Source organism: Rhamphochromis sp. 'chilingali', assembly GCF_963969265.1.
Source record: "Rhamphochromis sp. 'chilingali' genome assembly, chromosome: 4".
In the NCBI taxonomy this organism is placed as follows: Eukaryota; Metazoa; Chordata; class Actinopteri; order Cichliformes; family Cichlidae; genus Rhamphochromis; species Rhamphochromis sp. 'chilingali'.
In genome coordinates this window covers 1,923,419-1,992,763 of record NC_137948.1, presented here as the reverse complement: position 1 = coordinate 1,992,763, position 69,345 = coordinate 1,923,419, and the positions used below count along the sequence as shown (strand labels likewise).

At 46.0% G+C, this 69,345-nt stretch overlaps 4 protein-coding genes across 11 annotated transcripts in view; 1 reads left to right on the top strand and 3 right to left on the bottom strand.

Annotated features, from left to right (window-relative positions):
• The window catches only part of sh3pxd2aa (SH3 and PX domains 2Aa), a 101,297-nt gene extending 90,003 nt beyond the window's left edge, over positions 1-11,294 (bottom strand). For 2 of the 4 annotated variants that reach the window (XM_080880445.1, XM_080880447.1), the window contains exon 1: positions 10,205-11,294. In XM_080880445.1, coding sequence (XP_080736571.1) covers positions 10,205-10,300 — 96 coding nt within the window. In that variant the 5' untranslated portion in view covers positions 10,301-11,294. The remainder of the gene's footprint in view (positions 1-10,204) is intronic. The other 2 variants (XM_080880446.1, XM_080880448.1) reach the window with 2 other exon arrangements.
• Positions 11,295-12,302: 1,008 nt separating this feature from the next.
• On the bottom strand, positions 12,303-19,965 carry stn1 (STN1 subunit of CST complex). 4 transcript variants are annotated; one of them, XM_080880452.1, is made up of 10 exons: positions 19,729-19,965; positions 16,874-16,969; positions 16,674-16,751; positions 16,334-16,504; positions 16,002-16,113; positions 15,185-15,335; positions 13,936-14,013; positions 13,082-13,204; positions 12,935-13,007; positions 12,303-12,649 (listed from the first exon to the last, which is right to left on the bottom strand). In XM_080880452.1, the coding sequence occupies exons 1-10, from the start codon at positions 19,859-19,861 to the stop codon at positions 12,492-12,494; spliced, it is 1,173 nt and encodes a 390-aa protein (XP_080736578.1). In that variant the 5' UTR covers positions 19,862-19,965; the 3' UTR covers positions 12,303-12,491. The 4 variants fall into 4 exon arrangements, with proteins under 4 accessions (XP_080736578.1, XP_080736577.1, XP_080736579.1 ...); XM_080880451.1 differs by having other exon boundaries at positions 12,327-12,649; positions 16,334-16,507; positions 19,729-19,964; XM_080880454.1 differs by having other exon boundaries at positions 12,513-12,649; positions 12,855-13,007; positions 16,334-16,507.
• A 2,169-nt stretch (positions 19,966-22,134) lies between these two features.
• On the top strand, positions 22,135-42,849 carry LOC308396154 (STE20-like serine/threonine-protein kinase). The gene is made up of 19 exons (XM_080881274.1): positions 22,135-22,428; positions 22,533-23,041; positions 24,497-24,661; positions 28,665-28,713; positions 28,971-29,120; positions 30,654-30,726; positions 30,837-31,031; positions 31,267-31,348; positions 32,062-32,193; positions 32,616-33,365; positions 33,444-33,574; positions 33,716-33,839; positions 34,883-35,062; positions 37,399-37,528; positions 38,358-38,482; positions 39,710-39,901; positions 39,981-40,106; positions 40,185-40,298; positions 40,999-42,849. Exons 2-19 carry the CDS (start codon positions 22,892-22,894, stop codon positions 41,143-41,145), a joined length of 3,015 nt encoding a protein of 1,004 aa, XP_080737400.1. The 5' UTR covers positions 22,135-22,428; positions 22,533-22,891; the 3' UTR covers positions 41,146-42,849.
• A 140-nt stretch (positions 42,850-42,989) lies between these two features.
• col17a1a (collagen, type XVII, alpha 1a) lies at positions 42,990-64,576 on the bottom strand. Of its 2 annotated transcripts, none has more exons than XM_080881247.1 (55): positions 64,433-64,576; positions 61,410-61,492; positions 61,236-61,306; positions 61,001-61,042; positions 59,145-59,582; positions 57,978-58,025; positions 57,847-57,900; positions 57,691-57,738; positions 57,462-57,605; positions 57,023-57,112; positions 56,052-56,126; positions 55,887-55,961; positions 55,715-55,753; positions 55,446-55,604; positions 55,227-55,298; positions 55,108-55,152; positions 53,571-53,702; positions 53,195-53,485; positions 53,061-53,111; positions 52,960-52,986; positions 52,858-52,884; positions 52,718-52,780; positions 52,527-52,631; positions 52,390-52,452; positions 52,230-52,265; positions 52,086-52,139; positions 51,416-51,487; positions 50,773-50,835; positions 50,621-50,692; positions 50,465-50,491; positions 50,344-50,379; positions 50,018-50,053; positions 49,807-49,923; positions 49,669-49,722; positions 49,494-49,577; positions 49,355-49,405; positions 49,173-49,235; positions 49,026-49,085; positions 48,898-48,924; positions 48,773-48,823; positions 48,599-48,661; positions 48,416-48,454; positions 46,735-46,866; positions 46,558-46,653; positions 46,333-46,458; positions 46,171-46,254; positions 45,860-46,006; positions 45,612-45,770; positions 45,322-45,456; positions 45,103-45,240; positions 44,477-44,623; positions 44,261-44,395; positions 44,106-44,186; positions 43,953-44,006; positions 42,990-43,126 (listed from the first exon to the last, which is right to left on the bottom strand). In XM_080881247.1, the coding sequence occupies exons 3-55, from the start codon at positions 61,291-61,293 to the stop codon at positions 43,077-43,079; spliced, it is 4,635 nt and encodes a 1,544-aa protein (XP_080737373.1). In that variant the 5' UTR covers positions 61,294-61,306; positions 61,410-61,492; positions 64,433-64,576; the 3' UTR covers positions 42,990-43,076. The 2 variants fall into 2 exon arrangements, with proteins under 2 accessions (XP_080737373.1, XP_080737374.1); XM_080881248.1 differs by having other exon boundaries at positions 49,494-49,574.
• Between the last annotated feature and the right edge of the window lie 4,769 nt (positions 64,577-69,345).

Below are 69,345 nucleotides of genomic sequence, written 5' to 3'. Positions count from 1 at the left end.
AATCTGATTCCAGGCGTACTGAAAGGTTTAAGTTTAATTAAGATGAAATGCGATTCCTCCACGACCTTTTCTAACTCAAATTACTTTGAAACTTCCAGGGAAAAAAAAAAGAGTTCCACGTTCCTCTAGGCTACAAAAGACATTTTTCCCATGAACTTTGCATAATTTGGGGATGTTTTCCACAACTGTCTAATATGTAGGACACAGCTGGACACGGTCTGCTGTGGACGCATTCCCACTGTTGAGTGGGTTAAGTAAGGGAGCTGCCCTGTCCTCCATCAGTGCAGGTCGATGTCACGCCGACGGGCTTGTCAGGCTGTAGTGTGGAGGTTAAAGATGGGCTGACATCAGTCAGGTAAGTCCTAGAAAAACAGCTCATGATAGAGTTTGGACTTTTCTCTGTTTCCAGAGTTGAAAACTGCAGCGCTGGCATGCTGATGTCATGCTGATGTCATGCTGATGTCATGCTGATGTCATGCTGACGTCAGACAGAACCATGTGACGAGGATCAGCCTGGATGATCGAGTGTGGGAGCAAACTGTGTGCGTAAAGCGAGTCTTTGTCATGTCTCTGCAGCAGTACTTCGACATGAAGCAGCCAACACAGACTTGGATCTAACAGCACGCAGCAGTGCAATTTTACCAAGTGGCTGTGTGTATATGAGTGCTCTATAAACTTCTCTGACCTTAATGGCATGCCAGACTATCATCCTCCCATCATGCATCTGGACCACTTAATTCGACTCGGATGAAAATCCGTGCTGAGCTTAAGTGTAAGACGTGAGCCAGGCGGGAGGACGTGGACTCAGTGAAAGGATCCAAACCCCAGAAGCAGATGGGCATGTGATGGCAACCGCAGTGAAAAACACAACCGACGAGGTCCCGGGTCTGCTCGAGCCCAAAATATCACGCTTTAACCGAACGCCCTCCCACTCCCTGGAATAAACTGCACACGCTCGGCCCCGCCGCTGCCGCCTCTCAGGATAAATCTAGCAGCAAACATCGTCTGATTGGCTGCTAATTACATTTGTATCATTTCTGTTTGCATTTTACATGGTAGCTGCATTTTCCAGACACTCATGCAACTAAAATAAGGCGAGCTGAGATGACTCAGAGCTCGAGTCCGCCCAGTCGTGAGAGCATAAATGCCCCGAATCAACTGTTTGATTGACTCACTCAAATGTCAGTTAGGAAATAATCTGTCTGCCTGTTAAATAAATGCAAATCTGCAAATTAACTCGCATACATTTTTCATCACCACAGACAGGGAGCTAAAAAAGCTGCGATTGCTGCACAGCAGCAGGACCAGGCATTGCTGCAAGGCCAAAACCGAGGCTGAGATTTGTGTGAGGAGGCCACATTAAAACATCTGTGTGATCTCGGGGTTTCTGACAGTGAGCTGAGAATAACCAGGCCTGCATCTGGAAACAGGAAGGAGTTTGACGCTAAAACCACGAGATTAGGAAACAATGAGATGAGACTGACGTGAGAAACAGCCCACAGCTGCTACAGAATAGGAGAAATACATAAGATATATATGTAAGAATAGAAGCTTCTCATCAGGCGCCACAGCACTGACGTGTTCGTCCTTCAAACCAGTCAGAAAAAAAGATTCACAAAGAGCGTAAACAACAACGCGGGGAAAAAAACTCCCAAAAAACAAGGCCTGGGAGGGAAGCACGTCCCAGATAGGAAGAAAAGCACTCACACATCTGCTAATCCCACAGAGGGAGAGCTGCTTGAAAACAAAAGTTTTATTCATGCTCTGAAGCAACGACAGAAACACGAGTTCTTACGACTGAACAAATTGGACCTCTGATTATTTCATCGTGTTCGTCTGAACCGGTTATGAATATTCACGCCGAGCTTACAGCTCGCTTTATTTCCCCCCGCCTCGCCTCTGTAGAGCGCTCCTCTAATTACCAGGACGTTAAAATAATTCATCGACAATCGCAGATCACGGAGAACGTATAAAAACACAAAAACAAAACTTACAGCGTCGGAGAAGAGCCAGGACCCAGCCTCGCCGTTTCCAGGACAAGAAGGCAAAGGAGCCGAGCTCTTGGTGGGGCCCTGAATGTGGGCCCAGCCACTAAATGCGCTGAACCCCGCCTAAACTATATTTAAAGGAACTTATAAAACAGACGGGCGGCATGCTTTCAGACCATCAAAGAAAAAAATCGAGCTGGAAAAAGTCAAGTCTTTCCACATGGAGCTGGTCTAAATATACTCGAGTCTAATAGGGTCACTTAGTCGAGAGGTTAGCAACTGACGGTAAAGCTTTAAAGCTGTTTGCTGACAAAAATGTCAAAGCAGCGACGCGAACTGTAGGACAGGCTCATTCTCGAGCCTCTGGAAACCCCTCCACAGATGCAGCCAAAGCTGTGGCCTTTAGCAGCCACGCAGCAGGACGCCGCAGCGATGCTTCGAAACTGTCAGCGAGCCGCTTTGAAGGGGCCCGGTCACGCCTCGCGTGCCCGAGCTGCGGCCGCAGGGAGTGTCTGCTCAGCAGGTAAAGTCCTGTGCAGCTTTGAAGCCTCCTTCATACAATTGCACAATACACAAGAACAATTCTCAAGTTATTCCATATTAGATTCCAGCGAAGTGAAAAAGCAGACAAGGTCGTGCGCTCAAATAAATCACTCTGCCAACGCCGCTTCAAAGGCGGGCTCTGCCCGGCGGATTCCCGGTTATTGAATTTTAGCTGGTCTGAGTCTGAACATCGGCGCTCGTGTGAGAAACCCAGAGCAACGTTAGACGGCTGACAGCACCACAACACAAGTTGCAGACTTCACAACCTGTGCAGCCTGACGGGCAGAGACACGTGAGGTCAAACTAAAAGCAGGGACAGCACGGAGCGAGCCGCTGTTTCCACGGAAGATCACCGAGCCTTCATTTGAGGCCTGAAGAGATTCAGCACATCAACAGGAAACCGTAAGACGAAGAACAGACAGAGCAGCACGAGTCCAATCATGTTCCTCCTCTCCCTGCTTTGGGCTTCCTGAGACGCCAGTGGCACAGGGCTGTAGAGCGTCTGCAGGCGCTGGAGGTAACCTGTGAGGAGCACGTCTCTGCAGAGCCCACGTAAGAGGCCGCCATCACTGCTCAGCTTTATGCTTGTGCAGACGCAGTACTGTCACGTCCTGGTGTTTTATATCATATATATGTGTTTTATATTACAACTATTCTTCCTCATACTGACGATTGTTATTTGCTTCCTGATAAATTCAAAAACAGCAGAGAAATAGGAGCAGGAAACACACAGCATGTCTTTATCCTGTCTTCCTTCTCTCACCCCAACCAATCACAGCAGATGGCCCCGCCCCTCCCTCAGCCTGGTTCTGCTGGAGGTTTCTTCCAGTTAAAAGGGAGTTTTTCCTTCCCACTGTCGCCAGAGTGCTGCTCATAGGGGGTCATATGATTGTTGGGTGATATTGTAGGGTCTACTGTACAATATAAAGCTCCTTGAGGCGACTGCTGTTGTGATTTGAAGCTGTATAAATAAAACTGAATTGAGGAGGAGCCAAACGTTACTGAACAGGCCAATCACAGTAGTGATTCCCAGGGATGTGCACGTCAGACTACCAGCACACCTGCGCTTTAATCTGACAGGTGATGTCTGTTGGCTTTGTCTGCAGCTTCCTGCTGATAGCTGCTAACCGCTGCCTCTGGAAACCAAACTGATGGGAGTTTATCTTCCAACTGCCGGCTACAGCAACAGTCTAAGTCACTGGATTAACTGTTTAAACTGACGTATTCGTGTGACTGAGTCTAACTGCTGCTGTACTGTAGCTGATTGCGCTCAAATATTCCTCGTAAATCATCCTTGTGCTTTGGGAGAGAAGCAGCATCTAATTCTAATAATGTTTTAACCAGTTTCCCTGACTATCTGTTAATCTCATGAAAAGAGCTGCAAGCCAACTCCATCTCCCTCCATCACTCCACCTGCTCGCTCACATAAGATCCAACCGTTTCCCAAACAACAAAACCAAAGCCAGCACCGTGCAGGCCACACATGATGTCCACACGCACGCCATCTCTCATCAGCTCCAGTTATGACGTCATCGCCAGGAGGTGTTCACACACGTGCCTTCACCAAAAACACAGTCGTCGTTCTTTCCTCGATCATCAAACGCACGAAAACGACCTGAGGTCCTGGTGATATCAGCACGGCATGACGGCGCCCGCCTCAAACGCGCTGACACCAGCCGCCGCCCGCTGCTCATCAACCTCTCCCAAAACAAAAAGCAGGCGGCCTCGTAAACCGTCGTCTTCCCAGTTAGAGGCGAGTCTGGAAAAAGGCGCTCTTTTTACTGAGATATCAGCCTGTGTTTGATAGGCCAATAAACATGCGAGTGTGGACGGCCCTCTGAAGAGATGTTTTACGGCGCCAAATAACAGTGTCTTCCAGCCTGGGCCTCGGCGCAGCGCAGGAGTCTCTGGAAAATGAAACGTTATGGGACTGGGACTTGTAGGGAAACAGAAGCTTAAAGTAAACATGGCCGTGCCCGGCCTGCTTTCTCTTTTATCACCTCCTGCTGCAAGTACACAAACCCTTTAAAAAAAGTGTGTGTTTGATTCGTGTTTGCGACTCAGCGGTCCAGTTTCCCCTCTGACAAAAGCCAGGCTGTAATCCCCCCCTCCCCTCCCACAGGATAAGCATTTCCAGCTGGTTTCACAAACATTACAAATGGGATTCAGTGTTTTCCACAGATTGTGTCTTCCTCTCGTCTTCTCCGCTTCCCTCTCGCCCCACCTCCCACTTTTCTCTCCTCACAGTGACTCGCCTCGTCCCTTGAGACCGGGTAGCTAGGGAAACTAGGCCACAGACTAGCCCGCTGAGACCGTGGAGCTCCAAACACAGTACGGCTCTGAGAAGAAGCTCCTCTTACGCCTTCACTGCACACACGAGTGGCCTGGATCGCGCTCAGCAAGCCTTCCTATAGAGCAGGACCGATTTGGGAAGCTCGTGTTACACGACTAATCCACTCTAAGGGAGAAAGAGCCCGCGCTGCACTGAAACCGTGTCTATATTATCAACAGTAGACCATTAATTCAGTGTCTCCGAGCACCTGCCTGTGGGTGTATTTTCAATTAGCCTGCTAAGAATAATTATTTGCTTTCCGTGTGTGTTTTTGAGGAATAATTTGACGTTCTGAGGAGTGCATTTATTCGCTTTCCTGCCGAGAGCGAGCTTAGAAGACTGATCTCCTGTCTGTGTATTAAGTATGGAGCTGGAGGCGCACAGAGATCAGCTTAGCTCCAGTTATTTTCATGCTAATAAGCACAAACACTGCAGACAGGAGCAACCGGCCAGCCGAGCTCCGTCCAAAAGCAGCGGGACACAGGAGACGGTGACTTTTACCATCCTAATATCTTAAACTAAGCTAAGATAGTGGTTTCCATCCCTGCTTCTTAATCTGTCACTTCTATGTTTAATGTATTAGTGGATAAGGCAGGACAGGGCAAAGATCTGGTGCAGTGACAGCTGACTACATCTGCACCACCTGGTTTTCCTGCCTTTATCCTAGAGCTGGGCGATAGAACGATAACGATATGTATCGCGATATAACTTTTACTCGATAGAGAAATTAAGCTATCGCGATAGACCTCGCCGCTCTTGTCCTCTTAAAAAAAAAAAAAAAAAAAAGGTCAGCCAATCCAAATTAAGTAGCGCAGAGCCGAACCAATCACAGCCGCAGCGTCACGTCGCGTGGCTTGTTACGTGCAGCACAAGTGCCAAGCCGCACGTGTGTTTGTTTGGGAAGCAGCCAGCGGGTAATGGAGGAAATGAGTGTGCCGACTAGAAAAATCAACCGAGCGTGACCGAAGAGAAAACAGATGATGGTTCCAACGCCGGAGAGATTGTCGAACGGAAGAGCCATAGAAGTTCCGTAGTGTGAAGGTATTTCGGCTATTTCAAGTCTGACAAAAAACAGAGTAGCGCGCACTGTAAATTGTGCCGAAAGCAAGTCTGGAAATACAATAAACTGGTGCATGCGTCACACTGTGCGCCACGTTATTGTTTCGGTGAAATGAATTTCTACAATACTGTTAATTCTACTCTCTGCAGTGTTTAAATGCTTACATATACACACAGTTACTGTCCCTCCACACATACGACTCGGTTCTGCTTCTATGCCCCAGCTTTGTTTACTTTTTCCCACCGAGGCTTCTAGACTTCTGATTGGCCAACATTTCGGTACGGTTAGGAATCTAGCGCCACCTGCTGCTTTGGCATGTTCATAGCAGCGTTTTCCTTCATTTCTGCCTTTATGTGTGGACGGGATTATTTTTTAAAACAGAAACGGAAAATCTCCGTTTTCAAAAATACCCGTGTACGTGTGGACGTAGCCTCAGTCTCTGACTGGAAGCGCTAATTCGTCATTTGGCTTTTGTCAGACTAAAGTAACTGTTAAAACTGTTTGAAAAGCTCAGCTATACAACAAGGAGAGATTGAGAATTTCCTTTTAGTTCTCAGTTTATTTGATATTGACAAAAGTTAGTCAGTTTTGTCTGTTCTTCTGTAAAACAAACTAAGATTTATTTTTAGAATTAATATTTTGTTTCTAAGTGGAATTGACAGTTTAGTCTGTTTCGTTTGTTCTATTTTGAAACTTAAACGCTTTAGCGGCTGCCTTTTGTGTAGTTTGCAATATTTGCCTTTATTTATCTGAAAAAGTCTCATGTTCCTTAAGTACATCTACCCTGTTGAACTTATTATGGGAAATAAATATTTAAATAAAAACAGGCTGCTGATTATTTCACATTTTACTTGTGAGCAACGGCACATTTAAATCTTACAAATATAGTTATTTGGCTTATATCGTGATAGATATCGTTATCGCCTGAAATGAAAAAAACATATCGTGATATGAAAAAATCTCATATCGCCCAGCTCTACTTTATCCCAACAGAACAGAAGTAAAGGAATATTTTGTGTGTTTTTGAAACTCATCCATATGAGGAGATGTGGCTGCTTTGACTGAAGTGTCACTGCAGGTAAAAGCAACCAAAACGCTCCAATCAGGTCCAACGGATGGCTCCACACAGGGTGGTCGTCTTCTTTTGGGTCACCACAGCAGAGCCGTCGCTCGTCCCTCCATCCCTACTGTCCTCCTCAGTCAGTCCAGCCCACGAATCTCCTCTGAGGTCTTCCTCTTTTCCTCCTGCCTGGCAGCTCCTTCTTCATCGTCCTCTGTCCAGTATATCCACTCATAGTCACTCTGACGGACTGATCTCTAACCCTGTCCATGCTGCTCACTCCCAGTAAACATCTGAATATCTTCCATCGTCTCCAAACCATCACTGCAGCTCTCTGCACCGTGCTAACCCTAGCTAGCCCTAGCTTAGCTAGCATTAGTACTAACTTAGCATTCCAGCCCCATCTCCAAACATGCTCACTCCTGGTTTTCAGAAAGCTAAGACGGTGGCAGCCAACTGGTGACATTGAGGCAGTTGCATCTTTTATTTACAGTCTGTGTGCACTGCAGAACTGTGCTGCGACGCTGGACGTGTCACGTGCTCCTAAACAGGCCTTAAATGATTGAAAACAAGGTTTTTTATCTTCCTTCGTTTTCTGCAGCAGGTTCGTTGTGTCCCGGCACACTGAGGAGAATAAGTGCGCTAATTGTGTCCACATATCACTCAGCCTAAGGGCCTGCAGGAATGTAATTGCATATGAGCAAGATCGTGTTCCTTTCATGGTGGTCATTTATTTTGACTTGTTTATGAGCTCGAAATAGGATCTGAAGCGGGGATGTGAGGTGCAGAGCTCCGGCACAAACTCTCGCTGTCACGCTTATAACAAGTGTGGTATTGATGAGCGAGGCCACAGGAGGTGAGCTTCAGGAAAGTAATAATAACCACTGGAGCCTGTCACGAGGGTTCGCTTGGTCCAGAAAGTGGAGAATAAAGTGACCGAGATTCCTACAGGAAAGAGGTTTGATGCAACGAGGCCTTTAAGAGATTAAATACAACATTAACAGCAACTGGCTTTTTTTCAGCCATGACTGCAAAAAGGATTATTACAGGTTATCAAGGATGAACCGATCTGGCTTTCAAAGGAATAAAATTAAGCCACTGTGCACAAACCTGCTCTGCACATGCTCAGTGCGGAGCAGGGTCATCTCACCTTGGCACGAGCTTTCAAACAAAGAGGTTTAATGTATAGAATTTATCCTCTCATGATTTGACATCAACTTAAACTTCAGCTTCCTGGTTAAAAAAGAGCTTCTTCTCCAGACGGAGCTGATAGTGACGGCCGTACGAGATTTTATCACGGCTGCGATGTCCGACACGTCGAATGGCCTGTCAGCGAGGACGCGCTCTGCTCTTTACACTTGAGATTACAGACAATAACAGCTCACCGAACATCACCTTAAACTCATTCGGTCACTCGGTGAGAGCACACTCCTACAAACTCAGGGGGAGCTTTGGGGACAGCAGCCGGAGTCCTGGGACGGGCGAAATAACCTCCTGCACTTTTCTGATGAGTGCAAGTCAGAAGGTAAAGCGAGAAGATCCTTTTAAATAAGAAGGAACCGCTCTGTGAGTCCACGACAGGCCATCCGACCCCTGGATCCAACGCACAACGATGTAGAACAGCTTTAAGGTTTGCAGCACAAACGCAGCAGAGCGAGCAGCAACTTTATCGCCGTCCTCTTGCATTAAACAGAATCTGGTTTTGTTCTAGTAGCAGCTGCTCGAACACAGCCGTGAGACACATGGAGCGAGCAGATTATCATGTTTACCCTGTGCTGAAAGTCTCCTGCTGCTCCTGCCTGGACATCATCTCACAATACATCCACCCATCCATCTACCATCATCCTCCACTGATTCATTGAGCTGTTACAGGCTGAGAGGCAGAGACCCTCTGTACAGGTCACTCTACAGTAACTTCTAATAAATACTGACAGCTGTTTGTGTGACAAAACCCAGAGTTACAAAGTGCTTCACAAACACAAATATATGCGTTAAAAAGAGATTCAGAAACAGGCAAAGGACACATTGTAGAAACAGTCAGATTCAGTAAAAGGACTAGATGTTACACCCTGCATTGCTTTAAGTGGAGAAAATCTCCATCAAGAACCAACAGCAGCCTAACCCCACACGATGAGGACACATTACTGTAGTGTTATTAGTATTGTCTTCACTGTTGCAGCGTTTAGGCGCTGCTCGCCTTTCCTTGTGTGTTTGAAGGCATCTGTGAGTTCTGAAGGAAAATGCTGCTTCAAACGGAGCACCAGGGTTTGGGGCTTCCACCACAGGGAAGTCATCAGGCTGACACATGAACATCTGCAGGAAACTTCTTTTAACTGGAGCATCGTTTCCTCAAGAATGAAACAGAATCTTGACAGAAGTAAGAGGAAACGCTCAGCTGTCTGTAAAGGACGGTAACACGGACTCGTTACCGTGAATGTGTCATGCTGGTGAGCACAGCTCCCCCCTGAAGGTAAACTGTGGGTACAGTGTCTCCACAGTGATGCCCGTGTGTCCACACTGCACCAAAGCATGTCAGGAGCTCAGAACAACAATGAAGCTGATGAGCAGAGGCAGCAGGCTGGCTGTGTGACAGCTCACCTGTGCTCGTGCTCTCTGTGCTGAAGCGCTGCCCGAGCTCCGGCGCCTCCTTCGCTGATAGCCGCAACTCGAGACGAGCTTAGCGGCTGTTCTCCCCCAGCAGCCAGGCCGCACGGAGAGACGGCTAAACGCTGCGTTTAGGAGTCACACTGTGACTGTGAACAGGCCGGACACACACACAGGGACACAGACACACACACACAGACAGAGACACACAGGGACACAGACACACACACACACACACATAGACAGACACACACACAGGGACAGGGACACACAGACAGAGACACACAGGGACACAGACACACACACACACATAGACAGACACACACACACAGACAGAGACACACAGGGACACAGACACACACACACACACAGAGACACACACACACACACACACAGAGACAGACACACAGGGACACACACACACACACACACACACACACACACACACACACACAGAGACAGACACACAGGGACACACACACACACACACACACACACACACACACACACAGAGACAGACACACAGGGACACACACACACACACACACACACACACACACACACACACACACACACACTCGTGAGCGGGACCAGGTGCGGGGGTGCAGGTGACTCACGTAGTGCTTGGACGGACTGCGCCTCTTCTCCACGTCCACCACCTTGACGTCCAGCACGGTGCGCAGCTGCATCTTCACCCTGCAAAGGCTCTGCATGGAGGCGCGTGCGTGCGGCCGCGGGGCTCCGGTCAGCTGACTCTTATCACGGCAGAGAAATCACCGCGCGCATCGCCGGTGTCGGCTAACGGTTCGGCGCTCCGTACTCGTGACGCAACCAGCATCCGATCCGACCCCAAACTTATCGACGGTCCATCTGAGCGCGTGCCCGTGAGCGGGTTCGCCTGCAGCCTCCACAGGCTGAGCCGGCGGCGGGCGGTCACCTCACAAACGGAAACGACGTGCGGCGGCTGCCTTTGTGTCTGCGGTCTGCATACCTGGAGCTGCCGGCGGAGGGGGGCGGGGCTTCACGCGCGTCCTCACGGCTGAAGACTAGAACGAGCCGGTACCGGCTGCGCCTCCATCCCGCTGCCCTGACACGGAAACCGGAATCTGTACGGCCACCCCCGAGCGTCCCCCTCTCAGAGAACCGGGAATGCTGTGGACATCTGGCAGCACGTGCGGCTGGGAACGTCACAGGCTAAACACCACAACCACCACTGTCCCACGCAGCGGCAGCTTTCTGGCCAGAGACACGCGCAAGTGGAAGTATGGATACAGATGTTTCACTGGCGACCAGTCAGCGGCCGCCCCTCTGCTCCACATGAAGGAGCCAATTAGTGACTAAACACTGCCCCCCTGCGCACGCAGCAGCACCTTTAAAGATGCTTTTTGTGATCCCGCTCTGCAAACTGCAGCTGCAACTCCCAGCAGCAGGGGGCGGTGTGGTGCCGCTCCACGTGTCTTATGAGTGCGCTGTTTAACCTTTGATGTTACAAAAGTTACATCCTACATCTCCTCAAAGCTCTTCCCCAGTCCGCGCGTGTAAATAAGACTGACCTGGTAAAATAAGTTACTCTGACTCACTGTGTGCGCCACCCTGTGGTACAAAGTGGTATTACACCACAGCGCTGCAAGGTCCTAGTTTGCTTTCCGGAGAAGTTTTCCGTCGACAAACTCAAAGCGATTTTTTTTTCACAATCTGATGATAGTTTCAGTGTATTTAGAAATAAATAAATTACTTTTAAAGATAATAATTTCCCTTGAAAACACTCAAGTACCTCAAAATGTTTGAAATCACTTTAAAAAAAACACCCTCTCATCTCTGAGGCTTTGCCGTAAGCAGGAGCACATCTGGGCAGCTGCCTGGAAGCTGCAGGTTTCCTGCTGCAGGGTCATCTGCTCCGTGGTAATCTAATTACATTTATAAGGCTAGATTACCAAGCAGGCAAAATGCACAAATCTGCCCCAGGTGTTTGAATCCTCGGAGGCTTCAGGACCTGTGTGTCTGTGGGAAAGAAACACGCATCTCTGCTGAAAGCAGCGCTTCACCAGTTTCACATGATGAACTGGAGCCGTGACAATGAGGCCGTTGTGTGTTTTTGCTGTTTTGGCGCCACAGGGATGTTTCCAGGGTTTCAGAAAAACTGAAACTCTGAGCTGCTGTGGAAGTTAGTGAAGAATGTAGGAGACAACCTTCAGTCAGGCGTGTTTCTAGGGAGGTGGCACAGGGAGGGGGTGGGGTGCAGGAAACACTGATTCTCTGGCTCACGCGCAGGAGGTCCGCCTGTCCGTCCATCCTTCTCATCTCCGTCCTGGTTGCGCACACAGCGGTCGCAGTAGAGACGCCCACACCTCCACCTGACACGATGCTGCAAAGGCCTAAACATCTCTTTGTGTTGCATCTGAAGGCCTGAAGCAGCAGGTGACTAATCATGGTCATCACGTGTTTCCAGCCTCCTTCTAGCGACAATAAAGCCACGAGTTTTGCTTTAAACACCATCTTCTCCGTGTTTATCTTCCATGGATGGAACGTTTATGACTAATGAAGCTTGTGGGGGGAGCCGGGCTGATAAGGAGGTAATGGACTGATGTTATGAGGAGGCCACGGGGGAAATGGTCTGTGGGGTTTCTTCTTATCTGATGATGTTCTTGAGCAGACGTGCTGAGTGGAGCCCGGGAGACTTGGCCGGGGAACCTCCCCCAGGCTACTTCAGCCAGCTCGAGGCCCATCTTTGTTTCTTATTTATTTAAAAACATATTTATAACAGTGATGGTTTGTTTACATGTGGTTGTCATGGTTTTTAGAAACTTTAATAACTTAATATTTAACATTTGTGCGCTCATACAGCAGCTGGATAAAAGCTAAACATGATTTATGCACCGAGCGCTGATGCTCGGCAGTGGCTCCTCAGATGGCGGTGTAGTGGCTGTCGCTGGTGCTGATGATGTCACTGTTGCACTCGAGCGTCTTGAGGACGAGCTCCAGAGCGGCGCGGCTCACGTTGAGGCTGTACCGCTGCCTGACTGCTGACAGGATGTGCAGGACGTGGCAGCCCTTCTCCACATCTGCAGGCGCAGGAGGAGGAAATGAATGCACACACAGACACACACACACAGACGTGAGATCTAAAAGTACGATAAGGGTTTGTGCCACAGTGAAAACGGAGCTGTGATCAGAGAGCAACAGGTGTAATTGTTGTGCTCATTTGATTTCTGACAAGCAGGTAAAAGCTTTCTTTCTTAATTACATCCTCTGAAAAATAATTCGTGCCTCTGAGGAGGGTCAGAAAAGCTGTGAGGGCATCGCTAATCAAAACTTGTGTCTGTACTGCACTGAGCGTGTCCACGCACACTTCTCCCTCCTCGAGTCCTCCCTGATGACGTCTTTGACGGCCACGAGCAGGTCCTTGTCCTGCACGGTCACCTGACGAGGAGCAACAGCGTCACGCACGGCACAGCAAAAAGCTCCCAGAGATGAATGTGTCTGCAGTTTCTTACGAGATAGACTTCGTCCTGGGACTTGACCTTGCGGTACACGGCACCCTCGTCCTGTAGGATCTGCAGGGCCTCCTTCAGGAGCTGACGGAGCTGCTGGCACGCAGACGGACCCGCGACAGGCTCCTAATCAGCATCAGAGGAGCACGAGACAGAAAAACCCAATGAAACGAAGAAAGAAGGAATTTTGCTTCAGATCTGAACACATTTGTCACTCAGCTTACAGGCCGGCTGCACCTCCACGTGAGTTAGACCTTTCAATGCTACGAGGAACTCGTGTTAAAATCACTGCTGGAGGTTTAGTGTAGGCCAGGGGTCGTAACCCTGGGCACGCGTGCCACCGCTGGCACGTGGAGGGTTAACTGGTGACCATAGCTGGACTGGCCACTGGGCATTTGTCTATGCTCAATGGTGATTTTTCATTTTTATGGGCAGATGGGTTTTTGAAGATGAAACCAGGAGATGTCCTTACTGAACCATCAGAGCTGTGATGGAGAAACAGGTTTACCTTTTAGGTGACATGGATGAGTTGAAGGGAAGTTATGAACAGTTTCTGAGAGACAAATAACACCAGGATCCTTTTTTATGTAGCTGACAGCTGGTAACTGTGCAGGGGCGGGTCTAGCAAAGTGTTGCCAGGGGGCAGGTAGGACATTAACAGGGAGAGGTGGGGCACAAAGACATACTTTCTTATTCTCATTTAAAATCTCTCGCTTTTGATAAATAATTATCTGAATCTTACAACCAAAGTTTTTATCTGATGTGAAATGTATAGAAATCACACATATACCAACAAGACTGCACATCACTGTCACAGCAGCGTCTGTTTTCATTCAAAGGCTTCATGGCTTTAATACCTGGGGGGCCGGTCTCTCGTCAAAATGCCCGATTTTTTGTCCCAGTCCAGCCCTGGACACGACACGCAGTGAATCAATCTGAGAAGATGCATTAAAAAAAATAAATGGCCGGGCCAGTGCTGCACATCGCAAATCAGCTCACATAGACACATTAGCTGTGCTGCTTCTTAATGACGGTATCTTAGCTAACAACCCAACTACCAGACTAAAAATAACTTAGCCTACCGGTGAGAGGGACGTTGCTAGCTGACAGTTTTTTCAAGCGATGTTGAAATTTCCACGTCCCGACACTTCAAAAGCTTCAGCAGCTGTCGGCTCAGCATCAGCACCGCGGAAACACACGGATACATCCATAGACTCAGGACAGAATTCACAATGTGCTTTCAGGACTTTGAGGTGTTTGGACCAATGTTTTCTTTTCTAATCAAACCAGAAGCTTTAATGAGCAGCTGGATTGTCTCGCATTAACTGGCTGGACACAGAGGACATCGACATGCAGCTGATTGAACTGAAAAGCTCGACTCTGTGGGGGTCAAAGTTTGCAGAACTACGAACGCAGCTGGAATCCACAGCTGTGCGTGTTCATGGAGCTGCATGTTCACCTGCTGGACGTCACTACCTGACAAGTTTAACTGTCTTCAGAACATTGCAGAGGCCTTATTGACAGTGTTTGGCTCTACATGTCTGTGTGAGCAGATTTTCTCTCACACGAGTCCTCAGGTAGCCGTCTGAATGCTGGACACTCTGAGACCAGAGATCACATTAACATGTGTGTCTCTGTATTAATATAATTCTATAAAGTTGTTCTATATAGTGTGTAACTGTTAATATAGAGCATTACTAAATGTATTGCTAATGCAACCATATGGCACACTGACTTTGAGGGAATTTTAGATGCACTCATCCTCAGAAAGGTTGCCGACGCCTGCTCGAGGCTTTAACACTAACCAGTGCTAACATGTCAGGCTCCAGCTTCCTTCTGTGCCAGATCAGAAACACTCTCTGGGGAAAATATCAAACATGCACGCGCCGTTTGATGGCGTGCTTTCACATCTTCACACCTTTGCTAGCTAGCATGCTAACACTGGTATTAGCATGCAGCACACCATGTTCTGAGACCTTAAAATGTGATGTCAGAAGAATCAGTTTTACTTTGCTGCAAAGTATCAAATCCTGGTGTTTATTTCAGTTTTTCAAAAGGAGGCTTCGAGGTGTGACGACTGGTCCCACGTCCCCTCCCAGTTCATACCTGGTCAGCGGATGCTGCCTGAGGCGGGCTGGAGATCAGAGGCTGCAGGAGGTCCTGGACATCGTAGGGTCTGAACCTGCTCACAGACTTCTGCTTTAAAAAGTCTTTCAAGATCTTTGTTGCCCTGCTGAGGGAGCTGACAGCCGAGTCTCTGAAAGACAGATGTTCGTCGTGACCCTTCGAGCTGCTCTAATAAAAAAAATAACAGCTGATCAAACGTGTAAGCAGCCTGCGACCTCTTTCACCTTCTGTCCTGCCAACAAATCTGAGAACGCCACTGAAAACTTAGTCAGGTTCACTGTAAGCCTGAAATAACCACAGCCCGAGGATTTCAAGGCACAACAAGATGTGGGAATAAGAAACATCTGCATCTATTTTAGCTTCTCCTCTTTTTCCGAGGACGTTCAGAAGTTCTCTGCAGCGAATCGTCAGAAAGCAGACCAACTGAACTCCTGTGACACTGATCTCTGAACAGATTTGGGCTTTAGACTGTGACACTTGGAGTTTAGACTGCAGCTTCAAACAGAGCCTGAGAATGTGATGATGAAATCTCCTGTAATTATGGAGAAAAAAATAACTGTGAAACGTTGACCCACCCGTGTGTACTCTGGCCCACAGCTGTGAAATCACTCAGAGAGTGAGGATAAAACTTTTAATGGCTTCATTAAATATACTGAAGTTCTTGTTTTTAAAAGAGCTGATCCTGGGTCAGACGTGGTTTATTGATGTGGACTCAGCTACTGGGGGTGTGTGTGTGTGTGTGTGTGTGTGTGGGGTTGAATGTTGACTCTCTGGTGTGTTGGGTGGATGCTCGTACCCCGCCGCGTCGGGCTCCAGCTGAGGCGCTTTGTTGTAACACTGTCTGTAGAGCTGAGGAGCCTCCATCATCCAGGAAATCTGCACCGCCATCACCGAGTCGCTCACTTTATCTGAGGACGCACAAGCACACGGGTGAGGACGGAGGCGGAGCCTGCCCACATCCACATATTCACTGTGAGTGTGTTTCTGTGTGTGTGTCGCTCTGTTTGTGGTTCTTTGTGTTATTTGTGGAGGACTGTGGGCTAACTGTGGAATAAACAGCTGCAGACAGTCGGTGCTGCAGTGATGGTGGTTATGAGAGCGTGTGCGGATGAAGCCGTCTCCGCTCACAGTAGGTGGAGGCCTTGATTTCCCTCTGCTGCCTCGACGTCTTCACCGGTCCCCTGACTCGGAGCAGCTCTCCGATCTCCAGGCGGCAGCGCGTCCGCTGGGCTCGTCTCAGCTTCTGCAGCTCCGCCACCGGGTCGAAGCCTCCCTGAGCCGCGGCGCCGAGTTGTGCCCCTGCTGGAGATCACACGAGGACACTCGCTCTGTATTGATTCTGCATCTGAAGCATCACCAGGCTGACAAAGGAGGACAAGGACATGTCTGCAGGCGGCAGAGCGCTTCATTTTACTGAACAAACTGAAAGCAACGCCAGGCTAACACTGAGATACAAACATGAACTCACACTTGCTCGGCTCCCGCTCCTCTTTCAGGACGTCACTTTTCCAGCACAGGCAGTTTATAACGCCCGTACCATCATCCACTGTGAGCACGCAGCAGCGGAGACAAAAACAGAGCACATGTGACCAGAATACAATCGTGAGGTCTCACGACTACAGCAGTGATGAGCACAACTCCACAATGGGAGTGAGTGAGGACGAGCACCTCCATAGCAGAAGAAGTCTTCCCTCTCCCTCTTGTAGACCACCGTTCCCAGCACGTCGACTTTGGAGATCGGGTGCAGGTTGTAGAAGTAAATCCCTTTGAGTGGAAAACAACAGATAATTAAAGGTGAAGGTGTGTCTCCAGTGAGAGAGCAGCGTGTCCTCCTCTCCATGTGCTGAAGTGTCTCTGAGCAAGACACTGAAGCAAAGCTGCTCCTGATCGTCCAGTCTAGCTAGACTTCACCTGAGCTAACTGGAGTCCCTGAACTGGTCCTCTGGACCAGGATTGTACTGTTGGTAGGGCTGGGACAACGCGTCGACGTAATCGATTACGTCGACGCAAAAAATACGTCGACGTAAAAAAATCTGCGTCGATGCGTCGTCACTTTCAAAAAAAGACATGGCGGCAGCGAGTAGCGAAATCATGAGTGAGGCAGTTGCAGTCAACTTAAATCACTCCACCCGAACACGCAGCTCTACAGTATGGGGATATTTTAACAGAAAAGGAAGTGATTCAGTCGTTTGCCGGCTTTGTGAGGTGGAAATGGCCTATCATAAAAGCACGACGGCTATGCACCAGCACCTCAAACAACTGCATCCAGGAGCAGCTTCTGCAAAGGACAAACCACCGTAAGTTTTCAACTTTTTTACTAACGCTAGTTTTTACCCGTTAATTCATCCAGACCCCCCCCCCCCACGTAGACGTACACTCACTCATAGACACAGAGATAAAGACCCAACCTCCGTAAATACAAAACTAATTTAAGCTGCTGAGCAGTAACATACAGCAGCTGCTGTTTAGTTGTTGTTGTTGTTGTTTTGTTTGTGGCCCATGCTGGCAAAATGAGTCTGAATGCACGCAGGCTGATTATCAGAATCGGCGAAAGACAAAAATGTGAGACAGCGAAATGGCCGCAGGAGAAATGTTAACAAGGATAATGCACCACCTGCTAAACGTAGCCGTCGTGGACACTGTTACAACATTGTTAAAGTGCTTGCAAAAGCAAAATGACAATGAACTCTTGATTTGTCAAATTTAATGCGTTTCATCCTATTTGAACGCTGTTTTTATACATAATGCTTCTCCAGCTTGATCTTATAGGTCAAAGTTATGCCATCTAATGACTAGAAAGCAGTGCACCAGTAAAGGTGCCATCAGCCCTGGGTGTTTAAACGTTATCTTTTCCAGCCATCATGATTACTGCATATCATATGTTCAACATTGGGGATTATCATTAACCTCTTACTGTTATGCTATGAAAGCACATGGCATAACAGTATGTGTGTATCTATCTATCTCAACCAGATCCTTATCAGATTATTTTGATATTATGCTTTCCATATAATTATTTAGTAATTATTCGAATTCATCTGTGTGCTGTGTGTGATTTATGATTTCAGGAATAAACAGAAAAGTCTGGAGGACTACTGTCAGAGAAGAAGTACACCATGCACCCCGCAGGAGGTGGCTGTACTTACTGAGAGCGTCTTAGCTATGATTTTAAAAGACAAGAGACCACTTGCTGTGGGTGAGGGATTCAAAGAAATGCTGACCACTTTCCAACCAGGTTACACTCTGCTGTCTAAGCGTCATTTTACAAGCATGATGGAGAGAAAGTATGAAACTTCAGTGGAGAAACTAAGGAATGAACTAAAAAAAGCCTCCAAAACATCCAAAATCTCCCTTACCACTGATGCTTGGACAAGTCTGGTCACAGAGTCCTACTTAGGGGTAACTTGTCATTTCATTATTTGTTCAAAGACGCCATTGCTGCTGTTTGTATATTATTAATTTTTTGCTATGATTTCCTTTGTTATATTTGTTTTGCAAAACATTAAATTTTTTGTTAAAAACAGCAGATTGTAGTACAATGTTATTGTGGATTTTGTTTTGTGAATGAAGAGCACTTTTTGGCAGAAAGCAAAGTGAATGTTACATTTTGTTTGTTTAAAGACACCATTGTTGCTATTTATTTGAAATGTTTTGTTAACTTTTCCTTAATTTTATATATGTTTGCACATTTCATTTCTTGTTAAATGCTATCTCTATTGTATTGATTGTACGACCTCTACAACTTTATTTTGCAATTTTTTTTTTTTTATTAAAAGGTCTTCAAATGAATAAATTTGTGTTTTTCATTTATATACATAAATTAGTAAATGTGAAATTGCTATACAAGTCAAATAATGGGGGAGAAAATCATTAATCGAATCGAATCGAAATCGAATCGGATTGAAAAATGAATCGTTAGATTAATCGATGCATCGAAAAATTAATCGCTAGATTCATCGATTAGGAAAATAATCGTTTTGCCCAGCCCTAACTGTTGGACTATTTTTAATGCAATTACATGACCAGTAATATGGCTGCTGTGTTTAATGGTTCATGTCCTTCTTTGATTTACAGACTATGGTTTCTAAAATACATCCAGACAGTAAAAACTTTGTGATAGTCTGGATATCACAGATTTATTTGGCACAACTTTGCAAATGTTTGTGTTTCTTTGTTGTCTTTTTGCACGTCATCACATGGGGCCTGACCCCGTGGACCTCTGAGCTGGGGTACCTGGTCCACTCCATCACCCCTGCAGGGTTTACATTTATGCGCTGACAGGAACTACAACACATCACACCTGGCACCATCAGGTGGTGTAGTTGAAATGAAATAACGGAGGATTTAAAACGGTATAAATAAGTACAATAAATGCTAAAATAAAAATAAAGGAGCTCAATAAATGTAAAATTCTGCACAATGCGTGGTGCAGGCTAACAGGCGCTTTAACAAAATCTAATTTAAAATTAGAGCTTCAGGAGTGACGACCAAGTAAAAGGTGAGGTACAGGTCCAGTTTGTTACCTGGTACCTGGGTGGACTCCGTCATCTCCAGGATGTCTCTGATATACAGCCGAGCGAAGGCGGAAAACACCGGATCCAGTCCCCACAACATCGACGGAGGCTCTTCCGCTGGATCCATCGCAGCTGTCTGCATTTCATCCTGGGATCAAACACTGATGGTTTACCTGCTTTCACTGGTTTCCCGCCAGCCACACAAACCGTCTCCAGGACAAAGTTAGCTAGTTTCAGTGGCGTCACTTCCTGTTAATTCCACGGTAGATGAACCTGTAGTTCGTCCGGAAGCGCAGCAGAGGGCGCTCACGATGAATAAAAGTGGACCGAACTTAACCCTTGTATGGTGTTCGGGTCTGTGAGACCCGTGTTCAGTTTTTTTCAAAAGAAAAATTAAACAATTAATTATTTTTTCACGTGTAAATGTGTTGTGTCTTTCCACTCACTCCACTTGATTATAACTGATTTATTTATAACATTTTATATAAAAGAAAAACGAGAAGCACATTAATTCATAAATGTGATCTAACAAAGGTAAAGGGAAAAAATTAACCATGTTTGCTGTTCATATGTCTTGTAATTGGGATGAAGTAAACATCTGTTGAGTAATTTAACATAAAATTGTTTGATAGTGTTAATTTGGAAAGCCAAAACTCTAGCGGGTCCACCAGACCCATGAACACTGGCTGAGTAACAAAAATACGAACACCACACAAGGGTTAATGTGCAGTTTCAGCCAGAAGATAAAATCTAGGTTTCACAAATTTTATTTCCCAATGCATTCAAAATACAGTAAAACAACACGTGTTTCCCCTTTTCTTACAAAGAAGAAGATTTTTTGCCCACAAAGTCAGGATTTACGACAGGACACACTACCTTGATGGCAGCCAAATTAAAAAAAAACAATCAGGCGTTATCAGTGAAGTTCAACCACAACAGACACGATCATGTGTCCGTTAACAGTTATCTGGTGGTGGTGGGTGAACTCGACTGTTTCAGGCGTACGCTGTTACTGATTTTCCGCGGCTGTTCGCTTCATGCCTGAAAGCAAAATGGCGAGTGCCGTAAAGTGGAACAAGGTGCTGAAAAGTCCCTAATATAAATATTATTTTCATTTCTTTTTTAAACTGTACGAGAATATATAAACACAATCTAAAAACAAAATAAAATGTCCAAACTCCTCATATAAAACAACGCTAACAGAAAAAAGTGCTAACCCTACGAAATTCATCCAATCCGTAGAGTGTTATTCATTTTCGATTATCCCCCGGATGTGTTACATTCTTCTCTTGGCAATGTTTGCTTTTCCTCTCATAAGTCTATAAATACCAAAATAAGATCTCTCTTTCAGGATGCAATGGTCTCTGTTCCATCAGCCATATTTTATTGGGCCAATTTTGTAACAGATATTGAATGGAAAAAAGTTTGGACTTTACCACAAAGGTTTTTCTTGACAAACAAAATTAAAGAGATTTCCTTTAAGTTGATTCATAGGTTTTACCCTACCAAACAATATTTGTCCAAATTTATGGCTGAAATAAATGTAAATTGTACCTTCTGTCAAGAGCAACCTGAAACAGTTTCTCATCTGTTTTGGTCGTGTAAATTTACGTGTAAATTCTGGAAGGATTTCCACAAGTTTATTACTGACTTTGTTCTTCCTAATCTCCAACTGTACTATAAGGATGTTATCTTTGGCTATTATAATTTTAAAGACAAGGACAATGATGCTTTCTTTTTTATAAATTTGGTTTTATTTTTGGCAAAATTTCATATACACAAAAGCAAAGTCCTCGGCAGAAAGCCTGAACTTCTTGTATTAAAAATGGAACTTGCACAATATATAAGGACAATCTCCTCATCAAAAAACACGAAGGCTCTCAAGACTGTTAACATCTGTAACCGATTGAAACTGCTAACTTGATTTTGGCTCTTGCAAACTTTTGTTTATTTATGTTCCCCTTAATTTATTTAATTTTTTGTACTCACTTTTGTCTTACTGTCCTTGTCACTCTTTCTGTTCCTCATTGTACTACCACAATGTTATCTTTTATGTGATCCCTGTTTTACTTCACTGTATGTCTATAATGTGATAAATAAAGTTTAAAAAAAAATAATTCATTTTCGATTATTTCGCGACTAGAATCCTGGAAATAGCGGTTTTTCGGTCACGTGACCTTTAATCAACTTTTTCACTTTTCTTAAGTGCTAGAAGGCTTTCGTGTTTGTACAAAGTATTAAAAAGGTACGTTAGCAGCATTTCTGTGTGTGAAACTAAATATTTCAAGGCATATTTTGTCTCGCCAATTCGGCGCGTCTACGTTTGCAGTGGCTGATGGGAAATGTAGTTCCACGAACACAAAGAACCCCGACCGTTCCGTTTATAGAAATGACAGAGACCGTTGAACGCAATAACACCACAACGACTGAGTAAAGCTGGGTGTGTCGGCTGTTTTCCTGGTGGGAATGCAGCACGGGAACCGTTTAACCGTCAGCTGTGATCGGTCTCTGGGACAGACGGGGGCAGCAGGAGACCGGAATCCGCGCGCCAACCTTCAGGCACGAGGAGCTGGGAAAGAAAAGACCACCGGCACGCGCACTCGTGGACGCGCACCGACACTAAATCCGCTAGAATACTAAAGCCGTCCCACACCAGGGAAAGATGACTGTTTTTAACCGTTTTAGCGAATAATAATACACGGACCAACCGTACGTGTTTTTTATACCCTGAAGCAAACTAATGAATTACTCCGTGGAAAGCGACTCGGTCATTTTGAAGGACTCTTATCCCGTGTTTTTTTGTCTTTTGGCAGAAGAAAGAGCTCCGCAGGGCTGTCGGGCCAGTGGGTCGCCAGGAGTTGGAACAACGACGAGCCTCCAGTAACACTTTTATTACTTTACAGCAACAGAAAATATTTTTTGGACGAATTTTAAATACTAGAAGACGTCTAAGTGATCCGTTGGTGTTTTCAGGCGTTAACAATGACCCGTGATGTGAGAAAGCGCGTTCAGTGGACCGTCCAGAACAGTGTCAAAGGCTAAGCTAGGTCTGAGAAAAGCCTTCATAGTCGTTATAACTAATGACACACATGGTCAGCCAAAGACCGACGCTGAATCCATACTTCTGTTAAAGTTGAATTCCTTCAGGAACTTTCCAGCAGAATAAACCACGATGTCGTTTTTTAATTTTCGTAAAATATTCAAATTGGGAGCGGAGAAGAAGAAGAAACAGTACGAGCACGTCCGCAGGGATGAAAACCCGGAGGAGATCTGGGAGATCATCGGTGAGCTGGGAGATGGAGCCTTTGGAAAAGTCTTCAAGGTAGGCATTTTGTGCTCCACCACCCATTCGTTGCTCTGTGCCACACGTCTCTTGCTCGGGTTTAATGATAGTGTTTCCTTTGGAGTGTCTCGTGTTTTTCCCACTCGCATGAACTTTTGGTTCTGGGGGCACCCTGCCAGCAGCAGGGCCACCTCAGTCATTTCCACCCCCTACACCTGCTCTGTAACAGCCAGAGATGGTGTCAGGTAGAGTGCTGCTTTGATGCTGTTGTGCTGACAGGTTTCGGTTTGGATGTTTAGGTCCGTGGTTTGATTTGATCCTAGCTGGAGCCTCATTACCATGACAGACAGTAAATATTATCACACAGGAGTCCAACGCCAGGAAGTCTGCATGTTCTGTTTGCCCCCTTTGTTGCCGGATGCTATATTTGGAGACTTTTAAATAGTTGGATTTACCCAAGACTTCAGGCCAGTGTATCATACTTACGTTAAGCCTAATCTTCCTCCACATTCAGCCTCAGGGTTGCTAGTTTCCCAGCATTTCACCCGCAAGCCTTTCATCACTTATTTTGTCCTCATCTATATATTTCTATATGCTGTTGTGATATTTTAACTGTAAACTTCCAAACTTCCTTTTACAGGAGTTTGCAGGGATAATGGAAATTTGACCATGCCAAGTAATCCCCCACCTTTTTTCCATCAGTCTGTTCTCACATGTATTGCACATTTAATATTATACACCTTTAAAGGGTATAAAGTCGCCACCCCTCCATAATCCAGGTTCTGTTGGAGGTCTTTTTCTGTCAGACACATCACCGTGGTCTCTAATACTGTAGGGTCCTGAGATATGACTAAAGCTGTGTCTTTTTTGATGGATTAAAGTCCTAAATGATCAGATTAGTTACATTTGTTTTCTGTTGAAAGACAAACCAAAGAACTGTTGCATGTTTGTGCTGCACTTCAGAGTCGAGCTGCAGGAGATCCACAAATAGTAAACTGCAGTTTTATGTTTATACGTCTGGGCTTTGGGCCATCGCGGTTATGCATTACATCACCAGGGCAGTACCCACACTCTGATTCATAGAGCGATACGAGTTCTCCATTCTGAAGAATGGATTAGTATTAGTATATTGTAGGGGGTGCATCAGTGTTTGGCACTCAGGTCACCAGGAAGTGGCTGAATCCCATATCGCAACAGCGACTTCATCGAGAGCTTCCTGTCTGCAGAGAAGCCAAAACAAACAGGAGAATTTTCCACTTTGGCGAGACGTGTCACATCTTCTGCTGACACTTTCAGACCTGCAGCACAGCCCAGTGTTTGTTTGTTGGTTGTTGAGCCATTGATCTCAGTTTGAGGTATTTCTGAGGTCTGGGGTCAACAGCACTTCAGATCTAATATAAACCACCTCTGGCCTCCTGAGTCTTTAGGACAAGTGTCTAGAGGAGTGGAAAGTTACTTGTTCTCATAATTTCCAAAAATATTTTAATCTTACAGGCTCAGAACAAGCAGACGGGCGTCCTCGCTGCAGCCAAAGTTATTGACACAAAGACCGAGGAGGAGCTGGAGGACTACATGGTGGAGATTGACATCCTCGCCTCCTGCGAGCACCAAAACATTGTCAAACTGCTCGATGCTTTCTATTACGAGAGCAAACTGTGGGTGAGTAGAAGGATGTGCTGTGTGATCACTGTGTGACTGCCTGATGAGGGGGATTATGGGTCCAATACAAAGCTTGCAGAATCACAAATTAGAGACGGCTAGATGTCAGTGCAGCTTTTGGGACACACTGCTGCGTGCTGTCGGTGCGAGGCTCTTCCAGTATTCGCTGCTGTAGTTTTCTTATCAAAATGTGTGGCCAAAGTTCACACGAGCTGCCGAAACTAAGAGCCTAAAGTGCTGTTAATCATCATACTGGTTTATAATCCATCCGCTTATGATATGAGCTCATATTTAATGCCTTTGTTTTCTCCCCAGCTATTTATGTAACACAGATGAGTGTGTTTTGATGACATTTATAATTCAAGTGAAAAAAACCCATTTAGGTATTTTCACATCATAGAAGCTGATTTATGCATCGCTGTAAACACTGATGAGCTTTTCAGACGTGCTGGCAGCACACGTGACTGTAGCCTGAGGACTGAGGCCATGTTCCTGGATAAATGTGCTACTTGTGAGGGGGACTCATAGCTTTCAGTCACATGACTGATGCAGAGTACTGGAGGGGGAAAATGTGCATTAGTATGACACTGGGAATCATCTGATTATCAGAGCCGATATTGTCTCTAGTTGTTTTAAGATTTCCTACGTCATTGGTGACGGCTGGATTGATGCTCAAATCGTTACTTTGAAGGAAGCCTAGACTCACTGTTGGCTATCTGAAGTGATTAAAGTCAGGCAAACGTTAATAATCAGCTGTAGCTGATGGGTGTGCTTCTCTAACAGGTCTGCGTAGGTTCTCAGTCATCCAGGTCCTGGTAGTAAACTGGACTTCTTTACATTTCTTGAAAGAAGTCCTGTCGCTTTCTTTCCCAGCTTCTTAGACTCTCTGGCAGAGACAAAGACTGAACAAGAAATCCTCAGCATTAATAAGGGAACAACGATGGCATTGGCTACAAAGATACACTAGTAATGACAAATGAACAGCCAAGTTATCAGACAGCCTCAGACGAGCAGAGAACATTCAGGAAAAGGATGAAGAGAAACCCTCACTGCTAACTAAACTAGCATTCCAGTGGCTTTCAAATTGCAGAGCAAAGCAGGCGCACCACAAGTATAAACGCTGGAAGCTCTTACCTAGACTGCATCACAGGAACTGCACAAAGTCAGCACCGAAGTTTAAGTTAAGCTGCGTGTGTGCACGAGCGCAATAACCAATGCAAATTGGGTTACACTAAACAACGCTCTTTATTTATAGCACATAAGGCAACAACTTCACCAGAGCCACTGAAACACTGCAGCCTGCTGATGATGAACTCAGTCACTTGTCAGTTATTATGATTGTGTGTTTCCATTAACAGATGGTAGCTGTACTACAAGCACCTTTCCTCAGTATTGGTTCAGCCATGCTGCAGCTATTGTGGCTGCAGGCTCACCTCAGTCATTTGGGAGCTTTTCAAATCCAAATAAAATATTCAGACACGTCCCCTGAGCTGCTGGAGCTTATATAGCCATACTCTAACAAACGTTTTTTGCACAAATCAAACAGACGTATGGGAAAAGGTAGCCTGCCACTTGCACCAAGCCTGAAATGTATAAGTTCATACTGAAACAGCTCAAGCACGTCTGATTTAAATCAGGAAATGTGAGTCTGCACTAACATTTCAAAGGAAGATTGGGCCTTCATGAGCGTTCGCGCTCACCTGTACATGTGAGCGTTCTGCCCTTTTCTTCCTTTTGTCCTGTGAACAAGAAGTGCCGCCTGATGGAGGCTGATGTCTGTCAGGTGCTGAACAGGTGCCACATTCATGCACAGAGGAGGTGCATGAATCATCCCACATTAACCCAGGAGGAGCTGGCAGGTGACGTTCTTGATAACTGCCTCGTGAATCGATGCCACCTGCTGACCTTTGTTTCTCTTTCACTGCGCTGTCTAAACTGAACACTTCCGAGGCTCTGCTTTGATTTCTGTGCCGCTTCCCGGCCTTGAACTTGCAGGTGAGATCACATCCTTCCTCTCTGTGCCACATGAATGGATTAGAAAGTATGCGGGTGCGCAGTTCTCCATGCATTCATGTATGTGTCAAATAAACAAATAGGAGAGGAAGCCACAGCCCTGGCCCACGATTCCTCTCCGCGCCGCCGCGACTGTGAGGACCATTGTGTGATAGCGGAGCCACTAAAACAACAACACGCCTACAGAGAAACACGAGAACCGTGTGTGTGCGCGCACAAGACCGCTCTGATACTGGAGGCATTGTGTGTCCTGTGAGGGCTTTGTTTTGGGAAGTGGAGCAGTCTTGAAAAGCTCAGCTGTCTTGGAGGGCTATTCAAACTTTACGTTACAACCCGTCTTTTTTCCCCCTTCCTCTGTACTTCCTGAAAGATTTTCCATTTTTAACCTCGAGCTGACCCTGTGTGAAAAGTTTGGGCCATAACCAACGGATCAACCACAAGTCGTTTCTCAATGGTTTCCAAAATTGCAGAAGTGCAGCATTACTTCCTCTTCTGTGGGTGTGGCGTTCAGCCAAATGTTCCCCAAATCTCCGCAGGTGTGTGAGTGAACGTCACACCACATGGCTGAGCTAAGCTCACAAAAGACGCTCCAGATGCTTTGTCTTACCTCCTGCACATCATCCTCATTGCTACCTGAGCCTCTGTGCCCAGAGATAATCCTGTTAGCAGAATAAGGTCTGGAAAGATAGCGATTAAGCAGGCTAGGTAGCAGCTGTGTGAAGCCTTTCCACAATGTGGCCCCAACTGGGCCAATCCTCTTACATCAGCAGCCATACTCAAAGCTCCTAAATGCCTTTAAGAGCTCAGAGTGTTTCATTCATGCAGGAGGCGGCGTTCATTCTCACAGTGGTTTCATCAGGGTACATGATGATGATGATGAGGAGGAAGAGTAGGAGCTCTGCTGAGTGTTTTTAATGTGTACAGTGGATGTTCCAGTAATATTTCTCTGAGCCAGCGTCTGTTGGGCCATGAAGGTGTTCCTCAAAGTCATTTACAGTAAATGTAAAACTTTCAGTTTTATATGTAAAAATAAAATTCTTGTGACGTCTTCATATTTAAAAAAAGAAGCCGCGTCCTGGGATTTAATAATGTTATAACTGTTAGTGTGCAATCCACCTTAACCAATAAACTATCTGAACGTCAAAGTGAATCAGTGAGGACGCAGAAGGAAATCTCATCTTCATCCTGTGTGAAGCTCAGAGATGATTAAGTGTGACCACCGCCCCGTTTAACCCGGGAGAGCGGCGAGGGCGTGGAAGTCTGAACCAGAACCAGGCTGGACCTGTTTCAGCACTGCTGGGAGCTGTTGGCATGAAGTTGATCACACAGAGGTGATCGTTGCCTCTTCACTTCACTTCAAACTCCTCACAACGGAGGAGGAAACTGTGAGGAGTGTGACATAAAGCAGAAATGCAGACTCCTCTTGGGATTGTTCACCTTTTACTTTAGAGGTGAACATTCTCTGCTCACACTTTTTCAAGTTTCATTGCAGCTTATCGTTAGTTTGCGATTATCAATGTGTTCCATGCAAACTCCAGACACCTGCTGGTAACCAGTGCAGTCACAGGGAGGTTTTTAGTGTAGCAGCCTCTTTGCAACAGCCAGCAAACCTTCTCCAACCAGTCACAGTGTTCCCAGACAGGCTTCGTTACAGTGACCGAGTCCTTCACCCTGACTACAGCTCCACCTCAGCTTCACAGGCGAACGTAGCTGTGAGTTGTGGAAATCCAGTCAAACTGCCCTCCATACTTTTTGCTGGCCCTGGGCCATCGGCTCAATGTTTATTATGTGGACCCCTGATGAGAAGCTTCCAGAGCCTCACAGCAGATTTCAGAGGTGACCGGGTTCGACCGGAGCCTGCCGCCTCGTCAATGACCTGCACTCTGTTGGAGATGTTCTGCAGCACTGTCCTCTCTGCACATACTGGTACACCGTGTGCTTTACATAAACAAATGCATGTGTTCACACTTCTCTTTCCTCGTGTTGGCAGATACTCATCGAGTTCTGTGCAGGAGGGGCCGTGGATGCTGTTATGCTCGGTGAGTCAGCATTCCCACGTTGCACACGGGTTATAACATTAAAGAAAGCTACTCTCATGGCAGCGCTAACCAGCTAAGGGAAAAGAGCCAGTTTTAAACTTGAGACATTTCTCAGCAGGCCACCCACATGTTACAGCGTTCTTCTCCAAGACACTAAATGCAACTTTAGCCCTCATTACCACCTATGATTAGGTTGCATTAGTATGTGAGGAATTGTAAGTGTGCTTTCATGTGACTCCCTCACCCTTTCCCCGCAGAGCTGGAGAGACCCCTGACAGAGCCTCAGATCAGGGTGGTGTGTAGGCAGACTCTGCAGGCGCTCGTCTACCTCCACGAAAACAAAATCATCCACAGAGACCTGAAAGCCGGCAACATCCTCCTCACGCTGGACGGTGACGTCAAGCTGGGTAAGGGCCAAGTGACACCCAGCTGTTAACAACAACAGTCCAGGATCGAGACTCTGACTCAGACCCTCAGTTCACGGATGTTTAAAATGGAGAGGGAGAAACCCAAGAAAAGAATTTGTGCTTGTTTCTCATGAGAAATCATCAGTTCAGTCTGACATAGATGAACCAGCATGAAAACTGTTGTTTTTTATGGCATCATCTAGATTTTTCCTCTTTTTAATCTTTCTAATACAAGAATCTTGGATGATCACGTGACTTGTCTCATGACTCTGTGCAGCTTGTTCTAACAGTTTTTCCAGAAACACAAATATTTGCTAGAAATTTGACCTGATTTTTTTTCTGCTGGTAACGACATGATGACCTTGTGTCTCTGGAGGGAGGAGAGATGGTCACAACTAAAGGGAGATTTGTTTAAACTCCTTCGATCCTGCTGGTGCTTTGAGCTTCATTGCTAATGTGGTTTTATCTTTATGATTCAGAGAGAGGCACAGCTCCATCCAGATGTTTCGTTGAATATCTTCTGGCTTTTAGTATCTTCTTGTATTGTCGATGATGATGATGGAGGGAGTAATGATGTTGGTCGACTCCCACGTCAGGAAGGTGTATTTGGGCCGTTCCCATCAGCGTTACGCTGACATCAGTAATATGATCAATGCAATGACAGGCTGATGGTTACTCACCATGCTGTGGGAATATTCTTCAAACGCTTTGATTTGTTCTCATGCCGAGTCAGATTAACTTGTCAGGGACTGTTTTAAGCCTCATTGACTTCTCATTTTAACTGTCAGCTGTAGTTTGGCTGCACAGCAAAGGTCAGCTAGTAAACACCCATACACACCACTCACAACACACCACATACACACTAACAGAAGAGTGTGTGCAAAAGTTGTTAGTCTGCGATAAAGACTGTGCCTGGTTCAGTTCTTTCACACTCCTGTCCAAGCTCAGACTCTTCAACATGTTATATAACAGTTTCACAGGTGTGTGTGTGTGTGTGTGTGTGTGTGTGTGTGTGTGTGTGTGTGTGTGTGTGTGTGTGTGTGTGTGTGTGTGTGTGTGTGTGTGTGTGTGTGTGTTTTTTTAAGCGTGTATTCATATCTTTGTGGGGACCAAAAATTGGAAAGCCTTTGTAACAGCAGAGGCTGTTCGCTGGAGCTGCTCAGCGTCTGGGCCGACATCCTCAGCAGATGCAGCGCTGACGCTTACTTACACGGGGATGAGTCACTGGGGAAATGACACACAGCAAGCATTTTGTCCAGTGACATAACACACACAGAGGTGCCTGTGCATCTGCCTGCTGGGACGCGGATGAGCGTGACTCACTCATGATACAAAGAATGATGCCTTCATGCACGTGTAGCTGCAGGATGAGGTTTTATGTCGTGTTCATGCCCAGAAATCTGTGATTGAACCTCTCAGGACCCGTTTTCCGTTTTGAACATTTGGCTTTTGAGGCTGCATTTGGAAAATAAGTGATGACAGTGACATTCCTCTGGCTAATTTCTGGTTTTGCTTGAATCACATGACTTCCAGCGGACTTCGGTGTGTCTGCCAAGAACACCAAAACACTCCAGAGAAGAGACTCTTTCATTGGAACGCCGTACTGGTGAGTCAAATGTAAAACAAAAAAGCTTTTGCTTATAAAAACTGAAACACACGCATCAGCGCTAAAAAGAGGGGAGCTCAGATTTCTTTTCTTCTTGTGTCTAACTCCAGGATGGCTCCAGAGGTGGTGATGTGCGAGACATCCAAGGACCGTCCGTACGACTACAAGGCTGACATCTGGTCCCTCGGGGTCACCCTGATCGAGATGGCACAGGTTGAGCCGCCAAACCATGAGATGAACCCCATGAGAGTTCTGCTGAAAATAGCCAAGGCCGATCCTCCGACGCTGATGCAGCCGTCACGCTGGTAAAACACAACTTTGCTTCTTACTTCCTGCACATCTTCTTTATTTATGTTGTTGGATTTTTTTTACTGCTACCACAAAACCATAACCATATTATTTCTTAAAGTACACACACACACACACTTAAATAAATAAATTCACAACTGTAGAAACCAAAATAATTTTTGCGTCAGGCTGTAAATGTGAACTTCTGCTGTAAATCTGGAGTCTGCATCATTTTATGACTTCCACCTTTAGGTCTCCAGAATTTAGCGATTTCCTGAAGCGCTGCCTGGACAAGAACATCGACAACAGATGGAGTGCGATGCAGCTTCTGCAGGTACCTTTGTTTCAAACATCTCTCCAGCTAAACCCCTGAGCACTTGTTTTCTTTTCCTTAAGCCCCACACCTGGACACTCCCCAACCCCTACCCACGGCCCACCTGCCGTTAGAGCGTAAGCTGGCCGGCATCTGTTTACCTGCTCGGCGTCGGACTGACTGTCCCAGCGAGGCTCATCCCCGTGTGCTTGAGCTGACGTCAGCAGAGCGGGCTTTTCTTTTTCCAAAGGGTTTAAGGTGCTCGGCCACGTCTGAGCCACTTACTCACAGAGAGGACACGTCAGTACACACCGGAGCACGCCGAGGCTAACGGATTGTTCTGTGCGGACGAAGAGCTCAATGGGCTTAAAAATAGAAAATAGCGGTCTGCCGCCGATGAAGGTTTTGATATCAAAGAAGTTACATATTCTCAGGCCGGCGATCGAATATGTGCAGCAGGTTTCTAAGCCGAAGAAGGTGAGCTGTAGCGTTTCTCTCTGAACAGCGTGCTGATCTGTTTGTTGGTTTTTGCGCTCGGACCGCAAGAAAGAAGAAGGGTGAAGAGTAAAAGCTGAAATGGTTATTTCAGGTTGTTTTGATGTACTGTGAAGAGTTTGCATCTCGGTCGGCAGTTAAAATGGAGAGTTTACCACAACATGTTCCCCCCACTGGGTGCTTCTTTTTTAAATAGTCTTTATTTCCTGTTGTGGTGTTTTTCTTTCTCTTACGAGCAGCATTCATTCGTGTCCAGTGTGGCGGACAGTAGGCCACTGAGGGAGCTGATCGCTGAGGCGAAGGCTGAGGTCACCGAGGAGATAGAAGAGCACAAAGAAGAAGAGGAGGAGGAAGAGACAGAGGCACGTCTGGTGAGTGGATATGGAACCTGTGCTGCACTACTGTGAATCTGTGTGTTTGTAGGTGTGACAAATACGTGAAGCTTAATGCCAGAAAAGAGCTTCCTGCTGTTTCATTTCTTAACTTACAGCTGCAACTGCAACTTATTTCAGTTATAAACCAGTGATTGATCTACAGCTTGCATGAAGTGCCTTACTTGGAAATGCATTTAAAGGATAAGAGGTGCATGCAAGTTTTAATGTCCTGCTGTTGCAGTGAAACACAGGGAGCATCCTTCTTTTTAGTGTTAGTCTGTCTGCACAATCACACCGACTCTGGAGGAGAATCTGCAACGTTGTCTAATGCAGCCAGGATTTTAGTTTATAAGGAGAACGGTCACAGTGAGTTCCAACACAGTAATTTGTCTCCATTTCCTCCTCCTCCTCTTCTTTAGGGTCATAAACGCGCTCCTTCTGATGTCAGCGTCGGCAGTTCTGAGGATGAGAAGCTCCCCCTCTCTCCCTCCAGCTTGGAATCAGTCCCTGAGAAGGCAGAGCCAATTCTTCCTTTGCCCATACCTGCTGATCTCCCTGTGGCCAACCACGTGGTGAGCACCAGCTTCGTAGAGGAACCTGCTGCTCCTGCTCCTACTCCCACTGCAGCAGAGCCTGCAGAGGAGGCATTAAACACTCCAGTTAAGGATGAAGAGGCAGAAAAGAAGCCGGTAGAGGAAGAAGTCCCAGAAGTTCCTCTGGCTGATATCTCCCCACCAGAGTCTGAGCCGGAGACACCTGCTAAGGAACTACAGCAGCTGGAACTAGCTGTGGAGGATGAGAAGGAGGTGGACACAGCTGAGGATGAGGAGCGCTCAAAGGTCACTGAGGCTTCTCAGGAGGAAAAGACGCCCATCACAGAGCAAGCAAACACTCCAGCAGAGAAGGAAGAGGAGGAGGAAGATCGGTACAAGCATCTAAAAGTGACTCTGACACTACCAGATCAAGATAACGCTGTCCTGAAGGAGGAGGATGGAGAGAAGCCCACAGAGAAGGATGAGAAGACGGTGCCAGACAGAGCGAAGGACAACAAAGAGAGAGATTCTGATTCTGGAAACAGCTCAGCTGCAGATAACAGCAGCGTAGACCTGAATCTGTCCATCTCAAGCTTCCTGTCCAAAGCAAAAGAGGCTGGATCTGTTTCCATACAGGTAACGCACACAGTCCACACACTCGCAACGACAAAATGTCACAGAGGCATCTAAAAACTCGCCTCTGGGGTCTTTCAGGACACCAAGCGGCAGAAGAAGACGCTGAAGAAGACTCGCAAATTCATTGTGGATGGAGTGGAAGTTAGCGTCACGACATCAAAGATCATCACAGACAATGACACCAAGAACGAGGAGATGAGATTCCTCAGGTAGTCCCTGCTTTTGCATAAACGGCAGGCGCCACTTCAATGCAAATATTATGAAAATGAGTCATACAGGCAGCTTAGAGCACAACCCGACTGTGTCACGCTAAAAAATGACACGTGATTAACATCCTCCCTCCTCCTCAGGCGACAGGAGCTGAGGGAGCTGCGTCTCCTGCAGAAGGAGGAGCAGAGGGCCCAGCAGCAGCTCAGCAACAAGCTGCAGCAGCAGAAGGAGCAGATCTACCGACGCTTCGAGCAGGAGACCACGGTCAGTCTCTCGTAGGCCGATTGTTATTCATCTCTGTCTCTCTTCCACAGCATGTCTTTATCCCGTCTTCCTTCTCTCACCACAACCAGCAGATGGCCCCGCCCCTCCCTGAGCCTGGTTCTGCTGCAGGTTTCTTCCTGTTAAAAGGGAGTTTTTCCTTCCCACTGTCGCCAAAGTGCTGCTCATAGGGGTCATATGATTGTTGGGTTTTCTCTGCATGTATTATTGTAGGGGCTGCCTTACAGTATAAAGCACTTTGAGGCGACTGTTGCGATTTGGTGCTGTAGAAATAAAATAACTGAATCTAATTTGCCTTTAAACGTGATATAACTATAAGAAAAGCCGTTAAAGTTTAGGCCTCATCTGACCAAGCACGCTGATGAGTTCTCCATAAAGAGGAAGGATTTCCTGCATCAGTGTTTCAGAAACTGTCTTTACTGTTTGAACGCTCACATTTTACAGCCTCACACCTGCAGTCGTGCTTGGACGTCGGTTTGCCTGATAACCTGCATACGCTCGCTTTATGCGCCGAACAGCTCAGTGATGATTAATGTTTTAAGGTCCAGAGTTTTGAATGAAAAGGTGAAATATGTGGTGTGTGAGCAGAACAGATACTCCTCACGCTCTGCAGAGGAATCTGGATCTTTTTGCAGAGCTCTCCTTGCATCTCATCACCGTTTCTCCTGTATGTTTAAAATCCAGCTCATTGTGTGGTGAAGTCAAATTTAGCTTTTTTTATAGTCAGCATAGAAAATATTCAAATGAGTCACGATTTGTCGCACACTATTGGCCTGTGTTAGACCTGTGTTCCTCTGTGAAGGCCACCCGGCCTGTTTATGGGGCAATAACACAGAACCTGCAAAGCTTGTTTCCCTTCCTGTGAAGGTGCTGCAGGAAAAGCTCAGTTCACTGCTGGAAGTGTTGCACCTGATAGTCTTTTGTTTTTTTATCTGATGCAGATACTATTGCAGGTTTAGTAAGTAATATATACGCTCACGTTTGGATTCTCCATCTGAGGTGACTGGTTCCCGTCTGTCCTCCAGAGTAAGAAGCGACAGTACGACCAGGAGGTGGAGAACCTGGAGCGGCAGCAGAAGCAGACGATTGAGAGGCTGGAGCAGGAGCACACCAGCCGGCTCAGAGACGAGGCCAAACGCATCAAAGGCGAGCAGGAGAAGGAACTCGCCAAGTACCAGAACGTGCTGAAGAACCGCAAGAAAGAGGTTAGACGCGTCTGCGTGCCTTTCACCTCCACACGTAGCCCTCAGAAGGACGGGATAGCTTTCTATTTATAGTAGCTTGTTTTGACATTTGCAACCTACCCCATCCCCCACCCGCACACACACCCACTTCTCTGATCTGTCTTATAACAGCTTGCGTAACCTGCGTTTATCTTGGTGAGGGTTAACTCGGTCTACGCTGCCACCTCTCATTTACTTTCTCATCGAGTCCTAAACTACCCGCAGCTTTTTCTAATTTTATTTCCATGTGCTCCTCGCAGCTGGAGTTTCTCCAAAGGGTTGTGAAACAGCTTAAAGACGATATTATCCAACCCCGTCTGTGGAGTTTGAAATCTTAAAAGCTGTTTTGAACTTGAACTTGTTCTTCAAAGTAAAAAAAGTAACAGGAAGTTGATATCTGACTTTCGTCTTTGAAATCCTGAGCCTGCTGTACCTGACACGGGTTCAGAGTGCTGCGATCCACAGGGAGCGGCTCACGGTGTGATTCAGTCCTTTCAGATGTCCTCGTGTACGTTGTGCAGGATGTGAACATTGCTCTGTGTCACTGAGGCCTCCTCAGATCATTTCTGGACTTTCATCTTATAATATTTAAATAAAACTCGACTGAAACTGTTTGGAAAAGCAAATCAGGCAAAGATACTTGTTGTAAATTCCTGTATTTAAAGAACGTTTTAAATCTTCTAAAATGACTCCAATCATCTGAACGTGACTCAAAGTCCAAAGTTCAGCTGCGGCTGGACTGGACTTTAGTCTGTGCTAACGCTTCCATCACAGGGCGGTGCACCAAGTCACGTCCTGCAGACAACATACAGAACTGATGTCATGCAAGACGCTGGCCATGTTTTTAGCTAACCTGAGCGTAACAGGCGTGCAGTCACTTAATGATTAGTGATAAGTAACACAGTAATAATGTGTTAAAAAAATGTAATTCAGTTAAAAATGAACCAGGAGGCATCAGCACGGTGGAAAGTAGGGCTGGGTGTCGTCACTGATTTCTAGAATCGATTCGATTTGAATCTGGGAAATTTTGCCTCACACAGTCAGAAATATTATAATTCAGATCATGCATCAGTACATTTCCATATTTTTATATTTATAAAAAGAAAACTGACACTTGTGAAACTTTGTCAAAGGTGTGAGCATCACAGCGAGGCCTTTGTGTCAAAGCAGCTGCGGATAAAACACAGAAAAACATGAAGGAGATTTTCCTGGTCTGGGATTTATACAAATATTCTGCAGTAAATCGATTCAGGATTTTAATGAATCGATTTCACGTTATCCAAGCTAGAATCGATTTAATCGATAATCAAAACCACCCCTAGTGGAAAGGTCCAGTTTAGTGACTCCAGTTAGCAAAGCAGACAATCGTCAGCACCAGCCAGACGTCGCAGCTCTGTGTCTTTCAGAGCAGGACGAAGAAGAGCTACTCGAAGTTGTGAAACAGCAGAGAAACGAACTCTAACTGGAAACACGAAAAACTAGACTTCAGGGAAAAAACAGCTGGAACCGATTATGTGATGTGCATGTAAAAGTATCATACACAGGAAACGGCACTAACAAGCCCTTCTTTCATCTCGATCAGAATTAAAACTTCACATAATTATTTTATTCGTTTAGAGCGAGCAAACTGGAACAAACACATGAAATAAAATCACTCTGGTGTCATTGCTCAAAATGAAATGCAGTCCACTGTATGGATAAAGACATAAATATGTCTGCTCTGTTTTCTTTAAGAGCAGCTCATTTTCAAACGTTTGTGTGTCACCGTGCTGGAGTCAAAGATCATCTCCTCTCTGTTCACCGGGCCAAGTAGGTCAGATTAATGTGACAGGCAGGTGAAATGTCCTCTAAGGACAGCTGCAAGTGTCTAGTTCATCGGTTCAAACCACACTTAGCCTGTGACAGAGACACACACGTGCGGTGTATTTATATCCTTGTGGGGACATCTCATTGACATAATGCTTTCCCTGGCCGCTGACCCTAACCATTAAAAATGAATGCCCGACCCTGACCCTGACCCTGACCCTACACCTAACCATAACCTCATTGTAACCCTGACACTAAAAGGCCTTCAAACTTGTGAGGCTCGAGGGCTGTTTGTCCCCACAAGTATAGTAAAATACCAATTTTTGGTCCCAATGAAGATGTTAATACCCGTCCACACACACACACACACACACACACACACACACACACACACACACACACTCACTGTCATGTGTGAATGTGAAGTTCCCTATTTAAGTCGTCCAGGGCGTTTGGATGATGATCACATGCTCTGTGATTTGCTGACATCATTTCTAATCTGGCTCATCCAGGAACAGGAGTTTCTGCAGAAGCAGCAGCAGGACCTGGACAGCGCCCTGAAGAAGATCATCCAGCAGCACAAACACGAGCTCGCCACCATCGAGAGAGACTGCCTCAACCACAAGCAGCAGCTGCTCCGAGGTAAACGTTCGGAGACAGATCACCATCTAAGGATGGACTTTAAAACGGAAAAACAGTTTTAGTCTTTTCCAACGCGGTCTGCTTGTCTGAGTCATGTGCACAGTGTTAAATTCGTCCCACCCGCAACAAATACTTCCTGTTTTATGATGATAAGCACAACTAAACGTAGTACTTAAACTTAACTAAGCAGATTACGTCTGGGTTTGAGTTCCCAGATGGTTTGGATTTCCGTGATAACGGCAGAAATCACTCGTATGGCTGAGCCTTGAAGGTCTCACTGCGACCATAAGCTGCACCCCCCCAACAGTGTTTTTCTAGTTTTTATGACTGTTTATAAAATAAACCCGACTCAAGAAAGATGAATGTTAGTATTATATAACAAAGAGCATTCCTCCCCTGAGATGGTTCCTGCTGTGCCGACACTGTAAACCGCACTCAGACTGATGTTAGCAGCTGTTTTCACCTCAGAACATAAAAACTGAGGTTTCTGACCGTCACCCCTTCCAGTCGGAGCGAGGTGGACGGCTGCCCGTTGGCACAGACTGGGACTTAATCCCATGATTAATATTCCAGGAGCGGCACAAATAACACTTCTCAGAAATGCAGGTCACGGGAGGCTGCAGCTGTGCTTCAGGAGCTCAGGACGAGCTCCGGCTGGCAGCAGAGGTCAAATGTGAACCGTCATTAGTAAAGTTAACGCTGAGGTCTGGAGCCTTTTTCTCTAAGAAGGACAGATCTGGAGCTGCTTATGTAGTGAAGACGTTCAGCCTGTGAACGCTTCCTCTGTGCACTGCTTCAGCTTTGTCTTTTGATCTGTGTCTGCGTACAGCACGGGAGGCCGCCATGTGGGAGCTGGAAGAGCGCCATCTGCAGGAGAAACACCAGCTGCTCAAACAGCAGCTCAAAGACCAGTACTTCATGCAGAGGCATCAGCTGCTGAAGAGACACGAGAAGGTACGGCGTGGATGCTGCTGCTGGTTCAGTTTGTTAGGTGACCTCAGACGTGCACGGAGAAACATCGTCCACCTTAAAAGGACGAAAATCTGTCAGGTTCTCCTGATTGAGTCACTTTTTAGTTATTTGATGTTTTTTCATTTAGGTCGAGAAGCTAAAGTGTTTGACTCGAGCTCTGTGTAAGAAAAACTGATGATTTAACACCGTTATTAGGAAAAAGGAATAAAGGAGGACAGATGCTTCCTGGGGCTAGTCAGGCTCGTCTTGTGGGGGTAACCTCCGCCTTCACTGGACGTTTGCATCAAACCCACACGACAGATTTACTAACCAAAGTCATCCATCCATTCTCTTCCGCTTATCTTGTCAGGGTCACGGGGGGGTGGAGCCTGTCCAGCTGTCTTAGTGCGAGAGGCAGGGTCACCAGTCTGTCACAGGGCTCACGCACACAGACAAACATTTGTACTTATGGGCAATTTAGAGTCACCAGTTAACCTAACCCCACTAACTCCACACACAAAGACCTCAGTCTGATGGTGGGATTGAAGGACCCTCGTGCTAACCACTGTGCCACTGTAACCACAGCCGGTCCTTCAGCTTGTTCTCGAACCCCGAGAGTTTTACTTCTACTCGGATCCCGTTGATTCTCTTTTAGTCGGCACGAGCTGCATCTAAGGTCAAGGTCCAATTTGTTTATATAGCACATTTCAAACAGCCGATGCTGCACAAAGTGCTTAACAATATGAAAATGGCATTAACGTGTGAGGCTCTATCACCACGAGATTTGAGAGTAGTCCGTGGGATGGACAGGATGAAGAGCGAGTCAGTTTAACACTGCGCTCCCTTAGAGACTAAATGTCCAGCTTCTGAAATTCTGCTGAAGGTCACAACAAAACTTCACAGACACCGAGTGGCTCTTCCCACTAAATCCAGTGATTTCTAAACTCTGGCCTTTTGAACACATCAAATCCTCTGAACATCCTGTTCAGCTCTGTTAGAAGCTGAGTCGCTGGAGTGAGTGTAGGATTGTTCTTGAGCCAACTGCTGACGTCCTGCTGAACCCGTCGTGACTTTATCCAGCCTGTTCCTCTCTTCTCTTTGTGCTTCCTCTCAAACTTTTCCAGCCAACTTTACTGAAAGATGCACAAAACTCTGTCGTCTTTCTTGTTGCTACGTTTTATTCTATCTGAATGAAAACCCTCATGAATGTGTTTCACGTCGACCGTACAGGAGATGGAGCAGATGCAGCGCTACAACCAGCGTCTGATCGAGGAGATGAAGAACAAGCAGACGCAGGAGAAAGCCCGACTGCCCAAGATCCAGCGCAGCGAAGCCAAAACCCGCATGGCCATGTTCAAGAAGAGCCTCCGCATCACCGGAGCCATCATCAGCCCCGAGCAGGAGAGGGAGAAGGTCAAACAGGTGAGCCGCCGCCTTCAGCTCGGAGAGTGAAACGTTCCCTCAAAGAATTCCAGCCTTTAGTCAATAATCGCGTCTCCAGTTCGCAGCTCAGGAAGAGAAGAGGCAGAAGAACGAGCGGCTGCACCAACAGCAGAAGCACGAAAACCAGATGAGAGACCTGCAGCTCCAGTGTGACGCCAACATCCGCGAGCTGCAGCAGCTGCAGGTCGGCTCCGGTAACCACGCCAAAGTCCCGTTTGATAAAAGACTGCAGTAAAATAACGTAACTCTGTTTTTGCTTCAGAACGAGAAGTGCCACCTGCTGATCGAACACGAGACCCAGAAGCTGAAGGAGCTGGACGAGGAGCACAGCCTGGAGCTGAAGGAGTGGAGGGAGAAACTGCGACCCAGGAAGAAGGTAACAAAACAAAACTGAAACAAAAGGTTTTCTGGTGAACCGTTTGAACCTTCTGGGGTGGCGACATCACGGGCGATACGAGGAAAATCTAATATCGCAGTATTTTATTTGGCTATATCCTGATACATGATATATATCATGAGCTGCTGCAGCTCGTATCACAGCTGGTTTACTCAAAGGTTTCTTTGGTGTGACGTTCACGTGCTGAGTTTAAAACACTCTTCATGTTGCAGTGCATGACTTTTCAGCCTCTGGAATAAATACTTGGCTCTGCTGCCTTTTGTGGCAACAGTTTTACGGCATGCGTTTCAAATGATTGCATTTTGTTCGACATCTGAAATCCAAACGACTCCCGATGTCGCCATGTTTGTCCCTGTGTGGAAGGATAAACACTGGGTAGAGCATTTTCCGGTCGGGAGAAACAAAACTCAGTGAATTCTGTGCAGACAGCTTAATATTTGCATGGCAACCTATTCTCAATATTTACAATGACGTCATTTTAACCATCGTTCGTGGAAAAACTCGCGATACATCGATTCGATATATCGCCCGGCCCTACACGTAACGTCTAACAATGTGTTTAGGAAAGATTTAAAGGTGTGGACTGTGCGTCGTATCACCTCAGTCAGGTGACCCCACAGTTTACCTGAGGCTCATTACACGAAGGAAACTGAAGCATTTCCATGTGTGTGCTCTGCAGGCGCTGGAGGAGGAGTTCGCCAGGAAGCTGCAGGAACAGGAAGTGTTCTTCAAGATGAGCGGCGAGTCGGAGTGCCTTAATCCCTCCACCCAGACCCGCATCTCCAAGTTCTATCCGATCCCCAGCGTCCAGTCCACCGGCTTCTAGAGGACACGACGTCTGCACACACACGGACAAACGAACGGACGCACCGACGGAGACGGTGAAGACGGAGCCGTGCTGCCTTTGACCTTTGACCTCTGTTTTCTATCAGGATCCATTTGAAGGAGAGTTCGTGTGAAGTGCTCAGTCCAACCTTCCTGAAGTATTTTTCTAAACAGTGCAGTGCCTGCAGAGTGTCTGCATTTAAATTCAATTAGTTCCCAATTTTATTTGCTGCTCGACGTTTTTCCCATTTAGATTTTTGCACAAAGGAAATGATGAAAACTAGTTTCACCACTAAATCTGAATAAATAAGATCAGTAAGCATCACTTTTAAGTGATGATGAAGGAGAATGTATTGCAGATAAAAGAGGAGCCTCCTGTCGAAGGGCTGATGACGTTTGATGAACGTCATCAGCCCTTAGCTCGTGATCTGATGCATGACTTTAATGCAGCGTTTAGGAACTTTTACTGCAGGTTTTTCTTCAGAATGCCTTCAGTCTTGAGCTCAAGACTATTAGTTGTTTAGGAACAAACCCTGTGAGGAAGGTGGAGACTGTTAGGAAGTCACTGTGGTGACAGGTGGAAAGCATTTACGTCAGCCGGGTCATTTTCCTTGTTGTTGTTTGTAGGAATGATATTCAGGGATAAAGAAGGAATACAAGCTGCAGTTTTTAAGACAAATAACCGGACGATGATGTGACAGGGCGATCTGATTTTAGGGTTAGAGCGAGCTTCCCTTCAGAGTCATCTCCTCGTGTTGCTCTGGATTATTTCTGCTCGTTTTAAAACGTTGATGGAAATCCCGTTTCCCCACAAACACTTCTGCTTCACACAGATTTGACTTTCACGTTCTCGCCTGTTTCTCAAATTATTTTCTTCCACATTCAGTGTTCGTCTCTCCTCCGCTATTGAGTTATTGAAGGATGCTTTCACAGAGCTCACCGCCTGTCGTCCTCGGCAGGTTTGTTGATGGAGGCGCTTCACACCGGCACAGTGATACAAAGTGACTGCCACTGCTGTAGAAAATAGTCCCGAGGTGCACGAGGAGATGATCTCAACTGAGAGATCGGTCAAACCAAGTCACATGACTCCTTCACACCTCATATTTGCCTCGTCTGTATTTTTGCTGCCACACGCAGCTCAGCAGGTTCGGACTGTAACACTGTTTTAGCGACTAGCCTTAATGCTACAGACGTGGAGACCCTGCATACCTGTTGCGGCTGCCTTTGAAGGAATTCTGAAGCTTATTAACAGTTATTGAGGAGGTGGGACGGCTCTTTATTAAAAAATGCACAACATGAGCTTTTTGCAGTTTTTTTATTATTATTATTATTAATTCTGATGTAATGTTATAAAAAAAATTGGACCTGACTGGTTTAGGCCATCTCCTCCTCTGATTGGTTCATTTGATCATCTCATCTTCTTTGATTGGCTGTTATTAGTTAGTCAAAGGTGTTTCATATCATATGTACAAAAAAACTAAACTCGGTGAAGGAGTGCTGTGCACCTTTTACAAAACGGCCTCAGCAGTTATTTATGTACGAAAGCTGATCGTCCACCACAAACAGTTACAAAATTCTGGTTCTTAACTTCTGAATGTTGACTATAAAACAAACAAAAAAAACATCACATTTTATAACATGTATAGTTTTTAGAAGGCCTGTAGTGCTGATTTTCATTTTCATGTAAATAAACTTTTCTCTCTAACATTGTGCTGTTTCGTTCTTTATATGGATCCCAAGACTTGAACCACAAACTCCAAAAAACATAAAATACTCGTTGGTCTGATGAGTAAAAAATGAAATGGTAAAGTTACCACTGAACACCGTCACAGATGACATGATTCAATACGACGTCCCTGATTTCATGTGTTTCATGTTCAAAACACATTTACAGTTAAAACACCAGCGAAACTACTTTCAGCAGCTCAGGCGTCAAACACCAGCATTCCTCTTCCTCCTTTTACTCGTCACTGCGAATTCTCCTGAAACAGCAGAAAACCTTCAGTTACGTTTTTTACTGTAAAGTCACTGACAGGAAATCGTTCCCACAAAAACATTTCAGTCAAAATTCTGCGTTTTTCACAGACTGTGGAAAGAAAAACAAACAGTTCTGGGTCTGAAAAAGGAATTGGTGTAGAGGTTTAGACATCTGCTTGTCTAGCAAAAGGTCGCTGGCGTTATTCCAGCAGGAGACACAAATGCCTTCGAGGTTGAGTCAGGAAAGTCTGCTGACTCAAACATGAAGCGTGTTGAGCCTGCATTCTCTCAAACGACCAGCAGGGGCCGACTCGTCTAGCTGCAAACAATCAGCCTCCAGAGAAGAAAAGTTCAGCTACCACTGAAATGCCAAATAAGCTGCATTAAAAAGCATGTTTGTGGCTTTTTGTTATGTTAGAGTACCAACCAGTGGCTGATGAAGGCTATGCTGAACATTTACACACAGCTTATTGCTGCAGAAGCAAAGGTTCGCAGTAACGACTGCATTCAGTGAACATTGTTACCAGTTTGACAGTTTGTTACCCCGAGGGCGTGTCGAGTCCCGCCCTTTCTCAGACTCCTCCCTCACTGACAGCCGTCAGCTCGAGGCTTCATATCAGGGCTTTACTGCATTACCATGCTGCCTACGTCCTGTTTGCTCACTTTGATGAGCTGTTTAGTTGCGTTTAAGAGAAGTGAGCACTTTGCCAGTTTTGGTGAAGTAGCTACAGAAATGTCAACAACATCAGAAGAGTCTGGATGGATGAACAGCACAACAGGCCAGAGGAAAACCTTTTACTGTTCTTTTAAACTCCCACGAGCAACACTGACCTCTGTCCCCTTTTGGGCCTCTGTAAACGTCATGTCCAGGAAGGCCTCGCTCACCTGTGTCCACACACACAAAAAACACATCTTAAGATTATAAACCGATGCGTTAAATGTTCTGACACTACCAATGAAGTCCACGATTTCCTTTTACTGCACCTCTCTCTCCTTTCAGTCCTGGAAATCCCCTCTCCCCCTTCTGGCCTGGTCTCCCAGGTGGTCCCACGATGGCTCCATGACCTGTGGAGAACACACTCGGTGGTTAAAACACATCCACATTCTGCTGTACCATGCTGCTGCTATATGTCCTTTACTTTTTATATATTCCACTAAATCAGAAACGTTGGTGTCAGAACCAAACAGTCTGCTGTATCCTGGTGGACCCGGAGGTCCCGGTGGCCCCGGGGGTCCCTGGATGACACGTTCAGTGTCACGGAGGAGACCACGAGCTGCAAACAGACCGAGAAGAAGTGTTAACCAGCAGTCCTTTCAGACGTGCTTTACTTTGGCCCGATAGGACAGTCACTCACATTTGATGTATTCCACCAGATCTGTGGCGTTTCCATGGGAATGAAGCCAGTGGCTGTATCCTGGATGACCTGGGGGTCCTGGGGGTCCTGGAGGGCCTTGAAAGACATGTCTGTACTCCCTCATAATGTCCCGCACTACACCATGAGCTGCAGATCAAAGGAAACAGGGTGATACAAATGTCACGATTTAAGAGTGTTTAGCATTGTTTATTTAAAAAACGTCCAGCAGGGGGCAGCACCTCTGGATACAAAACAAAGCCTCACACATTAAACTAGCATTTTAAAGCTTCAACACAAGAGTCCACAAATCCGCCAGTAGTATCACAGTGGACACACCATTGTTTATGGGCTGTCTGTATCTCCCGAGGTAGAGCAGCTCATCTACTAATCAAGTTGGTGGTTTGATCCCAGTCTGCATGCCAAATATCCGTGGGAATGATATTAACCCCATGTTGCTCTCTGATGCATCCATTAGAGTGTGAATGTTAGATATAAGTGTTGTATTAAGTACTTTGAGTGATCAGAGTAGAAAAAAGTATATAAGAACAGTCCATTTACCATTTTATATACATAACCGTGCACTTCAGTGTCAGTTATAAAGGAAACCAAAGGTCAGGTTGACTTACATTTTAAGTATTCCACCACATCCATGACATTTTGTTGGGAACTAACCAATCGGGCCTCTCCAGGCATTCCTGGAGGTCCTGGAGGTCCTTGAACCACGCGCTCAGAGTGGCTCATGGCATCATGGAGCAGACCGTGGGCTGCATGATTTAAGAAAATGTGTTTAAACAGATTCAGTCTGAAGTCAATCATATTTTTTATAAAGCGTGGCGGCCACCTACATTTGATGTAATCAGTTACTTTGAGAGCCATACTGGAGTAGTCGTCAGGCAAACCTGGCTCTCCCTTGTGTCCTGGGGGTCCAGGAGGACCTGGTGGACCAGGAATTCCAAACATGGCGGCACTCGCATCATCACCTGGAGGAAAACACAGCACAGTCTAAGTTCATTAAACTGTAGCCTCTTCTCTACCCACGAGTCTCTGTAACAGCTGTCACCATCTATTCCCCACAAAGACGTAGAACCAAAGAATATCTGGATTTTAAATGGGCGAAGCATTGCTTTAAACTCACTCTTGGTATATTCTTGTAGTTCAGCTTTGAGTGTGTCTCTGTTGAGATGGTCAGCAAAAGTAACCAACCCACTGATTGGTCCAGGGGGTCCCTCAGGTCCAGGGGGTCCCTCAGGTCCAGGGGGTCCGGGTGGGCCTGGAGGACCTTTGAAAGCAACATCTGTAGGAGGGCAGTGGAGAAGAAGACCAACAGTGAGACGCAGTTTCTCTCTTTGAGAAGGTGGAGTGAAAGATTTCTGTCAAACTCACTTTGCAGGTAGTCACGAATGTCTGAGCTGATGTATTTAAAAAATCCAGGTGGACCAGGTGGACCTTCCGGGCCAGGTGGACCTTGTGAGCCAGGGATACCCGGGGGACCAGGAGGCCCCTGAGGGCCAACTAAAGTCTGATACCCATCTAGTTGGATAATATATTTATTGGATTAATAATGGTACTAAATCACGGTGAACTTGAGGTATCTTAAAGTCGACCCACTCAGCTGGGTTCTGGCTGTGGGTCAACATTGTTTCACCCAGACCAAACCATCTGGTCTAACTGCAGAGATTTGTGATGCTTCTTACCTGGTAAAAAGTTTCCAGGAAAACCAGGAGCTCCAGGTGGTCCGGGAGGTCCAGGAGGTCCAGGGACAGCAAGCGCCTCCCTCTCTGCAGAGAGACCAGGATTATAGTCAGACACAACAGAGGACCTTTTTGGTAGGTCGCCTGTAAGACTGTCACACCTACCAGACATCAAACTCAGGACACGTTCAGCCACCTCCTGTGTGTTAAAGCTGTAGCTGCCATAGCCTGGAGCTCCTGGAGGTCCCTGTGGACCCGGAGGACCAGCAATGTATCGCCTCACGTCCTCTCCTGGAAACAAATGATAGGATTCATCACTTTTAGATTCTCATGAAACAATTTTGAATTTCTTTCATTGTAGCAGATGTTGCCTGTGTAGCAGAGACTTACTCTGTAAGAGGCTGATCATGTCACTGAGAGAGACGGAGCCAGGAGGACCCGGAGGACCAGGAGGGCCTGGGGTCCCGTCATAACCTCTGCCTGAACCTGAAACAGCAACAGTTACGGACCTTCACTCACACGTCTTGTGTACCATCCTGTGGAGCATTATCATGTGATTGACCATACTGTGGATGTAGGCCATGACTCTGCTGGCGACATCATCAACCAGCCCGTCCACTGCATGTCCAGGTGTGCCTGGTGCCCCCGGAGGCCCAGGAGGCCCAGGAGGTCCAACGAAGTACTCTCTGATGCCACCACCTGATGTCAAAGCACATTTATTCAACATTTTTATCCATGTGTAGATACCAAGTTGAAATACCAGGTTCAAACATAGTTGCAAGCAGCGACAAAGTAGAATGAAAGCTACAAGCAGCCATACAGTTCAGCAGGGCGCCATGTCCAAAGCGAGGCTGAAAGCACCTTTTGCTTTTCGCAGCACCTCCCAGTGTTCAGGTGATGCTCATGAGGGGGCGACAAGTCCAAGATCGTGGATTGGAAAATATTTAAACTCAAAGAATAACAAAGTGGACACATGACAACTGACAGCTGATGGTACAACTTTTCATGTCTTGGTCTTTAAAGAATTATTTTTTAATTATTGCTGCATCCTTTTTAGTTGCACGATGTTTTGTGCCATCTTAAAACGTGATTCAAGTATATGTACCAAATTGGAATTTGACAAATACTTCCAATTTTCCCAACTTTGTGGCTGATTTATGTTAGCTGTGATGGATGAGGACATTAAAAAAAGGAAAAATCTAAACCCTAACATCTGCGAGGCTTGGCCCGAAGATCATCTATCCCAGTTTTATCCCAACTGTGACCTTTGAATTTTTCTTTAATCCCGAATTTCATTTCATTGGATGCTTTAAAATCAACACGATCCAAGGATTCCAAGTTTCGTCATTTGTATAAAGCAGTTCAAAATTACATGCATAAACACAAGTCCAATTCTAGCCCATAGGTGGCGCTGGAGTGCTTGAGGCGCAGATGTGAAGCTTGGTGTAAAAAAAACCACACACAAAAAAACAAAATCAGGAACTTTTTGCCAAATTTGTTAATGTTTTAGTGTCTGCCATGGACTCCAGAGGGAGCTTCAAAGAAGAAGAATTTGATGGAGATGTATAAGAAAAGGGAGAAGCAGCGTGCCTGCGCAGCTTTGCCAGTGCACAGCTTACTCTTAAGGAATTCTGCAATGCACGGGGTCAAACCAAGTGATCCCGATCCAGGACAATCTCTTCCAGGTGGACCGGGCGGTCCAGGTAGGCCTGGGGGGCAAGGATTGAGCAAGCTACCTGGTGCGATAACACGAATTCCCAGAATGTCATTTACATGCAGACAATAAGCTCAAATATCAGTTTAAAAATATTTGCTAATGACAAGAACATCCACATCTTCAAACGCTGGCCGAGCAGTGACACCGACTTCTATACAGCCACAAGTTGTATAGTGTGCTGAACACTTTACAACCACAGGAGTCGCCCCCTGTTGGTTGTTCAAAGGAAAGCATGTTTGAAACAGTTTAAGTAACATTTCTAATAATCTAACACTGTCAAACTCACACTGGGAAGGCTTTAAAGAAAGAAAAAGGATCAAACTAGATACAGAGCAACTAATGCCCGAGGGTTCGGAAAATTTGGGTTTGGTGTGCTAGCAGCAGCTAATCAGGCAGAGACGAATAGGCTGTAAATGAAGGCTTTCCTTTAATTATTCTACACCACCCTGGGACAAATTACTTCCAATAATGTAAAACTGTGAGACTTTGAAGATACATCACAGATATAGCATATGTGAGGGATGACTTTACCTGCGGAGACTCCTGGAGGTCCTGGATCTCCCGTATCACCTGTGAAAGGAAACATAAATCAAATTAAAGTAAATTAGAGCCTTTTCTGAGTTGGAAGCACACGGACAGAAAGAAGAACCAATGTGCAAACATGAAAAGACAATGTCGGAAAGCTCAATAAGCTCAGAAATGATTTGAATTTACCTTTAGGTCCCGGTGGCCCGTCTGGACCTGGTGGGCCTTGAGTTCCAGGCTGACCTGGGAAACCTGCAATGAAAACCATTCATATCCAATCATAGCTCGACTGTTTGTTACTGACCCCAGAAATACCTCAGGGGCACCTGAACACATTGAGACAGTAAAAGGTTCCTGACATACCAACACCTGGGTCTCCAGGGCTTCCTGGAAGGCCTGGTTGTCCTGGTTCTCCTGGAAGAGCCACCATTACATTTAGACTGTCTGTGAAAACCTGGAGTTTCTAAAGTACGACGCAGTTTCCTCACCTTGGTACCCTTGTGGTCCTGGGTCACCTAAGACGAAAGAATTATAGAAAACATTCAAACTTCAACACTGGCCAGTTAATTTTCAAAAATATTCAATCGTCAATATTCATCTGGTCCTCTGCACCTACCCTGTGACCCTTTCTGCCCCGGGGGTCCTGGAGGTCCGGGTGGTCCAGCAAAGAAGGTTTCTGAGATACAAAGTAAAGTGCACCAAATGCCATGCAAAGACACCAGAGGACAGTGTGTTTGTGTGAAATTAGTTTTCTTTTACCAACCTGATGTCGGCACAAAGCTCCCAGGTGCTCCTTTCTCGCCTGGAGGTCCAGGTTCGCCGATACCTGTGAGGACACAGATCGGTTTAAGATGGAGAAAAATATTCTGATGCTGCCAAAATCATCTTTTATGCTGATCATCTATTTATTTATCTTTGTGTCCGTGGAGAAGAATACTTATTTACCTGGCTCTCCAGGAGGACCTCTGGGTCCTGGGGGACCCTCTTTAGACTCACCTGAATGAAAGTAACATTTGCATAATCGCGAGTTTAATTTAAGCCACAATGTTTGACATATTTGTGTTACATATAGCTCTAAACGTACCAGGAGGACCCTGAGGACCAGGTACTCCAGGAGGTCCTGGAGGTCCTTGTGGACCACGAGATCCAACCACTGAGGAAGTGTCTGCTAGGTAAGAAAACACCGAGGACGTGTTAATATAATATGTTTTTGCTGAAACCAGTAGTGGATTTGGTGAAACTAAAGCTGTACCGCTCACCTGGCTCCCCCTTCTGCCCCCTCTCTCCCTTTTCTCCTCGCTCTCCCTTAGATCCTAAATGATTTTATCACAGGAAAAAATCAGTCCACATTTTTATTCCATCCAGATGCTTCGCATTGGACAAGATGGCAGATTTACCTGGTTGTCCTGGGATACCAGCAGGGCCAATTGGACCCGACAGACCAGGTGATCCAGCAGGACCTGGAGGTCCAGCTGGTCCTGGAGGTCCAGGGATGGCCACAGTATCAGAGCCAACTATACACAAAAAGATAAACCAAAACCAAGTAAAGCTTTTCAAGCCCAAAAATGAACGACATGTAGTGAGTGTAACAAATCCTGCTGTTCTTACCTGGAGAAACGACTTTACCAGGTGTTCCTGGTTCACCTGAAACACAGCGTTAGGCTTCATCAAGCACCTATGCAGTCTAGACATATATCAACGCCTCCACCAGCTTTTGAGAAAACCACTCTTTAGTGTTTCATACATTTTAATAAGTAACAGTATTTATTAATGTCTTTGAGGTTTTTAGGGGAACTTTGGCTCCAGTTTTGTTCATCAGCGTAGCCTCACATGCTTTAAGGTTAAGAGCTCCAGACCTTCTGCCCTGTTGGTCCAAACTTTTTTCATTTTCATAGGAAATAAATAAACTGACTAGAAAGAAAAGACGACCTCACCTTTACCACCAGGCTGGCCTGGGATTCCTGCAATACCTGAACAACAGATCACAAAAGCAAAACATGATCATTTAAATATGTACATTTGAATCTGTACCTTAGTTTTTGTATATTATCATACCTGGGGGTCCCTGCAGCCCAGGGGGGCCTGAGGAAAAAAGTGTTATTGTAAGGCGTGAGAGAGATTGAGGTTTTTATCTCAGGTTAGTCAGATAACATTAAACCGAACATGTAACCAGTAGCAGCAGAGGACTTTTGGTGGACAGGCATTTGATACCTGGGGGACCGGCATCTCCAGGAACTCCAGGTGGTCCTCTGGCACCAGGAAGTCCTACTGAACCTGGGTCACCTACAGTTTATACACAGATGTTTTATACCATTTACAACACTGTGTTCTGTAGTTATTCAGTGTTTGTCCAAACTTCTCACCTGCAATTCCTTTAGATCCCTTTAATCCTGGAGGTCCTTGAGGTCCAGGCTGTCCGGGTTCACCTAAAAATAAAGGGTTGAGGTTTGAAGATGACATTTTTAAGTCTCACTAGTTATTTCTTGCTTCGTCTTGTAATAGAATAACCTCAACCCAACATACATATGTACTGCTAGCCTGCATTGGCTGACAACGTGGCGCGTCCTTACACACTTTTGGTAACTTTTATCTCTACAAGCCAAACATGGCGAAATATCAGCATTCAAAATGACTGTATTTCAGTTATTGTTAAAGATGCAGAGTGAATCTGGGAGGGGCTAAAATCTAAAACTAAACTGCCCCCTTCTGCCGACAGAGTCTTTTTACCCTTTAGCTGTAAAAGGTTGATGGGATTGTCAGCCTGCCAGCAGGCGGGCATTGTGGAGACCAGAGTTTGTGAAAACGATAACTAGAGAGGTCTGAATCCTGGTGACCTTGACCTCAAGGTCAGAGGTCAATGTGCCTGATAATCTCGTAGGATTTTCAAATATTTAATATTAGTTATGTGCTGGTGGCCACAGCAGAGAGGCCATGTGAGTGAACTCTTCATGTGCAACAGAAGGACTGCGTGGCCTTTGTGGATCACAGACGTGTGCTGAGACACACCTGCCGGTCCACGTGGTCCCCTCTCTCCGTGGTCTCCTTTGGTTCCCGGCAGCCCAGGTGTTCCTCGCTCCCCTGCGTCACAGACAGTGGAAGAAGGTGGGGTGATCAGAGAGTTGTACAAAGTGGATAAAAGCTTATCCGTTCAGCAACTCAGTGCATTCAGGTACATGGACATGAGCTGCTGAAGATCAAACGGAGCACCAGAAGTGAGGAAAAAAGGGGATTCGAGTGATTTGGATCATGCCAGGGCTGATTGATAGGAAGGCACCAACTCAGAGAACTGCTCGTTAAAACTGAGCTATGCATGAACGCACAACAATCGGATCAAAGCTTCAGGCTGCTGGTGGTGATGTAGCCGTGTGGGGATATTTTCTGGGCACCTTAGTACCAGCTGAGCTCGCCACAGTGTAGCTGAGTATTGTTACTGAGCCTTTATGACCATAGCACCTGCATGGTGCTATCATCTTAACATGGACCAATATGTTAGTGAGACAAAGGATTTAAGCAGCAAAAAGGAGTCCAGCCAGGTATGAGCAAGGTGTATCTAATAAAGTGGCCACTGAATGTACACACGGTCTATGGATTTTGGGTAATATTGTCACAACACACTTAGAAGTGTCAGCATCCCAGTTTATACACAAGTCTAAAAAACCGAAGAGAAAGCGTCTACCTTTGGTTCCTGGAAGCCCCGCCTCCCCCTGGAATCCCTTTGATCCAGGAGCACCTGGATACATTTTGACAGATTTAATGAAGAAAAGGCCGTTGGTCGACACAAATCAACACTTTTAATATAGATGTGAAACTGAGTCTTTACCAGGACTTCCTGCGGCACCCGGCTCTCCTGTGGCACCTAAAGCAGACAAGAAAAACATGCTTGTAGCTGCTAATTAGCATTTAACCTAAAACCTGCTAAATAACATTTTGATTCTTTGAATCTAAACTATCTGGTTTGATCATCACAAGCTTAACTTTACCTTTTGGACCTGCAGGTCCAGCAATACCAGCGGGACCCGGTCGTCCTGGCTCACCCTGGAATCCTTTCAAAGCCAAAATACAATCAGTAAATCCTCTCATGTATTTAGCTCGCTGACTTACTTGTATAGTTTCAAACCTCTGTCTCCTTTGGCTCCAAAGCCAGGTGATCCAGGTTCTCCTCGAGGGCCCACCGGTCCTTCCCGACCCCTCTGACCTTGTGGTCCCTCAGCACCTGGTTCACCTGAGCAAAGAAGAGGAGGAGTCAGGGCTTTTTTCCTTTTAGTGTTGTCTTTACAAAAGTTATTAAATATTAATTATTAAATATACCTGCACTTCCCTTTGGTCCCCTTGGTCCTTCCAAACCTGGGTGCCCGATCTGCCCAGGAAGACCTAAAGCAGACAGACATCAAAGAAGAGGTTTGTCGGCTCACCGGGGAGGAAACAAACACATTAGTTCTGAGGCTTACCTGGAGGGCCAGACGTTCCTATATCACCTGCAACAAAACAAGTGTCAGCAGCTAGTTCCACATATTACACCGTTATTATGTGTACCTAGAAGTACTCCTCACCTTTTTGTCCTAATGGCCCTGGGTCACCTGTAATGCAGAAGCCGAGACGATAAATACAAACAAAACATGAATTTCTAAACGATTTTTAAATGATTTCAAACCTTTAGGTCCCGGCTCTCCTCTCTCTCCTTTCAGTGAGTATGCCAGAGTTTCTAAACCCAAATAAAGTTTTCAGTATTTGTTAAATGTCCAGAAATGGTTGAAGACAGCTGATCGGTGCGTTACATTTTCACACCTCTTACAGATCCTGAGCGGAGCTCATCCCTGACCAGCTGCTGTATGAGTCTTTCCAGGGTGGCCCTGTCCTGGACCAGGCTGTTTCCCGTGCCTCCGCCTTTGCCAGCACCATCCAGGTTGAGCCCGTTGTCGGAGTCGATGAGGGTTGAAGCGGCGTTCTTCTCGATGTATGTGGATTCCACCCGCTCGGAGATTTTGTTGCCAGAAGACGTCAAGTGACTGACTGACGCGGATCTGGTGATGGCTTCCAGAACGTCCACGCGGCCTTTCAGGCGTCTGACTTCTTCACCTGTGAGACAAGACGCAGGCTGGCAGGTAAACCTGTGCAGATCACTCTCACAGACCCCTGTGATGGTGAAGTCTTTCCATCTTACCCAAAGCAATGAGTCCAAAAAGGACACTGAAGAGGAGCAACAGGCTGAGCAGGAGGCCCAGGAGCCACTGCCACCAGCTGCAGCAGGAGCACAAGCCAAAACTGGACTGTTTCATGTCTTTTATATGGATGTCTGAGAAATAAACAGATTCATGTTGTTTAGTCATATTGGATCTATTTTTACATACAAGATAAAAATAAACCTGCATTCTTCTTTAACGGCCAGCAGGGGGCGACTGTTGCAAAAATGAGCCAGATTTTTACAAAAGTCCGGTTTCGTGATTTCAATTCAAATCAGTTTTATTTATACAGAAAGAAATCACAACAACAGTTGCCTCAAGGTGCTTTTATTGTAAGGCAGACCCTACAATCATACCATCATGCAGCCCCGATCAAAAGTTTAAGATCGTAACAAGGTTCCAAGTAGAGCTTCAACGTGCAACAAGAGGAAATGAGAGCGAGAAAAAACTTTTTTTCTAGCCATTTATTGAAAACAGCGTTTAAACTGAAACAGGCTGTTTTACACCTGTAAAACCTGTAAACCCCCCAAAACAGAAATCAAACATGAACTCAGTCATGAGCAGCTCCACTGTTATTGATGATCACTTCAAACATTCGTTGTGGCTTCTTGATTCAAGCGTTTCCATGAGGTGAGGGGGAACAGACGGCTGCACAAACACATCTACTGTCTGGAACTGTTGTCCATTTCTGTAAACCTCCCCTGCCATCCATCCTGAAAGTTCTCAGTTGGATTTAGATCAGAGGAACACGCAGGATGGTCCAAGAGAGTGATGTTATTCTCCTGTGGGCACCGTGACCCTGCTGCTGCAGTTCAACAACCCGACCATGTTCTAAAAGCTAACGTTTGTTTGGCTTTGCCACCAGAACGTCACGGCAGTGTGACTACCTGACCGAAAATGACAATGAATCCACATTTTGCAACAGCCTGTTTCAGTTTAAGCGTTATTTTCAATAAATCGCTCAGAAAATGTTTTGCGTCACTCCCATTTCTTCTTGTTGGATGTTGAAGCTCTACCTGCAACCTTGTTAAGATCCAACTGTGCAAAATATGATTTTTCTCATTTTTCAAGTAGTCCCCGCTGGCGACAGCGGGAAGGAAAAACTCCCTTTTAAGAGGAAGAAACCTCACCCAGGCTCAGGGAGGGGCGGGGCCATCTGCTACGACCGTTTGAGGTGAGGGGATGAAGACAGGACAAAGGTTTGCTCACATGTGAGCGTGATTCCTGAGAGTCTGAGAGCCTGCAGGCTTCACTGTTCAGCTCAAGAGGCTGCTGCTCACGACGTTAAAGCTGCTGTTTAGTTGATACGATTTTTCCTTTTGGCTTATTTATTAAAACATAATTAATCAACTTCAGATGGCCTAGGAGACCTCCACACAGACCCAGGCTAGCAGTTCCCAGTGCACATGTAAAGTGTTTCGCTTTGTAGCTAACAGCTGACGATGTGTGGGTAACATCACACCCTAAATATGTCAGAATATCTAAATCTGCAGGAGTTTATTAAGACTGTTAACATACCTGCATAGGTGGCTTTGTCTTTAGTCCCAGCTTTCAGGGTCGAAGCTACGGCAGAAACAGAGATGACATTAATAAGTGCAAACCAGGCGTATAACCTGTGTGACAGTTATCCGGCCTACATTCTGTTGCTCTGTCCACTGTGCTGAAGGATTTCAGTTTCTCAGTCTTCAGGGTGTCATCAGAGAACAAAGCTGCAACACATCAATGACCCCTGATCAAGAATCAGATCTTCAGGACCATTAAAGTAATAATATATCTACAAGAGCCAAACACAGCTGTGCTCTAGACCTTCAAATTTAACTCCAAATAATAAAGCTCAGATTTTCAGTTTGTGTTACCGGGTAAACTGGCAGGTGCAGCAGACATGAACTGCTTCCCGGTGTCTTTGGCCACGACGAGCCGCTCTGTCGGCTTGATTGGAGCGTTCTCCTTCTCCGTGAGCACAAACTTAAAGTCTTTCCCCGAGGCCTCGTCACCGGTGGGGCTGCTGGGTCTCACTGTCAGACACAGACAGCGGGACATTCGTGTCAGTGATGACCTGTGCCTAATTAAACATCTTAAATCTTTTTCACAGCCAGCAGCTGGAGCGTTATCTTCATGTCCTCACCTGTGCTCGTTCCAGACACGTTCTTCTGCACGCCGTAAACTGTGAGGAGACAGGAACACGTCCTCATTAAACAGGGAGAGGGCAAAGCTGTGAGCTAATGTGTGCGGGTGCTTTTTAGTGTCACGTCTAGGAGGTGAAGTGGGACAGACTGGATAAAGGATCAGTGCTTCACCTATGTGTGTGTTGGCTGCAGTGGGAGAAAAGGCAGTGGGAGTGGTCAGGTTATTCTGCACGCCGTACACTGGAGCTGAAACAGAGTCAAACAGCGTCGTTATCCGGTGACAGCGTGAAGCTCAGCATTGAACGCTGCGCTGTGACACGGCAGGAAAAGGCTCACCGGAGCTGCCGTTCTGCGCCGGAGACGGGCCGCCGCTCACAGACGGAGAGCCGAGTGTCAGGTTGTTCTGAGCTCCTGTACGTGACAGAACAGCCGCATTAGTCTTATCATCATTATCTGCCACCGACGGCAAAGAAAAGGCTTCAGAGGCCTGCACGGGTCTACAGCAGAAACATGCAGTGCAGGGCGAACTGAGGGAGAACATCACAGGACTCTGTTACTGCCAGAGGAAACGATGATACCTCCGTTCATCTATAACAGGGACACGCATGCAGCATGTAACATATGCAGTGTTTTAATGCCCAGCAGCTTTAATAGCATCTATCCATGTCTTCAGTAAACAAAGGTTTACAAAGGGTTGCTGTGGCTTATTTTTCCCTTTGTTGTCTTTGTTTCCTTGCATCACAGTATTGTGGTTAAAATCATCTTCATCATCTTCCTTTATAGGTTTGTAAAGTCTTCAGCGTTTTCTTTTTGTTTGAGGTGAATTTAAAATGACGTCTCTGAATATGTTCAATATTTAAGACGATTTTATATTAAAACATTTATAAAATAAAAACAAGCTTTTATAGATTTTTCTTTTCAGAAACTGCCCCACGGTTTGTTTATAAACAGTGTTTACACAAACATTGTTTTTTATTAAAGGAAACAAAGTCTTCTGTTTGAATGGTGAAAGTTTTCGTCTTTCTTCACCAAAGTAAACGAACCTTTTCTCTATGCTGCTGTGCTACAAACACAGATCAGATCTGAAGCTTAAGTTGAACCTTGCGACCTGTCTGCATCACCACGGTAACGAGCTGATCTGGAGCAGGATTTTGAAATTGTGCGGATTCATGTTTATTTTTATTTACTGTTGCTGAAGGAAAACAGCAGAGGATCCATACAGAGCGTGAAGCAGAAAGGTTGGCTAACAAACAAAGTTCGCGACCTCCATCCTCTCTGAGGCAAACACAAACCCTCCTGTCACCGACCTGGCTGGTAGAGGCTGCTCAGGTTGCTGTGGTTGGGGTTGCACATGTAGCTGCTCACAGACGAGCCACTCCACAGGCTGCCGTACTGATCTAAGAGGGAAGAAAGAGGAGATATTCATCCACTCACCTCCTTCTCACATGGCAGACATGTTTGGGCCTAACTGGGCCTCCTTTCAGCCCTCATTGCTCAGTTGCAGCTCTGACAAAGGTTGCATGGACTCGATGTGATCTCGATGTCACACCTGACAAATATAAGCTGGACCTGTTGGTTGAGTCCAGCAGTTAGATGCATCCTGGATCAATCTTCTCAATCCAGGATGGTTGTTGCCCGTCTAAAGCGTTTGTGTAGAGGTGGGCAACTCCTGAGGTCCACCTCTGCATCATCTCAGAGTTTAAATTGCTACACGAGTGACATGTGAGGCCTTTAAAGTGACCGAACCTGCACCGGAGCTGTCAGGCAGGGTCCTCGGGTCCACGCTGGCCTTCTTGGGGATGGGCAGCGTGTTGTTAGGGGACTGGGTGGGGCTGATGCCGGTGGAGCGGTTTCCTCTCAGCAGGCGCTTCACGTCGTCCAGCTCCGTCCCTGAAGCACAGGAACCGGTGCATTTGGACCAAACTGATGGATGAATGCTTTACGGTCTGGATGTGTGATGGAGGGCGATACTCACAGCTTCCTGTAGGAGAAGCGCTCTGCAGCCGGACTCTGATCTCACTCTCTGAAAGCAACCCAAACTAATCAGTTGACCTTTAACCTGATACCTTTAGATTAAAACAAAACGGTGTCGTGCTTCATTTTTATTGATCATGTGGTTTCAGCGTGTCACCTCGGCTCTGAGCTCTCCCTCTAGTGACAGAAGTGGATGGTGCGCTTGAACTGCCTGTAAAAACACAACGTCCAAAAATCTGTTATAGTGCACGTGTAAACTTTTAATCTGAAATTCAAGCATAAACTCACCATAATCCTTCCTGTTGTACTCTGGAGAGGAGTTTGGACTCGAGCTCTCTGAAACATAAAATTAAAGAACTAATTATTAGAAAGCTGGACATCCTGTTCCACAGGGGGCGCTATCGAGACCGTCCAGCATGAACGAGAACCTGAAGAGTCCAAACATAGATATTTTATATTCTTTTGTTTTCCTGGAAATGTCCATCATGGTTCAGTAGACGTGTTTTAGACAATAGTTGAAGCTCAGTTTCTTCTTTACAGTTTGAGCTGATGTAAACTCGTTTCTGTGAGTGAAGGTCATCGCAGCAGCCCGAGCAGCAGAGGGAGCTGCATCACCACAACCAGCCGTGGAAGCTTCTGCTGGGCTTTAACTACAACTATGAATACAGAAACACCGACACTGCAGTTCCTCAAATGGCCACTTGAGGCCTCCGGTCTCGATGGAGGTTCCAGGTTTCCGAACAAGCTTAGAGGTTCAGTTTTTTTACCTCTAACATCTGGATACTGACGTGCTAATCGTTTTCCGGTTGACTTCAGCTGCATATTTTTAATCTAACTGATGCAATAGCATCTAAATATACTCACTTCATGCTTGCAGTGAACAAAATGCTCTGCCAATGACTTATTTCAGCTGGACAAACAATTAATATGTTCACGAAGATAAAATAAAAAGTCTTCGGAGCTTAAAGAGAAAGTGACCGGACGTCTTTGAGTTTGTTGAAGATGTTTCACCTCTAACCCGAGAAGCTCGTTCGGTTAGAATAAATGTGATAGTTTGATTCTTTCTAGTAGATGATGTAAACAATTATTTTAGCTGTTTAGCTTCATTGACTCGAGGATTAGCCTGCCAGCGCCCCCTGCTGCAACTCAGACCAAACTGCAGCCAGTTAATGTGTGAAGGTTGAACCTTCGATGATTCAGGCTGTTTATGACTTTAGCTGATTTCTGTGATTTTTTATTAAAAACATTAATTTCATTAAAGTGATTTAACATGTTTACTACGACTCGTCATGTTTTCTACAGGAACTGGTCGATTCCTGAAAAATGTCTGCTTTTACTTTTTTGGCGCTGATTGTAATTTGCTGGTTCTGATTCCATAATTAAGCATCTTATTTTTTCACGTCTCTCAGTAACATAAAGCTGGCTTATTACTGCTTATTGACCTTTGACCCTCACCGTCAAAGGCCTCTGACAGCGCTGCAGCCATGGTGGTGATGCTCTTCCTCTCCTTTGAAGCAGGTGAAGAAGTGAACACGGAGGAGGAGGAGGAGGAGCCCCTCTTCGCCTCCCCTGATCTTCCTGAGCTGTAGCCGGGTTTGTTCACGGTGGAAACTGTCACAGCGCCCAAACCTCCGTCCCTTTTCGCCCCCTCTCTGCCACCGCTTCCTGCACTGTAGGACATGTTTGAGGAGCCGGCAGCAGCCCTGAACTCTTCACCCGACGCCTCCCAAGCCTCTGAAACCAGAGACCCTCCGCCTGAAGATGCAGCAGAGGAAGCTCCTACAGAGGTGGTGCTGATTCCCTTGCTGGATGTGGTCGCTCCAGAGCCTCCTGGTGCAGCTCCACCACCTGACCCACTGACACCCAGTGATGGACCACCTGAAGGCAAAGAGACTGCAGACAAACAGCTTAGTTAAAACCAAATGAATATTTTTCCTTCTTTAATCTTTGTTTTTCTTGTCATCGGTTCAGTAATTTATCAAACTGTCTGCCTGCCGCGACCGAGCCAGGCGAGGACTGCAAGACCGAACTGGCAGAGTTCATATTTGACCTTTAATTTAAAAAAGAAGAAAAGTAACAACATTCCTCAGATGATCCTCCGCTTGCCTCTCTGTGTCTCAGCATGCTTTATGACTGTGAGCCCTGCAGCCTCAGGTGTGACTTATGCCAGGCACACAGCAGGTGCTGCCCACAGTCGTCTCCATTTCTATTATCAATGATAAGCTGTCAGCTGCCAGCCTGTGCCAGGAACCACATGAGACAGAAACACAGCGGCATCACTCTCAGTACAGAGCAGGTGCCAGTTATGAAGACCTGTCATCTGAACACCTTTCAGGTCTTTCTTTAGTTTCACAGCTCGCAGTCGTGCTGCTGTGGTTCAGCTTCATGTTCTTCATTTCAACGCATCGCCAGAAAACACTGAAGAGAGCAAAGTGAAGCGTTTAGCTTCAGCAGCACAACACTGACGTGGCAGCAGCTACACAGGCTCTGTTCTGCAGGTACGACTCCAAGAACAAACATGATGATTCCCGAGGCTCAGGTTTGGATTTGGATGAGTCGAGAGCTTCTGTGTTGGCAGCTGTGGTGCAATGAGAGGATCCAACCTTGCCAGACGTTCAGGTTTATCCTTCAGCTGGTTGATCTTTGAATGTTAAACAACGTTAAAGATGTGGTTGTAAATTTCTGTCTCCTAAATCTTCAGTCTGGTTCAGTTCCAGCCGGAGACGCGAGCCTCCTGTGGGCTTCTGTCACAGGGCTCCGGTTTAAAACCCACGTGAGCCGCGCAAATCTTGTTCACTGAAAGTCTGAAAAGTTGATTTTGGTGAACCGAACAAACTTTCTGTGGTTTCCTGGATGACTGATCATCGACACACTGACCGAGAGCTGACTCTCCTTTGTCATGGATTTCTGTAAACCTGGTTTTGTTGATTTGTGGCCACTTGGACATAAACGAGACAACAAACAACATTTAGTTTCTTCATAGGAAGTTTTTGATTTAACACTTTTACATGTTCAAGTTTCCACTGCAAAAATAAAGGAAAACGATGATGAATGTGCTGAAGCAAAGAGTGGATACAGACTCAAAACCAATAAAAACCTGTAATGATGATAAATGTGTGATAACTACAGGATACAAATGTTTTTCTTACTCGTTTGTCTCCAAGTGGAGAGAAAAATGATTCAGAAAACAACTTTATTCCTGTAACCTAATGATGATTAATGTGTTTGATGTGATTTGTTTCGTCTCCATGAATAATGTCCCTGGAGTTATTGATTGATATCCACATGAAAGTAAAAACATCTAAACTTACTTGGCGACGTCAGTCGAACAGTCTTTGGTGGTTTTCTGAAGACTGTGAAGAAATATTTAGTCGTTAATACGTCGTCTCTGATGCTCTCACAGGATTTTCCACCATGTTTCCCAAACTCCTGACAGCCTTTAACGTGCATTCACATTCAGTCCAAACATGATTTATTCTCAGCTGTGATTCGATTAAACCGAGTTTCTTTTAACCAACATTTCAGAACAAACCTCTCTGGTCTTACCTTTGTTTACGGCGCCTCCGCCTGAGCCGACCGTCCTCTCCGCCGTCGACCTGTCCATCCAACGCTAACTGCTGCAACAACACACATGCTGCTGCAGTCAGTCCACAACAAAGCAGCTCTCGTATTGTGTGAGAGATGAAAGAGCGCGACTCGTAAAAAGCCTGATTTTCTTACAGTGAAGTGGACTTTGCTGCACGCCCGAGGCCGTGTTTGCACACCGATATGTCTCTGAGCTCGTGTTTCTCTCCTTTGTGTCTCTGATGGAAAAAGCTCTTTAGAATGATTGAAAGCTCTGCAGAAAGGACGCAGCTCTTTGTTCTCCTGATAAATGTGGCTTTGCTTTTAACAGATGGGACGAATGTAGAAAAACAATCCTCAGCAAAACTGAAGCAGGTCTGAGGTTTTACTGGTGAACTGGGAGGTGGCATCAAAGGTTTTCCAACAGTCCAACAAATGGACTGAAAACACCTGAATTCTCCTCAACTGAAATTATTTAAAGGCTTCCAGCATCAATGCTGAAAACAAACCACTGTGGCCCATCCGTCATCTGATGGAGGGAGAAGAACCGAGGACTGAGGCAAAAGTTTAAAGTCTACAGAAACCACAAAGGAAGGCACAGGGATGAGACTCTTCATACAGAGAAAAGAAGGGAGGGAGCTCGGAGAAGAGCCGTGAGACAAACAGTCAGGGAACCAAAGACAGGAAGTTGACTTGAGGAAGAGCGACTACTAAGACAGGAAGTGAAACCTGGAGGACACAATCCCTGACAGCATCATCAAAACTAAAGCATAACCTCACTGAGGACCAGAGATGCGTTACTGTAATCCGATTACTTTTTTCAAGTAACTTGACCAACAGTGCTGAGGTCTCAGGACTGCGAGTCAGTGTGTCGTGTTTAAGAGATGTTCACTGAAGTTAAAGACGGGTCGGGCTGTACTTTTACACGACGGCGCCCTGAGTCAGCGTAACCTTGGAGACGAGTGCAGAGAGCCTTTAACCTCCTAAGACCCGAACTCTCCATGCATGCATTTTTAATTTCTCTTCATCAGACTGGGACCTGATGAAGAGGATTTCAGGCCCTTCTAGAGCAAAATGTAGTATTTGATGTGATGTCCACATATGTGGATGCCAGGTCCTAGGACGGGACGCCACCTCACGTGACACGGAGGCACACATACAGCCCACTGTGACCTTCAGTGGGTCAGACTGGGGAAAATCCACTTCCTGTCAGTGTAAAGTAGGTTATCTGCACATTTAGTCCCCAAGATATCACAATACAAGAAAAGGAAGGGCCAACAGTATGTCTCAGTTTTTATTCTGCTTCGCGAACAAGTCCAGAATTCCTTTACGTGTCTTGATGCTGCTCAGACATCCAGGTGAGGAAACGCCAGAAAGTCGATTCTGTTCATCTCAACGTAACCAAGTCAAAGCTGAAGGAGTGACTGAGCTGAGTGAACAAATGTCTCTCTCAGTGAAAACGTCCAGATGAACAGAGTCGCCTTCCTGGCCGTCGTCCTGCATGTTTCCAAAGCCAACTTTGTGACAGTTTAAATAAAGGTTACACGGAGCTGCTGCGCCCTGCTGTGGAACAAAGTGGTATTACAGAAAAGTCCAGCCTTTGTTTATCTCTTCCACAGGCCAACATAAAGTCATTGTTTCTTCAGGTTTTTAAAACACAAGAATTACAAACAGCTTTAAAGACATAAAAATACTACCTCGAGGCTTTGGTGTAAAAACGTTTTTAAAGCACCTCATATTCATCCTGTGAGTTTCCAAACATTTAAAAATACTCCGACTGTGACGGGACGTTCACAGGATCACACGTAGGAAACTCTGGGTCATTTGAAGAGAAGCAGAATCAACATGTACGACCTTTATATACCTTTTAAAATAATCCACTTTGGTTGCTTCCTTGTTCTTCTGAACCCACATTTTTAAAATCTCCAGGTTCATTAAACCCTAAACTGAATTATGAAGCACCGCTGATAGTTTTTTCTTCCCAATCTTGAAATGTAAACATTGAAGGTTTTATTAGAATAAAACATATTTAGAGACGGTCTATTAGGAACACCTGGACTGATTAACTCCTCACTGCTGCGATTTTTTTATCATCAACTCAAAAACATCTTTAAATTCAGACCCAAAACAAACAGCCTCTGTGGGTCAGAGATGCTCAGAGAACTTTGAGTTTTAGAGCTTTTAAAGGACATTTTAACTTCTGCCTATCTGAAAATAACATCCTTAGCAGCCTCGTCACTGAGATCGCGCTGTCAGCTTTCATTCTCTGGTTGTGTCTGAGCATTAAAACTTATTTGGCTTCATTTAGGAAACGACAGAGTTCAGGATGAAACAAACGCTTTCACAGCAGTCACCCTGCAAAGACAACATCTGATACCCTCATGGCGCCGACACCTCACTTCCTCGTAGGCCTTAAAGAAGGAAAAGTTAAAAAATGGTGCCCTCAAGTGTTTTTGTCACTAATGCCAAAACCTGGTGCCTCCAGCTCAGCTGATGTGTGAAGCTGATTGGAAAACAATGTTTCAGTGATGCCAGAGAAAGTGACGGGCTGGTCCGAACAGGAGCTTCTGTAAACAGCTGCTGGATGTCTGAGTGCTGCTCAGCCCTCTCAGCACCAGCCTTCTGCAAACCCAGACCAACATGATGCTAAACCGCTGGACCGGAGGGAGATGTTTCCACTGCTTCAGATGACTGGGCATCTTTTTGGAAATAAATGATCCTGATATAACAGGAGAATCTATTAACGGGGCAGAGTGTGACTCACACTCCCCCCAAAACCTCCTGCAAAGGCTGCACATGTGTCCCTGCACAGTTTAACAGCTCAGTGCTGGCAAACACACGAGATTCAAATCTGCTCATAACAAGAACCTGATCACACTTGGACAGTGATGCCACAGTGATGCCACATGAACACATGAAACTCTTCAAACACTACATGTATTTAAACATTGTGATTCTTCTTGTTTTTGTAGTACACAGAGGGTCTGAGCTTCCCTCAAACATTCACTAAAGTTTAAAAAGTTATTTTTCACTTTCTAACAAACCTTACAGCTTAAAAAGAATATTTCCGTCACAGGCTGGTACTCTGATCAGGAACACACGGGTCAACCAGCAGCTTTACTCACACCAGCCTCAGTCTCACCTGAAATGAAGCAGACGAAGATGAAGCTTTACTTTACCTCTCAGCTCGTTTGCGCTAAACCAGTGCGTCTCATCCTCCTCAGCACAAATAAAGAAGACGTGGAGTCCAGGTGCTGAAGGGGAGCGATGTGCATGCATGCGTGTGTCTGGAGAGTTTATGTATTAGCTTTGTGTGACTCACAGCTTCATCCGACAAGTTCCAACAAAGTCAAACGTGCTTTCATTTCAGCGCCTGACAGCCCGCCGGGGGCGACGGGAATCAAAGTTTTACACACTCGCATGAATGCAGCGAGAGCCGCTCAACAACATGCTGCACAAATACACTACGAACGCACTGACTTACAGCTGCGATTAAACCTGTTTGTGGCGAACAGACTGAAAGTTTTTATGTTGGATTAAATAAAACAAACTCACTGAAATGCGTCATTAAAAATGACAGCAGGAAACTGTGCACAGAAAAAGTGCTAAAAACTGCACAGCAGGTAAACATGCGCAGATCTTCTCGGTATAAGTGCTCGTGCACGTGTTTACGTGCTCGTGCAGCGGGCCTTACAGCGGCAGTGAAGCCTCCCGACTCTTTTTACTCTCAGTGAAGCAGAGAAACGCAGCTCACAACATGATCTCCACCAGTTCACACCAGGAATTATGAGAAACTTTCACGCACTTTTCATTTTTGTGTATATGCTTGTAGGCCACTTTATTAGGTACACCTTGCTGGTACCAGGTTGGACCCCTCCTTGAAAAGCCTCTTCAGTCCTTCGTGGCACAAACTCACTGAGTGCTGCAAACATTCCTCTGACACGCTGATCCATGTTGACATGATACCATCACACAGATATACATGATGTGAAGCTGTCGTTCCACCTCTGTGGACTGTGGAGGCCGTCTGAGCACAGCAAACTCATCGTGAGGTTCCAGAAACCGTCTGAGGTGCTGTGAGATGTGTGCGCCGTCCTGGAAGCAGCCAGCAGAGGATGCTACATTGTGGCCACGGTCAGCAACAACACTCGGGTAGGTCGTGCTGTTAAAACGATGCTCAGGAGGTGCTGGAGGGCCCAAAGTGTTCCAGCGAAAGATCCATCCCATGAAACACCACCAACTCATGTTGTTCACACCAGATTCTGACCCGAACGTCTGAATCTCACAGAGGAGATGAAGACTCCTCCCACCAGGTGGTTTTCAAATCTCTTGTTTCTGTTGTCAGACCCAAAAGCACCGAGTGGCCGGAAACGAAATCATTCACATAAATGACTCCAGACTCGCTCTCCTCAGACACGAGTCTGAGTCGAAACCAGCAAACGTCCTGCAGTAAGTCTAATCGGCCACTAGATAGAGGAATAAACACCAGACTGGGTAAAATATTTTGGACGCCTCCTCCATGAGTTCAGCCTTTTTGACTAAATAAACAACCAGCTGTTCTGTGAACACAAGAAAAACGGGTTTGTGTGTGAAGAGAAAGTGTGGATGTCCGTGGCTGCGTCACGTTGCTATAAGGTGCTCTGTGTAAAAGCTCTAAATGTTTGCCTTTACCTGTGAGGATCCTCCCCCATTGACTAACAGAAAACCAGTTTACATTACTGGAAGTACCGGTTTCCCCGTGCAGTGATGCGAGCTGCTCTGCAGGTGTATTATCAGTGAGGGGCTCCTTCTAACTCACCTGCTTATGGAAAAGTTCCTCTTCTATCACAGGACATTTCCACTTGCTGTGACAGTCCACACTGAGGGGGAATACCTGGGAGTTTATTTCACGATGGAGGGAGAGTGTGCTGACTCTCTCTGAGTTTGACATGGAAATGCTGATGAACCTTTCAGTCGGCTCCAAACTGCAGCATCCATCAGTGACTTCATTCTAATAAGCAGATCACAGGATGCAGCACACAGCAGCCCGAGCTCTCGGCTCACAGCGATGACTTTAACAAAGACACATTTCAAACTTTGTGAACTTCCACCGCTGTAGCGTTTCAGAGCTGACAGAGATGAAAACAAGTCAGAACAGACGAGCTTTAATATGACAGGAATCAGATGTTTGGAAGGCTTCCTGTCATATTTTGGCTCATCTGCTGCAATCTTTCGATTTTACTTCTGTTGCTTGAACAAGTCTGAAACTGAATGAAACTGGAGTGAGGAATGAATTCTTCACTGACGGGAATCTTCTGCTATGATAAATGCTCGTTAATAAAGTTAAATAAAATCTCAGGTCACTGTTTCTGTCTTAGCTGAGTCAGCTGCTCTTCAAACTAGAAAGGCTGCAGGCTTCTAACACCAGCCGTGCTGATGAGGTTAAAGTGTCGTTCCCACAGCTCAGGTATTAAAAATATATGAGTTATTGGCCTCTGTTAACAAATGTGCCCTTCAGGGGAAAATGAATCTGTGGCATTTAAACCTCCCAGAGGCTAAATGCTATCAGTCAGGTGTGTGTTATTCCTGGCAGTAGCATGACCTGCGTGGGTGGAAACATGAATAATGAAATAACATCTCTAAATAAAATCAGTGACATAAACAGGAAGCGTCGGATTATTGATTTAATGTGAAGAAGAAGACAAAAAGAAGTTAGTTGGTTTGACCCAATCAGCTCTGCATTTCTAGAGTAGCGTTACATAATTCACAAATAATCTTTACTTATCTTTCACTCGGCCTGAGCCCATGGCAGTGAAACTAAAGGCTGGCTCAGTCACCTGATCCAGTCCCAGCTGTTTTGGAAAGAGAGAAGTTTGAAGCTGAGTCTTAAGTAGAGAGGGGGTCTGTCCCCTGAAGCCAAACTGGGAGCTGCCTCCCATTCTACTTATAGAAACTCGAGGAAACACAAGTAATCCACTGTCTTACTTGGCTCTCGGTGAAGGCGGTCGCACTTTTCTCCTCTCCTCCTTCCCCTTATCTTCCCTGCTTAGCCTCTTGTGTCCTGTCTTGTCTCGCGTGCACTACTTTTCCCTTGAACAGTCTCTCACTGTCGTTCTCTAAAACCTAACAGATAGGCCGAAGGACACTGTCTCAGCTAAACTATGGACACGCACACACACACACTTACACTGATAAGCACTCACTCATCCCCCTCCCTTTCCAACGCCTTCGATGCTTGTGCCCTACCGGGGATGATAGCAGTCAACTGGACCAGCACAGATGCTGCAGGACCAGATGCGCTGTCTACGCCGGCTCTCTCTTACCCTTTACCCGCCCTGTTGCTTGTCTCGTGTTTCTATGGTGTATTGATAGTCATGTGCTTTTGTGCTGAGGTGTTTTTTCTGTTATCAAACTGTTCTCCCACTAGGAGCTCAGTCTGAGTGGAGTTTTTTTTCTCCTCCTCTTACCTCATGTAGTGTATTTTCGTTGTTTTTTTCCTATCAGCCTACCTTCTGACATGTCTGCCCAATGTGATGTTTGTGTAAAGTTGGTCAGAAGGTTTGTAAGTGCGCATGCGCCATTAGCGTGCTGCCTGCTGTAACCCCTAATTTCCCTCGGGATGAATAAAGTATTCTGATTCTGATTATTCTTTTACTGGAATACCAGAGGATGCACCGAGCAACAGGAGCTTCAAGTTCACAGTGTGGTGTAGGATAAGGCTGGGAAACCTGACCTCATTACTCTGGTGCTGTGGGGCCGGTCTAATCAATGGGGGTGATGATTAGCGGTGCAGAGTTTCTACCATCATCATTCAGACCGGGACTGAAGAATGGGTGGAGCTTCTGAGTGAAGGAGCAGCCAGTAAAGGAGTAGATCAGAGCTGCAGTATCCACGTCATAAAAGGAGACCCGACCCTCGTCATAGTCCACAAACACCCCCACCCTCTCAGGACCAGACCGGAGAGAGAGAGCGACATCAGGGTCAGCCTTAGCTTTGTACTCGTATCCGTCTCTCAGCCTCACAGTCCAGAAACCGTCCCCAGGACTCAGTGTGATTTGAGCCTTCCTGTTGGTCGACTCTGTGGCCACTCCCACAGTCCACTCGGTCTTTCCTTTAACCTGAACCTCAAAGTAAAATCTGCCAGAAGAAAAACTCTGCTCTCCTAAAACATTGATGCAGTAAGAAAATCTCTCTGGCTTGTCTGGAAGCTTCTGCCTCACGTCACTATCGTGAACTTGTTTCCCATCGTCAGACAGGACGAGGTAAGGATTTGCTGTGTCTGGATCAAACGTCACGTCCACTGCGTAGCTCTGGACCCGCCTCAGCTCGAACCTGGCGAGCATCTTGGGTACTTTCTCCTTCATCTCCTCAGAGAGTGGCTCCTCCAGCTGAAGCACAGAGAGCAGCTCCACCTCCGTCTTCCTCTTCTTCAGCTCACGGATGTCCTGCTCCATCTTTCTGATGAAGCCTTCAGCCTGCAGCTCTGTTTGTCTCTGCTTCTCTCTGATGGCCTCCGTGAGCTTCTCGACATACTTCTTCAGAGCAGCAAAGACCCGAGCACCATCTGTCATCTCTCTGTCTGCGTCCTCTTTACCGAGCTCCACTGAGCGTTTGAGCTCCTCAATCTTCAGTCGCATCTCCTCGATCGTCTGCTGGATTTCAGCCTCCATCTTCACCAGTTTCTCTCCTTTACTCATTTCCTCCAGAGGATGATTGAATTTCACGCAGTCCCAAAGTAATGAAAGGCAGACCATGCAGACAATCGCCATCAGTTTGAAGCCTTCCCCATGGCGAACCTCCACCCGTCTACCTGGCCGTTGCTCTGAGCGTCTGAAGGCCTCGACCATCTCAGAGATCAGAGTGTTGACCTGCAGCTCGGGCTTTGGGTAGAGCATCTTCATGCAGACGGGACACTGGAACGGGACGTCAGGATCTGCGTATTTACACATGCAGGCTTTGCAGAAGTTGTGTCCACACGGCGTGCTGACCGGATCGGTGAACACATCCAGACAGATGAAGCACAGAAGCTGATCTTCAGTCAGCAGACGGGCGGCAGCAGCCATGTTTGGACACTGAGACGGGAAAGATGTCAGGAATATTAAAAAGTGTCTAA

Coding starts and splice junctions, on each gene's coding strand:
- stn1 (XM_080880451.1), bottom strand. CDS start 19,861: ATGCAGACAGCTGCGATGGATCCAGCGGAAGAGCCTCCGTCGATGTTG. Junction 16,508..16,673: donor GGAGCGGGAGCCGAGCAAGT/GTGAGTTCATGT, acceptor TGTGATCTCCAG/CAGGGGCACAACTCGGCGCC. Junction 14,014..15,184: donor AGGCAGCATCCGCTGACCAG/GTATGAACTGGG, acceptor GCATCTTCTCAG/ATTGATTCACTGCGTGTCGT.
- LOC308396154 (XM_080881274.1), top strand. CDS start 22,892: ATGTCGTTTTTTAATTTTCGTAAAATATTCAAATTGGGAGCGGAGAAG. Junction 28,714..28,970: donor CGTGGATGCTGTTATGCTCG/GTGAGTCAGCAT, acceptor CTTTCCCCGCAG/AGCTGGAGAGACCCCTGACA. Junction 38,483..39,709: donor TGCTGAAGAGACACGAGAAG/GTACGGCGTGGA, acceptor TCGACCGTACAG/GAGATGGAGCAGATGCAGCG.
- col17a1a (XM_080881247.1), bottom strand. CDS start 61,293: ATGGACAGGTCGACGGCGGAGAGGACGGTCGGCTCAGGCGGAGGCGCC. Junction 50,492..50,620: donor TGGAGATGCCGGTCCCCCAG/GTATCAAATGCC, acceptor TTTTTTCCTCAG/GCCCCCCTGGGCTGCAGGGA. Junction 45,771..45,859: donor CATTCGTGACTACCTGCAAA/GTGAGTTTGACA, acceptor GCCCTCCTACAG/ATGTTGCTTTCAAAGGTCCT.